A 72089-nucleotide genomic window follows, 5' to 3' on the forward strand; every position below is an offset into this window, starting at 1 on the left:
TTTCAGTTAGCTATAAGCAATGAAATTGCACACAATTCAGAGGATAAAACAACAATAAGTAGATACCAGGTTGCTCATTTACATTCAACAAACCAAATACTTGTTTTTAACATTCCAACAATTTCAGAGGCTAAACAAGGAAAGAACTTCAAACAGATTTAGACTTTAGACATATTGAATATAGAATCAGAACCAACCCAAAACATAATAGCTTCAAAACTTAACAGAGGAAGTAAATCGAAACGAATCAATAATTACACATAACGACTCTATGAAACGGGACAGAATCAGCACATAAATAAATTAATATTTTCATTTAAGATTCAAACAAACTGAAAATTGCAAGAAATATTGCAAGAGTTTGACCTAAACAAATGCAGCTTCATTTATAATTTAGCCAAAAGCTAAACAAGGTGGCTAAACGCACCTCTAGACAGCAGAACGGCAACAAAGAGAAATCTGCACTTCAAAGGGCAGCTTCTCGAGCAGCGACGAACTCAACAACTTCTCAATCGAAGTTCAATTTTCAACTCAAAAATCCAGATTGAAAAGAAGAGACGGAATATATTTTTTTCAAATTTTTAGACAGTAATTAAAATAAAATGGAACAGACGAACACTGAACATGCTTCTTTTTTTTTGTATTTTTTTTTGTTCTGAAACTAAACCAGAAAATCAAAAAAAATGGCGATGAACCACTGAAAAGAAAAAAAAGTTTTTTAGAACCCTAGCTTTCCTTTCCGATTTTTTTCTCTGAAATTTTTGTTCCAAAAAAATGACCTCCCTCAGAAATCTCTTAACCTCCCTATATATACCCAAACCACAAATTTTCATACCTTTTTCTCCAAGTCATGCCCCAAAATTCCTTTTTTTTTTCATCCGAAAAATCCGCAAAAATCCGATTCCCTTTCTTGTGAACCAAATCGGACAAATGGAGGTCTAGGATCTTGAATCCCTTAGATCCTATGACCACCATTCATCCGAGATTGTTCTCAATACCAAGAGCGCGTGAAGCCTAAGGGAGAAAAGAATCTTTTCTGTCAGAGGTCGTTACGGGACGGGTGACGTGGAGGAGAGAGGGTGAAGGATTCACGTGCGTGAGTTGGAGGGAGGGTGAACTCGCTTGATTTCAAGCGAGTTTGGCGGAGAAGAGAAAGGGGGGGGGGGGGGGGGCTCTTGGTTCTGAAATTAGGTTTAGGGTTCTGGGGGAGGGAACGCATAATAGGCCTTTTATATGGGGCGTGAGAGTGGATTGCGTCCGTTGGATGGGGATGGATTGAAGGGTCGAGATCAATTCAGCCAAAACGACGTCGTTTGCACTAGTCGCGAGACTGGACCGGGTGAGGGGTTGGGCTTGGCGGACTTGGGGCGATTGTTTGGGGGAATTGGGCCGTTGAAAGTTTTTTGGCCCAGTTTTGTATAAGACCAAACAAACCTTTTATTTCTTTTCTTTATTTTTTTCTTGATTTTAAATTCTTAAAAAATTAATTAAAACCTAAATTAAGTCTTAAATCAATCTAATTTGTAGAAATAAACCTAGTTATCTATTTTACCATAATTAATTAATTTAGACTAATGAAGGAAGAATTACTAATTTGCAATTTAAAGCTAAAAATGTAAAAATGACTCACATGTATATATATTTTTTGATTTTCGTTTAATAACGCAATTAACTCATGCAATTAAATCTTAAATGCAACTAGACCTAAAATGTTATGCACGAAATACTTTAAACATTTTGGTATTTTTCTTATGATTTTAGCATGTTAAATATGCAACTAAATGCAAGCAACTTTTAACCAAAATTCCTACAAATTCTATAAAACTAAAAACAATTAAGAAAAATCTATATGTGAATTTTTATAGGAATATTTTAGTCGGGCAAAAATTACGTGCTCACAGCTGCCCCTCTTTGCTTGGAAACACGGAGAGTTTTCGGGCAAAGATACATTAAGCAAATATGAGCGATTTTTGACCGTTTGTATACTCCATTGAAGCGTTTTGAAAACGTTTGACCGAACCTTGCTTCCGAGGTTGCCTACATATCCTCGGCTATGGAGGAATTAGGTCAGTGTAGTTCTGGAAGTTTTGGTAGCTGGAACTACCAAGAAGCTGTGATTTCACTGTTGTTGCTGCTGCTGCTCTTTCTTACTGAGCTCTCTATTACACCAAAGTCAAAAATGAAAAAGAAACTAACTAAGCCTATCAGCTATGAGTTACAAGATTCCTATCTATGAGTCTTCTGAAGCTTGATCTTGAGTCTTGAATGGTTCTTCATGCGGACTTTTGACTTGAACCTTGATGCTTGCTAACTGCAGGTGCTAGTTCTTTCTTCTTCTTTTTTCTTTTTTTTTTCTTTTTTTCCCTTTTATTCTGGATTGAGACTTCTTCCTTTGCTCATCCGGGACTGTCAGCTTGCATTCTTGAGGCGAGCTTCTGCTACTTCTAACATGAATTGAATCCTTAAATGGCTTCCCTCGTTCTCCAGGTGGGCGCCTGATGACTTAAAACTCGAAATAAATTCCCTCATTCTCCAGGTGGGCGCCTGCTAACTTAAAAACTTGAAATAAATTTCCTCGTTTTCTAGGTGGGCGCCTGCTGACTTAAAACTTGAAATTAATTCCCTCGTTCTCTAGGTGGGCGCCTGTGTTGACTTAAAACTTGAAATGAATTCCCTCATTTTTCAGGTGGGCGCCTGATGACTTAAAACTTGAAATTAATTCCCTCGTTCTCCAGGTGGGCGCCTGATGTTGACTTAAAACTTGAAATGAATTCCCTCGTTCTCTAGGTGGGCGCCTGATTACTTAAAACTGAAATGAATTCCCTCGTTTTCCAGGTGGGTGCCTGATGACTTAAAACTTTAAATAAATTCTCTCGTTCTCCAGGTGGGCGCCTTATGTTGACTTAAAACTTGAAATGAATTCCCTCGTTTTTCAAGTGGGCGCCTGATTACTTAAAACTAAAATGAATTCCCTCGTTTTCCAGGTGGGTGCCTGATGTTGACTTAAACTTAAAATGAATTCCCTCGTTTTCCAGGTGGACGCCTGATTACTTAAAACTGAAATGAATTCCCTCGTTTTTCAGGTGGGTGCCTGATGACTTAAAACTTTAAATAAATTTTCTCGTTCTCCAGGTGGGCGCCTGATGTTTTAAAACTTTAAATAAATTCCCTCGTTCTCCAGGTGGGCGCCTGATGTTGACTTAAAACTTGAAATAAATTCCCTCATTTTCCAGGTGGGCGCCTGATTACTTAAAACTGAAATGAATTCCCTCGTTCTCCAGGTGGGCGCCTGATGACTTAGAACTTTAAATAAATTTCCTCGTTCTCCAGGTGGGCGCCTGCAATTATGACAACACAGACAAAAAAGAGAAAATTTTCTGCCCCAGTTTGTACCAGGAACATTCATTGATTGTTAGTTGCATCCCATTATCCAGGAGGGTCCTGAAACTTAAAATTAGATCCCATTATCCAGGAGGGCCCTGAAAACTTAAGACTAAACTTATCTGGAGCATACCTTCCTCATGGGGGATTCCTAGCAAAGCAAACAAGATTTCTTTCCCCTGCTTAAAACAAAGAAAATTTTGTCAGTTTGAAACTGTGGCGGTTAGTTTGTGGCATCCCTGCTGAAGGTGTCTGCTTCTGCCACTATCCTGCTTCATTCTGATTAGCTGCTTCGGGCTACGAAGAATTGCTTGACCTTTCAATCGGACCTCGAACACAAAACCTCTGAATGACTTGAATCACTTACACTCAACTCGTCGTATGACACTTTCATTCTGACAACTGTGGAACCTTTGCATTTCCTACAAATTCATGAATCACTTGACCACCTGAACTTCAGTTACCATCGCATTGCTCATTTTAAACCATGTCACTTGGAATGTGCCTGGCCAAATTTTGCTTGGTGCAAATAAAAAGCCGGTAATGAGCTTTGGAGTCCTTTCTTGCTTGCTTCATAAAAACTAATTTGATAGAGACTTAGAAAAATAGACTCAAAAGAAACGAAGCGAAGTGACTTCGAGAATTAGGAATTAAAAAATAAAAAAGAAAAACTGAGATGACTATTTGAAGAAAATTTGAAAAGACACTTATCTGAATGAATCAGCTGGCTCTAATGATCATGACATGCATTTCGGATTGATCAGCCTAATCCATACAACTAATCACATTTCTGTTCATGTCATGTCTTCATACTTCAAAATCCGGGCTTTCAACGATCCAACTTTTTCATAAAGTCACCAACCTCTTTCGACTTGTAGTGCCCCGAAGGATTTTCACCAACAAGCCTCTCTCATTTATCCATCTCTCGACTCACCACCGCCTTAAGGTGCCCGTGAGGGTTTTCACCAATAAGACTCTCTCATTTTAAATTTTTCCTCAGCTCACCATCGCCTTATGGTGCCCGTGAGGGTTTTCACCAATAAGACTCTCTCATTTATTCACTTCTCCTCGTGCCCATGAACAAAGGTGCTACCTATGATGCAAATAATACCTCCATCTCACATGGCTTGGCATCCTCCAAAGTTGATCAGAAGGTCTTTCTTTGGACTGTAGTGTAGGTTTTGGACAGGGTTAGAAAGAAAGGATGGCATGCAGGCTCAAAATAATTTAAGATGAAGGGTTTCAAAATTACAACTTTTTGGAATCAGATCTTTTTATAAAACTAAAACTTCTGCCCTAGTTTCTTCGAATCTGGGGAATTTTTGGATTTTTATTTTGATGGGACCGAACCGTGTAAGGCTGCCTACGTATCCTTAAAAGGAATCAGGTCGAACGTAGTTCAAACGAGAGTTTTGTTTTTGTTACTTTGCTTTTCTTTTTCTCCTTTCTTTTCTCTTTTCTTTCTTTGCTTTTCTCTTTTCCTTCTCTTTTTTCTTTTTTTTTTCTTTTATATTTCTAACTCTGCTTCTCTAACTCTACTTCTGATTCCAAAAGAGGGGTATGAAAGAAAATAAATAAGGCTCAAAAAAGGGGTAACAAATGATAAAAGTGTTTGGGATAGCAGAATAAAATGCCTTCGTCATTTCAACTTTGAACATGCCTAGTACAAAATACGATTGAAGATAAGCAAAGAAATCATACATAATATCTCTTGACTGCATCAGAATTGATAGCCATATCCACACATTTACCTTCTATGTCTGTTAAATACAAAGCACCATTGGGCAACACCTTTGTCACAATGAAAGGCCCCTTCCAGTTTGGGGCGAACTTGCCTTTAGCTTCAGCCTGATGTGGAAGGATGCGTTTCAATACCAGCTGACCCACTTCAAATTTTTGGGGACGAACTTTCTTGTTGTATGCTCTTGCCATTCTTTTCTGATACAATTGACCATGACATACTGCTGCCAATCTTTTTTCATCAATCAAACTCAATTGCTCTAGCCGAGTTTTGACCCACTCATCATCATCAATTTCAGCTTCAACAACGATCCGCAGGGATGGGATCTCAACTTCCGCAGGTATAACTGCCTCGGTTCCATATACCAGCAAATAGGGAGTTGCACCTATTGAAGTGCGAACAGTAGTGCGATAACCCAGTAAAGCAAAAGGTAACTTTTCATGCCATTGCCTCGAACCTTGCACCATTTTACGAAGTATCTTCTTTACGTTCTTGTTAGCAGCCTCAACAGCTCCGTTTGCCATAGGACGATACGGAGTGGAGTTTCGATGCATGATCTTGAACTGTTGGCAAACCTCTTTCATCAAATGACTGTTGAGGTTGGAAGCATTATCCATGATGATTATCTTGGGAATTCCGAACCGGCAAATTATATTCGAATGGACAAAATCCACCACCGCCTTCTTGGTCACAGACTTGAAAGTTACGGCTTCGACCCACTTGGTAAAATAATCAATGGCCACAAGAATAAACCTATTCCCGTTTGACGCTGCCGGCTCAATCGGTCCAATGACATCCATGCCCCAAGCAACAAAGGGCCAAGGTGCAGACATTGTATGCAACTCAGATGGCGGGGAATGAATCAAATCACCGTGCACCTGGCATTGATGACATTTGCGAACGAAGCTGATGCAATCTCGTTCCATGGTAAGCCAATAATAACCTGCTCGAAGAATCTTCTTCGCCAAGACATACCCACTCATATGTGGCCCATTTAGATGATGATTGCATCACCTTTTTTCCATCAGAAAGTTTGCAACCTAGACCGGGAATGATTTAGTATTCTGCGTGCCTTTCGGGTCCAATATCATCATTTGGTACGGGCTAGCTTTTTGTCTATCATCTAAAATATTTAGTAAAATTTAAAAGAACAAACACAAAATTGAACTTGCGTGATACTTGACCATGGGTACTTTCCTCGTCTAGAAGTAGTACTTCTTCAAGTGAACTGCGTTCCAATTTAACGGTAGTACTTTTCCATCCATGGTTTCCAACTCGTATGCTCCCTTTCCAGCGATACCTCGAATCTTATAAGGGCCTTCCCAATTTGGACTGAACTTTCCCGCATTGGCCGCCTTTGTCGATCGGAATACCTTTTTGAGGATGAAGTCCCCAATCTTGAAGTATCCCAAATTAGCTTTCCTGTTGTAATATCGCTCAATCATTTGTTTTTGAGCCGCCATTCTAATTAATGTTGCTTCTCTCCTTTCTTCTAATAGATCTAAATTTACTCGCATCTCCTCCTTATTTGCTTCCTCAGTAAGATGTGTGTATCTCGTACTTGGTTCACCTATCTCTACCGAAATTAAAGCTTCTGCGCCATAAACAAGAGAAAATGAAGTCTCGCCAGTATTTGTTTTTGCTATTGTTCGATAGACCCACAATAACCCCGGTAACACTTCTGGCCATTTGCCTTTTGATTCTTCTAATCTCTTCTTCAAGTTACTATTGATAACTTTGTTTGTCGACTCAACTTGCCCATTAGCTGCAGGGTGGTAAGGTGCAGACATAATCCGTTTGATCTGCCAACTTTGAAAAAAATCTGTGATTTTAGTACCTATGAACTGTGGGCCATTGCCACACACGATTTCCTTTGGAACTCCAAATCGACAGATAATGTTTCTCCAAACAAAGTCCCAGACTTCTTTTTCCCGCACCTGTTTGAATGCACCTACTTCTACCCATTTGAAAAATAATCTGTTAAAACTAATAGAAATTGTATCTTTCCCTTAGCTTGAGGCAACAGGCCTACAATATCTATGCCACACTTCATGAAAGGCGATGGTGAAATAACTGAATTTTACAGTTCTACCGGGCAGTACTTAACCTCATAAGGAGTGAACTTCTTGCTGAGGTAATAAATGGCTTGCTCTTTCTTGCCCGTGATGTCGTGTTGACCCAACACACAACCAAAAGAATTATCCATGACCGTCAAATAGAGAATTAAAGGTCTCCCAGGTTCTGGCGGGACCAACACAGGGAGGTTTAACAGGTAATTCTTGATCTTATCAAATGCTTTCTAACACTCATCAGTCCACTTAACTGCAGCATTCTTCTTCAGCAACTTAAAGATGGGCTCACAAGTTGTCGTGAGTTGAGCAATAAACCTGCTGATGTAGTTTAACCTCCCGAGCAGGCTCATCACCTCAGTTTTATTCTTTGGCGGTGGTAATTCCTGGATGGCCTTGATCTTTGACGGGTCCAACTCAATACCGCGTCGACTGACTATGAATCCCAACAGTTTCCCAGACGGGACACCAAATGCACATTTCGCCGGATTGAGCTTGAGGTTGTACCTGCGGAGCCTTTGGAAAAACTTCCTCAAATCCCCAACATGGTCGAACTGCTTCTTTGACTTTATGATCACATCATCTGCATAAACCTCAATTTCATTGTGTATCATGTCATGAAATATGGTAGTCATTGCCCTCATGTAAGTTGCCCCAGCATTCTTTAAACCGAATGGCATTACCCGATGGCAATACGTCCCCCATGGCGTGATGAATGCTGTCTTTTCTGCGTCTTCCTCGTCCATCAGGATCTGGTGATATCCCGCATAACAATCCACAAAAGACCCGATCTCATGCTTGGCAAGATTATCAATCAGAATGTGGATGTTCAGCAATGGAAAGTTATCCTTTGGACTCGCTTTGTTGAGATCACGATAATCAACACACACCCTGGTCTTACCATCCTTCTTTGGTACTGGCACGACATTAGCTAACCAAGTGGGATATCGAGTGACCCGAATGACCTTTGCGTCAAGCTGCTTTGTGATTTCTTCTTTGATTTTCACACTCATGTCAGTCTTAAACTTCCTTAACTTTTGCTTGACTGGAGGGAATGCCGGATCAGTTGGCAATTTATGAACTACCAAATCAGTGCTCAAACCCAGCATGTCGTCATACGACCATGCAAAAACATCTTTATATTCAAACAGTGCTTTGATTATTTCTCCCTTGATTTGTGGTTCCAGATGCACACTTATCTTGGTTTACCTGAGTTTATCTTGATCTCCTAAATTGATTGCTTCAGTTTCATTCAAATTAGGCTTGGATTTTTCTTCAAAGTGATTTAGTTCTCTACTGATTTCCTGAAATGTTGCTTCTTCATCATATTCTGTTTCATGATCACACTCTACTTCTTGGATTGTTGTTTCAGAATTAGATTGGCTTTTAAGATTTGGCTAAAAATTCCTCATGCATGTCATGTCATTGAAACCAACATAAAAAGAATTGTACAGAAAAAAGAAACAAAACAAAAATGAAACGTTATCAGGAATAATGGAAAACGGGAAATTGTATTTCATTGGAAATAAAAGGATAGGAGGGTTTGTACATCAAAACAAGCAAAAAATAAAAAATCTGGATTACAACCCTGGAATAACCCAGATAACAGAAAGGAAAACAAAGCAAACTACCAAAACTCCTTTCGGGTGGGGAGAGGAGTAGCTTTCCAATTGCTAAGCTTCACATTTGGCCCAACGAGCTGCACATCGGCATTACTGGAACCTTCCCCGATTTCTACCATATTAACCTCATCAAACAAACTCTGGAACCTCTTGATCAACTCTTCATCAAAGTCGACCACAGGTTTTGGGACCGCTGATATTGGGCGTTTTGCGACCCCTGGCTTGACAAAAGACTTGGAGATATGTGGAACAGGCTTAGGAAGTGACCATGCCTTTCCTTTCAAACTTTTAGCCTTTTTCACGTCCTTCCCTGTGAGTGTGAATCCCAAACCAAATGTACCGAAACTTTCACGTGGACACACCGAATGCACAATACCATGCAGAGATGAACCCAGACCTTTGCCCGCCAGAAAACCATTCTTCAACATTTCATTTGCTACCATGACAGACGCGGGTGGTATCTTCGAACCTAGGATGCATTCTCCTTCGGGAATTTTCCCGACAGACACTGTTTCGAACATTTGGTAAACCCAAGGCCCTTTATCATCTTCAACTTCAATAAATGGAACGATTGTGTCATTGTAAGCAGATGTGTTCTCATCACCGTGCACAACTATTTCCTGCCCGTCCCATTCGAACTTTACCATTTGATGCAGAGAAGACGGGATTGCCTTGGCAGCATGGATCCAGGGCCTGCCCAACAACAGGTTATATGAGACAACCACATCTAGCACTTGGAACTCCATAGTGAACTCTACTGGCCCTATTGACAAATTGAGCATTATATCACCAATAGAATCTTTCCCTCCTCCATCGAAGCCTCGAACGCATACATTATTAGTGTGGATCCTTTCAGTGCTAATCTTCAACTTTTGCAAAGTGGACAGAGGGCAAATATTTGCACTAGAACCGTTATCCACCAGTACCCTTGAGACAGCAGAATCCTCGCACTTCACTGTGAGATAAAGAGCTCGATTTGTTCTGTACCCTCTATAGGGAGTTCATCATCTGAGAAAGTGATCCTGTTTGCTTCGAAAATCTTGTTAGCAATCTTTTCCAAGTGGTTCACCGTGATCTTATCAGGAACATGGGCCTCGTTCAAAATCTTCATCAGGGCTTTGCGGTGTTCATCTGAATGTATCAGCAAAGACAAAAGAAAGATCTGAGCTGGTGTTTTCCTCAACTGTTCTACAATGGAATAGTCTTGCATTTTTATCTTTTTCAGGAATTCCTCAGCCTCTTCTTCGGTGACCGGCTTTTTTACTGGGATGTGGCAGTCCTTGAATGGCTTGGTTTTCCTCAGTTCTTCTGGGGTAAAACATCTCCCAGAACGAGTCAGTCCTCCGGTTTCATTGACTTCTTCCTCTACTTCTTTCCCTTTGTATGTTACTATCACATGTTTGTAATTCCACGGGACGGCCTTTGTGTCAACCATTGGTAACTGGGTCACTGGCTTAGTATGAGTAAAATGTCTATAGACATTTCACTGGATTCCGAGATGTGGGTCCCACGGGCAAATTTTGAGCTAATTTCGGATTTTACCGAAAGTGTAATATTTTCTTATGAAATTGATTACTATAATTTTTGTTGACTGTATCGAATTAATTATGACTAGATAAGAGTCGATCGGAGTCGGAAATTCGAGGAAAAAGCATAATACTTGGTTAAATTGGAGCAAGTCGAGGTAAGTGACTTGTCTAACCTTGTGTGAGGGAAATTTCCCCTAGAATTGGTATTGATGTGATTATTGAAATGTGTTGAAAGTCATGTGCACGAGGTGACGAGTGTGTACACGGGTTAATTTGCGAAAGATTATATTTTTAAATTGTGTAGATCACTGTTGCGCATTTATTAAATTATTTTATCTTGTTATATTCTTCATCATTGATGTGAGATATATACTTCAAATTTGTTTGATCTTTTTTTACTAATTGTTTTACCTGTTTAGTTGAAACTTGGTTTCTTTTATTCTGTGCATTATTTGAAGGTTGATTTTCTTTAAATTAAATATTATTAATATGAAGTATTTGACATTTTAAAACTTGATATTGAAGCAACGTAGTAAAGATTTTGAAATATTATTTTCCTAAATTATTTACTCCTGAATATTTTTATACTCATTGTGAGGGAGCCGTGAGCTCTTTATTGTGGAAGAATATTATTGATGAATTATTTTGACATGAGCTGTGAGCTCTTTATTGTGGAAAACTATTATTGATGATTTATTTTGGCATGAGCCGTGAGCTCTTTATTGTGGCAAACTATTATTGATGATTTATTTTGGCATGAGCCGTGAGCTCTTTATTGTGGAAAAATATTGTTGTTGAATTATTTTGGCAAGTTAAATTATTTGAGCACTTGAGGTGCAAATTGTGATATATTGTGATATTGATACGCATGCGGTGGTATAAGGTCTGGGTGTTGAAATGCATGCGGTGAGATAAGGGTGGCTTGATACGCGTGGCTAGTAGGGGTGACTACTAGAAGTCATGCGGTGTGATAAGGGTGGCTAAAACGCGGGATGCTATTTCGGAAAAAATATTTTCTTTAAATAAATTGTGAAGGCTCCCGCGGTGATATAAGAAAATGAGATATTGTGAATTTATTTATGATTTGGGACTACGAGGCGGTACCTCGGGAGTGTCCTTGTTGATATTGATTTATGGCCATAGTTGCTTTCGATTAATTGTTGTGATTTTCATAAAGTTGAAGGAAATTCTGTTTTGATTCCACGAGATATTATTTGTAATTATTTGATGTCATTAGATGTGACATACTATTTGATTCATTTCCAATGTCATTTTATTTTACTACATTGATAAACATTTTACCATGCCATTATTATATTCCAGTAGGGCCTCACCTGACCTCGTCACTACTCTACCGAGGTTAGGCTTGGCACTTACTGGGTACTGCTGTGGTGTACTCATACTACGCTTGTGCACATCTTTTTGTGGTGTACTCATCCAGTTAGTTACTTGTGCACGGAGACTTCGAGGTATATCTGCTAGCGTCCGCAGACTCCGGAGTCCCCTTCTATCATTTTATGTTGCTTCCTTATATTTTATTTAGACCTTGACATATAGAGACATTGAGAATAAATTCTTAGAAGCTTGTGACTTATTTCTACCGGGTTTTGGGAGTTGAAATTGTTTGAATTGTAGTTTATTTATTTCAGATATTTATTATTATTCCGCATTGATAGGCTTACCTAGTCTTAGAGACTAGGTGCCATCACGACATCCTACGGAGGGAATTTGGGGTCGTGACAGAACACAACTCAACATGGGCTTGGCTGCGCGGGTTTTGCTGAACCCAAGACTCATAATTTACACATAATTGGCCAAAAACGAGAATAGGCCCCAGTAAGTACAGGAATTTCAAATAAACTAATTATAATTAGGAAAGCTTTCAACAAAATTGAATTTATACTAAGCCTTAATACAATCAATAACTAATTATACATCTAAAATCTCAAATGGAATACATATCTATCAGTGAATGCTATTTTGGATTGACTACACATTTTTAAATAACATAATGGTTCCCTATAATCACCAACAATCCACCAGAGCTTATGATCTATGCTAAGCAAATGAGAAAAAAATGAAATTAGAAGACTCAATTCACTCGTGTCACTTTTCAGTTAGCTATAAGCAATGAAATTGCACACAATTCAGAGGATAAAACAACAATAAGTAGATACCAGGTTGCTCATTTACATTCAACAAACCAAATACTTGTTTTTAACATTCCAACAATTTCAGAGGCTAAACAAGGAAAGAACTTCAAACAGATTTAGACTTTAGACATATTGAATATAGAATCAGAACCAACCCAAAACATAATAGCTTCAAAACTTAACAGAGGAAGTAAATCGAAACGAATCAATAGTTACACATAACGAATCTATGAAACGGGACAGAATCAGCACATAAACAAATTAATATTTTCATTTAAGATTCAAACAAACTGAAAATTGCAAGAAATATTGCAAGAGTTTAACCTAAACAAATCCAGCTTCATTTATAATTTAGCCAAAAGCTAAACAAGGTGGCTAAACGCACCTCTAGACAGCAGAACAACAACAAAGAGAAATCTGCACTTCAAAGGGCAGCTTCTCGAGCAGCGACGAACTCAACAACTTCTCAATCGAAGTTCAATTTTCAACTCAAAAATCCAGATTGAAAAGAAGAGACGGAATATATTTTTTTCAAATTTTTAGACAGTAATTAAAATAAAATGGAACAGACGAACACTGAACATGCTTCTTTTTTTTTGTATTTTTTTTGTTCTGAAACTAAACCAGAAAATCAAAAAAAATGGAGATGAACCACTGAAAAGAAAAAGAATATTTTTTAGAACCCTAGCTTTCCTTTCCGATTTTTTTCTCTGAAATTTTTGTTCCAAAAAAATGACCTCCCTCAGAAATCTCTTAACCTCCCTATATATACCCAAACCACAAATTTTCATACCTTTTTCTCCAAGTCATGCCCCAAAATTCCTTTTTTTTTTCATCCGAAAAATCCGCAAAAATCCGATTCCCTTTCTTGTGAACCAAATCGGACAAATGGAGGTCTAGGATCTTGAATCCCTCATATTCTACGACCACCATTCATCCGAGATTGTTCTCAATACCAAGAGCGCGTGAAGCCTAAGAGAGAAAAGAATCTTTTCTGTCAGAGGTCGTTACGGGACGGGTGACGTGGAGGAGGGATGGTGAAGGAATCACGTGCGTGAGTTGGAGGGAGGGTGAACTCGCTTGAGTTCAAGCGAGTTTGGCGGAGGAAGAGAAAAGAGGGGGGGGGGGGGGGGGCGCTTGGTTCTGAAATTAGGTTTAGGGTTCTGGGGGAGGAAACGCATAATAGGCCTTTTATATGGGGCGTGAGAGTGGACTGCGTCCGTTGGATGGGGATGGATTGAAGGGTCGAGATCAATTCGGCCAAAACGACGTCGTTCGCACTAGTCGCGAGACTGGACCGGGTGAGGGGTTGGGCTTGGCGGACTTGGGGCGATTGTTTGGGGGAATTGGGCCGTTGAGAGTTTTTTGGCCCAGTTTTGTATAAGACTAAACAAACCTTTTATTTCCTTTCTTTGTTTTTTTCTTGATTTTAAATTCTTAAAAAATTAATTAAAACCTAAATTAAGTCTTAACGTGTACGTTTTCACACTCCCTGCCTTCCAAAGGTGCAAATCAATCTAATTTGTAGAAATAAACCTAGATATCTATTTTACCATAATTAATTAATTTAGACTAATGAAGGAAGAATTACTAATTTGCAATTTAAAGCTAAAAATGTAAAAATGACTCACATGTATATATATTTTTTGATTTTCGTTTAATAATGCAAATTAAATCCTAAATGCAACTAGACCTAAAATGTTATGCACGAAATACTTTAGACATTTTGGTGTTTTTCTTATGATTTTAGCATGTTAAATATGCAACTAAATGCAAGCAACTTTTAACCAAAATTCCTACAAATTCTATAAAACTAAAAATAATTAAGAAAAATCTATATGTGAATTACTATAGGAATATTTTAGTCGGGCAAAAATCACGTGCTCACACCTAAAATAAATAATTTATTTTTTGAGGATTCAAATTATTAATATTAGCTCATACACTATATTAAATTTGTAATTATAATTATATTTTTATCTACAAAAATTTTGTCAAATGATTAAAAAAATCAAACTTTTGCAGTTTATGCTTGTCGTAGCGTTAGTAAATGACTTTTGTTAATCACTTTTCTTTATCTCTTTCTCTTGCTATTGTAAAATATTTTTGTAATTATTTTTTTCTAATTATATAATATTTATATCTAAGCAAATTATTGATCAAAAAATAAAATTAATAGTCAGTGGACCAATCTCACATAGATTACTCATCACATTTATAAGTTAATTACTGGTTTGGGATAAAAGACAAAGCAAGTTTCTTTCTCTTTCTTTAATTATTTTATTTTATTTTATTTTGTTTACATAAAAAATTTTCACTTAAAATTTAGCACAATTATACAATTGTTTGAGCTAAAACGTTCAATTGTAGAAAATTCAATTGAATATCGTTGGAAAAACATAGTAATTAAGAAAAAGGATTCAGCGACTATTCTGGTAAAAGAATACTACAATTAAAGTGAAAGTGAAAGTTAAAGTGATTTTGGCCAAACAAAATTAAAAACTGCTAGTAGAAAGAAAACTTGAAATTACAATCATACTTTAATTGTAAAATCTATTTAAGGTAAAGTTTTAATGTTTTTAAAGTCCTAAATATAAGGACCTCTTACTTAATTCAAACAAGGAAAGATTTAAAAATAATAAATTCGATTTAATTCAAACTCCTAAATATTAGCTAAGAGAATAATCAAATGACTATTTTGTCTAGTGTGAACTCTATTTTAAAAGGATAAAAAAGGCGAACGATATTTCGCTAAGGGCCTTCGTGCTTTTAATATAGTACTAGCCTTAGGATACGCGCTTCGCGCGTGTACCTATGTATATATAATTTAAAAATTTATAATAATATATTTGAGTTATAAAATAAAATTATATTACAAAATATAACTTTCAGAAAATGATAGAATATTGATCCTAATTAGCTAAATTGTCTAATGTGAAATTTATTTTTGAAGGGTAAAGATGTCATCAATACTTCGCGAAGGGCGCCCTTTTAGAGTACACTCTAAGCATGTCTACCCATATTTGACATTCAATTCTCATGTGTCATTTTGAAAGTATTTCTTGAAGTTGACATTGAGCTAATGAGTATTATAATTATGGATAATGCGTTAGTTTATATCTAATTATAGTATTTAATAAAACGTGTATTTAGATTTTAGTACATAAAATTTATAGGAGTGTTAGATTAAACAGTAATGAACATATTATTATATACTCCAAAAAATCAAACATATGTTTTTTCACAAAAAAGTATTTTTTTTTATATGTCTTATTAAGATAGAATTAATTGCTTATAATTCTACAAGTAATTTAAACCTACCACAAATAATAACTACTTTTTACTTATTCTTTAACTTAAATTCTCGAGAAAAAGTCTTATTTAGTGGTAAAAGACGTAGAAAAGTCTTATCTAGTGATAAAAGACGTCTAATATAAAATAAATGGTTAATGTTGTTATCTATTATATCCGTGTTTCAATTAGAAATTGATAAGTTAATTACATGTTGTTTGTCTTAGTTTAATAACAACTTTCAATATCAAAAAAACGTATTTGAAAGTGCATATCAAGATTGTGCATATTTAGTTTTTATCGGATGCAAAATATAGTACCATATTTATAAGTAGAAATACGTTGATTTTGAATTCCTACCTAGTTCAAATATGGAAAATATTATTAACAAAGATTAGTTGAAATCAAAGTCCTTAAATTAGGAAAATAATTAAATAGTTATTCCTAAATATTAGACAATTAATTAAATATTATTCCTAAATATTAGGAAAATAGTTTGATATGACTATTTTGTTCAGTATGAACTCCATTTTTAAAGGGTAAAAAAGGCGAACGATATTTTGCTAAGAGCCTTCGTGCTTTTAATATAATATAGATTAATTATAACTTACAGTTCTTTTTATGTAGTTTCTCATTATGTAAATTGTACTCGAAAAACTTAAAGATTCTATATACAAATATACATTTAATTTAAAAAATTTAAATCTCAAAAATCGAAAAATATCGCTTACATTGGGAGGAGTAATAACTTTTAAAACTACAGTAAAAAATAAGGAAAATTCTAAGTCAAAAACCATGACAAGATAGGAGTAGGACTCCAACTAATTTCCTAGTCTTTTAATTATTTGTGAATACTAGTTCTGTATATTCCCAATTTGTTCTAGAGTATGTTTAGGTTTGCTTAAGTTTAGTTTATAACAAATCCCAATTCATTGTAGAGCCCAAGTAAAATACTTTTCCTTTTCCTATTTGGACTAACCCTCAGCAAAAGAAAAACAAATTAGAGTCAGTGGGATTGAGATGTTTTGCATGAATCCAAATCAACGGGCAGCTCCGTAAAATTAATGGCCTAAAGCCAAATTTTAATAAGATGCCTATTAGCACGTATACACACATATATGCAAAAAAATGCTATTTTTTTCGTAAAAATTGCACGGGGCGCCCTATTTGGTCGTTCTTTTTTAACTTATACCCGTTTTATTTGTCCGTTTGCATCCGTACCTATTTTTTTGTTAAAAGCGTTTTAAAAAGATGATTTTGCTCTTCTTTAATAAAAGACTATTGACAAACTGCTAGACAAAAACTTAAACATGTTTAGACTGAAGTTTTAGCAAATAAACTAAAAAACTTCAGCTTGTTTAGACTGAAGTTTCGGATAAAACTCAAGACAAAACTGTAGACTGCATTACAAAACTTCAGCATATTTTGGTATGAAGTTTTAGCAAATGAACTAAATAATTTCAGCATGCATTAGCAAAAAATCTTTAGAAAATTACATACTACAAGACAAAAATTTAAGCATGTTTAGTCTGAATTTTTAGCAAATGAACTAAAAAACTTCAGCATGTTTAGTCTGAAATTTTAGCAAATGAACTAAGTAACTTCAGCATGTTTTGTTTGAAGTTTTAGCAAATGAACTAAATAACTTCAGCATGCATTAGCAAAAACTTATTAGAAAATTACATACTACAAGACAAAAACTTAAGCATGTTTAGTCTGAAATTTTAGCAAATGAACTAAAAAACTTAAGCATGTGTAGTCTGAAGTTTTAGCAAATGAACTAAATAACTTAAGCATGTTTAGTCTGAAATTTTAGCAAATGAACTAAAAAACTTAAGCATGTTTAGTCTGAAGTTTTAGCAAATGAACTAAATAACTTAAGCATGTTTAGTCTGAAATTTTAGCAAATGAACTAAATAACTTAAGCATGTTTAGTCTGAAGTTTTAGCAAATGAACTAAATAAGTTAAGCATGTTTAGTCTGAAGTTTTAGCAAATGAACTAAATAACTTCAGCATGTTTAGTCTGAAGTTTTAGCAAATGAACTAAATAACTTCAGCATGTTTAGACTGAAGTTTCGGATAAAATTCATGACAAAATTGTAGCCTACAGGATAAATAACTTTAGCATGCATTAACATGAAGTTTTAGCTTCAATATGAAACAACTTCATGCTATATTAGCATGAAGTTTTAGCTTCAACATGAAATAACTTCATGCTACATTAGCATGAAGTTTTAGCTTCAAGGTGAAACAACTTCATGCAAGTGTGATTCTGAAGATGAATTTGGACAAGTTTTTGATTTTTTTTTTAAAGTTGTTGAGAGGAGAGGAGGAGATCATTTTATATCTTTTGTCAGGGGTGTAATTGTCATATTATTACGAATTTTTTGTAAGATGACTACCAAATTAATAATTTTAAAAAATAGAGTACAGGTTAAAAGGTGGCACAAATATAGGGTACGACTGCAAATCCTCCTTTTTTTCATACTTGTTTATAGTATATATTCTTAAATGACATAAAGTCTTTAATTCACATAGTAATATTATTTTTTATATTAGAAAAGGATAATTTAAATAAATGAAATGTTAGACATGTCTTTGCAATATGATACCTTTGCTATTGTTGTAAGAAAATGTATTTACTAATGTGAAGATTTAAGTAGTTTAATTCAAAGTTTTAAAAATATATTTACTGTAAAAGATGCTTTCCTAAGCCAAGGGTTTATTGGAAACAGCCTCTCTATCCTCACAAGGTATAGGCAAGGTCTGCGTATACACTACCTTCTCCAGACCCCACGGTGTGAGATATTACTGATATGTTTTTGTTGTTGTTGTATTTACTATTAAAGAGTAGACACCTTTCTTTCTTTTTTACAATTTTTTTTTGTACTTTTCAATTTTTTTACAAACATCAATATTGTCTAATCTGAAATAAAATTATAAAATCCATTATTAAAAAATTTGGGGGACCTAAATCAAGGCTTTACTAGTTTCTTACTAGAGCCACTTGTCCACCCCTAGGATTCTCAATCAAATTATAGAGTCAGGTTTAAGATAAGACAACAATGAGAAGAATATTAATGGCAGTGAGCGTGTCATTCAGTTACCAAATGTGAATGAAGCTGGTTGAACAGTACGTTCATGGTGGGGCAGTAGTCTGTAAATAATTGTTAATCGTCAATGAGGGGCGACTCAACAGAACTGTTGGCCTAAAACCAAAATATATTAAAAAGACCCTGAACTTCTTTTATAAAATTCATATAATATTGAGACAAAAAAAAAACCTACATGACTTTGATCTAGTGGTGAGAGCGCAACTCATGATGTATGAGTTAGGCAAACGTCATATGGTATTGAATTCTTTCCTTAAGTGAAAATGGTAAAGAATGAGCCCATTATCCATCGTGTTTTGAACCTTGTGACATTTGTCTCGGGGATTTCTTAGTTAAAAAAGATGAGACACAAAAGAACTTGTTTTCTGGTGTGTGGATCAATTAAATGTGACAAAAAAAATAGTTAATTTAGAGAATTTGAGTTGAAATTAGAAAGTAAAATCGTAAGAACTATGAAAAAACACTATACATAAAGGAAGAAAAATAAAATTGATGAGAAGGTAAATATATTATTTAATTTAGTGAGAAATATTTATCCAATTAACTCACTCAATCTTATGTCTACCAAATGTTAAAAATCATTAAAATTTGAAATCTTTTATTAATAATTATAGGGAAAAGGCCCAAAAATGACCTTGTGGTATTCGAAATGGATCAATTATAACCTCCATTTAAATTTGAGTTCAAAAATGACCCTGCCGTTATAAAATGGGTCTAATAATGCCCCTATGTTATTCAAAATAGATCAATTATAAATCTCATTTAAATTTGAGCTCACTAATGACCATGCCGCTAAAGAATGGGTCTAATACTGCTATTTTCCTCAGTCAGTAATGATTAGGGGTGTAAATGAATATTTAAAAACCGACTAAACCGACATAATCGTACCGTGTCGAACCAATTTTTAGATTTTTTTATAATAAAACCGTATGTTTTTATATAAATCTATAACTGTACCGATAATTATGGTAGATTTTTTATTTTATAAAAATAAACCGAAAAAATATTGAACAGTCAAATTGAAAAAAAAAAGATTTTGCAAAATATTTTTATTTTTTTAAAACTAATGCATATGTAGTCCACTGCTTTAGGAGAGTTTTTTTTTCCAGTTTTTTTTTTTAAATTTTTTCCAGTTTTTACAAAAATAATACTTTAAAAAAACTGAAAAGACTTAAAAATATATATTTTGCAAATTCCTTTCTTTTTCTAGTTTTTACAGAATATATATTTTTCAGTTTTTAAAAGTATTTTTTAAAAAATATTTTTTTTTCAGTTTTTACAAAAATAAATACTTTAAAAAAACTAAAAAGACTTAAAAATATATATTTTGCAAATATTGAACTGTACGGTTCAATATTTTTTTGGTTTATTTTTATAAAATAAAAAATCTACCATAATTATCGGTACAGTTATAGATTTATATAAAACACATACGGTTTTATTAAAAAAAAACCTAAAAATTGGTTCGGCACGGTACGATTATGTCGGTTTAGTCGGTTTTTAAATATTCATTTGCACCCCTAATCATTATTGACTGAGGAAAATAGCAGTATTAGACCCATTCTTTAATGGCAGGGTCATTAGTGAGCTCAAATTTAAATGAGGGTTATAATTGATCCATTTTGAATAACACAAGGTCATTATTAGACCCATTTTATAACGACAGAGTCATTTTGGGACTCAAATTTAAAAGGGGGTTATAATTGATCCATTTCGAATACCACAAGGTCATTTTTGGACCTTTTTCCCATAATTATATAAATATAAATTATGGAGTATATATTATATAATAATATAGTAGTGCTTCTTATTTTTGGGGCCTAGGGCCTAAGCCCTTGCCTTACCCTAGAGCTCCAAATCCTAATAGAAGTAGGAGAAGCCAAAATAGTCTATAAAATAAGCCACTACTATTATACATTCTGAGCTTAGTTTTAAGTTGCAAAAGTAGTTCTCTTTTCCCATTCTTTGAAATCTATTCCTTCTTTTTTCTTCTTCCAACTTGTCAAAACTATACATCCCTCAACCCCTTCTTTTTCTTGATTAAATTTTCACAACATGATCACCATGCCTATCAAGCAAGAAATCGTCGACCCAACATACGCTTATCAGAACACTACTACTATCGTCCCAACAAACACAACTGATCATATGATTCCTATAAACGATGGTTTTGGTTCTTATTTTGATGATATAGAAGGAGGAACTCCTTTCAAGAAGATGAAAGTTGGCAATAGTAGTGGTATTATTGCACCTTTATCGATTCGTCCAAAGGCTGAGAATCATTCTTTACCTGTTTCAACTAATGAATTGGTTGCTTATCCTGTTAATATTCCAAGTTGTAAACAATTTTGGAAAGCTGGAGATTATGATGGAACGAATGGAGGTGTTTTCGCGGCTGGTCATGATCATACAGTTGGCATGGATCATGTGAGAGTTCATCCAAAATTCTTGCATTCAAATGCCACAAGTCATAAATGGGCTTTAGGAGCTTTTGCTGAGCTTTTAGACAATGCTATGGACGAGGTTTGCAATGGCGCTACCTATGTTAGCGTAGACGTGCTGGACAACAAGAAACAGAAGGGAAAAATGTTGTTAGTTGAAGATAATGGTGGTGGAATGACTCCAGATAGAATGCGTCAATGCATGTCTCTTGGATATTCAGTGAAAAGCAAATTAGCAAATACTATTGGACAATATGGAAACGGTTTTAAGACAAGTAGTATGAGATTAGGCGCGGATGTGATTGTATTTTCAAGGGTAGGAGACAGAACTAGCAACACAATAACACAAAGTGTTGGAATGTTGTCGTATACGTTTTTAAGGAGCACAGGGAAAGAAGATATTGTTGTTCCTATGATTGATTTTGTGAAGAGAGAAGAAACTTGGGAAACGTTGATTCGATCTTCAGCTGATGATTGGAGAAGAAATTCAGAGACGATAGTACAATGGTCTCCTTATGAAAGCGAAGAGGATCTGTTCCAACAGTTTGAATTATTGAATAAAGATCAAGGCACACGAGTTATCATATACAATCTTTGGGAGGATGAAGAAGGATGTACAGAACTTGACTTTGACGCCGATCCACATGACATTCAAATTAGGGGTGTTAGTCGAGATGAAAAGAAGATTCAGATGGCAACAGAATATCCAAACTCGAGGCATTTTCTAACTTATCAACATTCATTAAGGAGTTATGCTTCAATTCTGTATCTAAGGCTTGCTCCTGGGTTTCGAATAATTTTGAGGGGGAAAGATGTTGAACATCATAATTTGGTAAATGACATGATGTTATCTGAGGAGATAACATACAGACCACAGTGCATCGGTTATGAAACATTAAAGGATCCAAATGTTGCAGCTGTAGTAACTATTGGTTTTGTGAAAGATGCAAAACAACATATTGATGTTCAAGGCTTCAATGTTTATCACAAGAATAGGCTAATTAAGCCTTTCTGGAGAGTGTGGAATGCTGCAGGGAGTGATGGTCGTGGCGTGATAGGCGTCTTGGAAGCTAATTTTGTGGAGCCGGCTCATGATAAACAGGGCTTTGAGCGCACGATAGTACTTGCTAGACTCGAGGCACGTCTACAAGCAATGCAGAAGAAGTATTGGTCCTCAAATTGCCATTTCATTGGTTATGCTAAGCGTCGCAATGTAAAGAACATTATTGTCTCTCCTCCTGAGGAAGAATCAAACACTACTGCTAAAAGAAAATCATGTTCCCAGTTTAGCTCCAATGGCCACAAAACATGTCATGATAAATCTACGCTGAAATCCACTGGAAAAGAACGCGAGAATGTGGCACCAGTTCATCCTCCAATACAAGTAAAAAATCAAGCTATGTCTGCAGAAGAAACTCAGCAAGTGTGTGTACAAAACGCTTCTGCTAAAAGCAAATCTTGTTCACAGTTTAGCTCCAATGGCCACACAACTTGTCATGATAAATCTACATTGCAATCTACTGGAGGAGAACGCGAGAATGTAGGACCAGTTCATTCTTCAGTACAAGCAAGAAACCAGACAATGTCTGGAGATCAAACTCAGCAACTGTGTGGATCAAATAGGCAAACAGTTCAAACTCAGCAAGTGTGTGAATCAAATAGGCAAACAGTTCAAACTCAGCAAGTGTGTGGATCAAATAGGCAAACAGTTCAAACCACAGGAAAATCAGTAGTGAAGATGGAAGAATCTGTGTCCAACTTGAGAGAGGAGAATCATAGTACTAAGAGCAGTTTACAACAGATTTTGCGCGATTTGCAGTATGAAAGAGTGAGGAGTAAGACTCTAGTTTGGATGCTTTTAGAAGAAAGAAGACGGCGGGATAAGAAAGAAGAGAGTTTAAGGAGCAGATTAAAGGATGCTTCTGTTACTATAGAACAGCTGCTCAACAAAGTGAGATTGCTAGAAAGTAGGACAATCTATAGTTGCAAAAGAGAATGGTAAGGTACGAACAGTGGATGAGAAGTAACAGCAGCTAAAGAATACGCTTCAAAAAGTATATTAGCTTTACTTATCCAATTTTCCTATTGATGTAATTGCTTGTGTTGGAAACAGTTTTGCTGGATTGTTCTCAGTTTTGAATTATCAATATGAACATATTTTATATTCCTAATTCTATCTTTTATCTATGTTTCTTGTATCCTATATTGGCAAGCAGAATGTTTATTCTTTTAAATTAGGTGGTTAACATCTGATTTCTTTTGTGCATAACGCAGACATTCTGTACTATATCAAAGAAGATAAGGTCCAAGAAACTTAACTGAAGTTGAGCTAGCATAGTGCATGAGCACATTGGAAATAACTGATATATCCATATGCTGTAACCTCCTTAGAAAATAAGAACTAAACTCATTCCTACTAGAGTAACAGGGAAACTGTACATGTAGTTCTCACACTTCTGCTTCTATTAAGCTCAAGTACACTCTCATATCTAACTAAGTTGCCCAGAAATATTGTATTGCACAGAAAACTGGTTGTCAATCTTACTCTCACTAAACATCTTCTAGCAGTCATAAAGGGTAAAATGTGGTTAATAGTCTTCATTATACAAAGCTGCTCGCTCTTAAGCCGCAACCTGCCCAGAAAGAAAATACAAGCAGCAATATCTCGGTAGTTTTCTTTTTCTTTCACTGATCTCCTTCTCATGGATGCCATTTGTATGGGAAACCATCGTATTATCATCCTTTGATATCCTATCCATTATTTTCCCTGCTGTCCATTGATCTGACGAGCGTAAAGCAATGTGTTGTGGCTCATCAGGAATTGCAGCATAAACATCGGATGATTCTGGAGCAATCTTGTTATGGTGTGCATCCCTGGTGCACAAACTAGAACTCGTGCGCCTGAAAAAAGTTATACTTAGAAATTAGAATAGGGATTTTCACGGTTATAGAAGAAATTGCCTAGCATATGACAGAAAGCAATACATGTTCAAAAGGAATGCAGACTATTCAAAGGGCACCATTTTAACTTCTAAATTGAAACTAAAAGATTTTCTTTTGTGATGAGTTAACAAGTATCTTAAGGAGTAAAATGGTCTTTGCAATTTCTATGTGCTCATTTGGAAAAACTTTGGCAAGTTATTGAACCAATAAGTTGAAAGTTGAACCATTTCATGCAGAATAAATTAGCTTCACAACATGCATCTATAATCATCAATAGAAACCAGCTATTTAGCAAACAAAATTTACCTGGAACAAGAGCTATTTCTGTGTTCATAAGAGGTTTCTTCTCTAAATTCCTGTTTTGTTACTTCACCACACTCTCCAATGTTTCTACAATCCTTATCGGAATCAGATGATTTTGAATCCTTTAGACTGTCTGCCTCCGCTTCTTCTGACTTCACTGTAGCATTGAGAACAGTCTTAATGTCAAGGTTATGCCTATATTCCCTTATGACAGAAATAGCCTTCTCCAAAGTTCCTAGAGCTTGTTTGACCTCAGGGCTAATACCAACATTTTTGTTCTTGGTCGCCTTCTGTACAAGTTGATTGACTGGAGAATCATGTACTTTCCTTTCATCCTCATTTTGATGTTCGATCTTTCCACAAGTTTCATCTTCAATCTCCTCGATTTCACCATGAATATTTTTATCTCTGGCCTTCAAGATACAATTGTCTCTATGAACATTTGCCTCGGGGCGATTTTCATCAAGAGGAACTGCATCTTTCTTCAGGTCAAGCAGTTCTGAAGCTTCATCACTATTAGGTAGGTTATCTGAGTAAAGAGCTTCACGTATTCGAGCATACATTGGATCCTTAAGTGCCTTGCTGAAGTCTTTATCACCTTTAGCAACTGAAGCTACTTCCTGCAATAATGGTTGTAAATTACTTGTTGGAGCATTCAAGTATTATTTTTATTAAATCATTTTTTAAATTACAAATATTAAATATAGAACAGAACGATCTCTGAGTTGGCATTAACCTTTTTATAAAGCTTGAAACCTCCGCCTATGAGCTGCCTTGCGACGAAATTGATTAATACTGGAGGAATGAAGTCCAGTTTAATATCCAAGTTTCCTATTGTCCTGCAGGTTATTAAAATAGAAAAAGAAATTCATAACAGATAATAGGAAGTGTTAATATTTAATGAGGTAAAACTTTAGTAACACTAAAGTCCAGTAAAACCCAAGATCTTGAACAGCCTGACTCATAAGTCAAGCTTATATAACATTTCTTTTTGTCAGCTTATACAACAGTTTAAATCCAAAGGAAGTAGCAAACATTGATGAGAAAGGCATTAGTTAGTGTCCTATCCTTTCTCCTTGCACATAAAGCAGTGAATCGTGCAATTGTTTCTTCCTATTCCATGTTATCCACATGCTGACCACCAAAAAAGAAGATAAGGTAACATTTTACCTGAAGTAGCTCCGATTATTAGTAACTTTCTGTAGAGCAAAACCTCCCACCAGATCAACTCGTACTACATCTTGCGCATGGGGTATCCCATTATTGGAATAACCATGAGTACTTCTATCAACACTATCTAAGTTAGAGATCTGGAAAAAAGACACAGGAAAAAGCATAAACTATTGCCGGCTATCAATTGGATTAACTGCCCATGTGAACAAATATATATGATTTTGGACATATAGATAGTTAAGAAAAATAAAAAGACATTGACGAGCATCACGTGCTTACTGAATTGGCAACCACTACTACCAGACCATCTTGCAAGTATTCAAATGCAAAGAGATGTACCACAGCCTCCCTTGCTGACAATGGCCTTGAAAGCTTCATCCTTTCTTCCAAGTAGTTAAATACATATTAGAGACATCATACGAATGCGATGGATACCTCTATATCTAGGAAACTATTGGAGGACAAACCTTACTAAACATATTTGTTCACCATCTCTGACCTTCTGCAAGCACTCGGAAACTGCTACCTTAAAAGTTGGAATTGTAGTTTGTGGCCACCTGGTAAGAAAGTGGCACAGGGTAAGACAATTTGTTAATCCAGAATGCAATTAGCACCATCACATGAACCTGGGATTCACCATTTCTGCCAAGGTGCCAGTTTACCCAAACACTCAATCCAATGCTCTACTATCTCTAAAATCTAGATTGCAACTAATATGAAGACACAACCAACCACCACTAAACAACCTTTTTTAATTATGTTCTGTTGTATTTGAAGCTTAATGTGCTGCATGCAACTGTCACAAACATACAAGATTCTCACCACTTCTTATAGAGTTCTGTCTCCCATGAGATGCATAAACCTGAAATAGAGATTTGCTTATCTTAACATTCTCCACTACTAAACAAATAGTTCAACGATGAAGAAGAGATATATTGACATCTAGTTGATCTTACAAACATCTAGTGGACCATCCACATAGCCTTCAGCTAGGAGGGTGTGATAGGGAGTGCCTTCTGGTCCCTCTCGATACATAACACGGATCTCCTCAGTGTCCTGTTTTACCTGCCATAAGAAGAGAACTACAATCACTTATTGCTAGTAGCCCAAAATTCCCTTCTTTGAGAGATGGTAAAAAAGAACTAAAACATGGAGTACCGGACAGTAGTAATACTAAAGCAAGCAATAACCACTGCTTATCAAATGAGTTTAAGTTCAACATAAACATTATTTGTGTGTGTGTGTGTGTGGGGGGGGGGGGGGAGCGGCTTTCAAGAATTAGAAAAGGTGTGATCGGAAAGATAGCCTACTTTCCAACCACCATTCGATGCCTCAGAGGATTCCGACTTCTCACCATCAGTTACTGATGCACTCCTTAACATGTTCAGGAAGCTTGCCACTTCCTTGGTTCTTCTGTCCACTAGATTGTCACTACATTCTGGCAAAAGAAAAAAAAGATATGTTTATATTTTTGATATTGTAGACTTTATAACTAGTTTGATGACATATTACTGAAATTGATTTAGGACTGACCTTGAAGATCAGACTCTGATGAGCGTAAGATTTGATTCTTAACAAGTGTCTTAAGCATATCATCATTGACAAGATCATGAGACGATAGTGTCTGGTCCAGTCTATTTCGATACTGAGAGATGTTACCAGTGTCCCTCATATTGCAACTCCAAGCAAAAATGGGAATTGTCCTCTAAAATTCATAATAGCCAAAAATCTATAATGAATGAAGTGGTTATGCATATGAAGTATGAACATACCAACAAATGTCCGCAAGTCCTATGGCAAAAGGATTCATCACAAGACATCAGAGTAAAGCGTTTTGTTAATATTCTACATTATCAAAACTCAATTATACTCAGCAGCCTGAAAGATTATCAGAAGTAATTCCATCAAAGAATAGAAAGGTCTCTCAGCTCTCGATTACTCGACGAGATATATATATACTAATAGTTGGATCACCAAATCAACTACCTAAATATGTGCAATGTATATGTAACATGAATCAATATGCTAGTAACACAACTGAAGTACCATAAGTCCATAATGTTACAGCCAGTCCACCAAGACTGTAGAAAGGTTAAAGCTTTCCAGCAAGATCATTACCCAATATCAATATGGGCTCACAATCGATGACATCTGCTTTTGTTTAAATCATTATCTAAATAAATACAACACTAAAATCAAGTCAATAAACAACAGCCAAGATACAGAAGCTATAAAACTTGATCAAACACTCAAGAACACACTCACATATTCATAAAGATATATATAGTGCAGAGTTATATATCATGTAATGAGCAGTAATTGGAGTACTAAAGAAGAGAAGCAAACCTTAAAAATTTAGCAAAGCTCCAGTTGGAATGTTGGAGTTTTGAGCATAATAAGCTAAGAAGGAAAGAAAGAATTTATGGTAGCAGATATGCAGATTTCAAGAGAAATGATTGAAGGAGCAAGATCAGCTGATATGAGATCACCAAGGTGAATATCTAAATCTAACATGGGTTTTTCTTGAACATAACGAATTTTATTTGCAGACAACAAAGCAGAATCAATATGGATGAGGATTCAAAAGCAGAGTTATTCCAAAGCTAAAAGAATAAATAAAAAGTTAAATAAAGTATAGGAAAGATAAGAGTAAATAAATGGTAAGACACGTTGAAAATGTTTTAATAATAAATAAAAAAAAGGAATATAATGTGCATCTCTCTGGGCAGACAAAGAGAATTTTCTTCAAGTGAACATTTACATGGACAAAGCTAGAACAAATTTTTGATACATGTTTGTAATATTGTTTACCAACTAACAATACCAACAAGCTCAATGTAATCCCAAAAATAGGATCTGAAATGCTATTTACCAACTAATCTTTTCAAAATGAAGATTGAAATCTGATTTAATAGATAGATTAAAAGAATAAGTAACTTTTTGCCTTTTGGAAGATAGGTAAAGTAGGGATAAAGCAAGATAGTGTATTTGGTGTAGAAGTACAATTAATCATTTTGGAAGTGTTGAAATTAAAGGTGTTGTAAACTTCAAGATCATGGGAGGCACGTCCAATGTACCTATAATACAAACTACTAACAATACATAGTTTTCGAGATAAAAGGGTTAGTTTTACTAAAAAATTACTCCCATCTAAAATTTATACGTAATAATTAAATACATCTATGTATATACAATACTAATATTTTATTACTTTACATCAACTATTTAGTAATGTTGGTGGTTTTCGAATCATTTTATCGTCACTTTAATTATTCTATCTCTCATCACTACAACAATTTAACTCTGATCTTCCATAGTTTTCAGTGTAGCTCACTTTATCAAATCCATCACTAATGCTGGTAACTTAATATCATTTGATACAAATAAGAATGCATGGAAATATTTTTTGTAGTTTCACTTACCTAAAACAGGACCAAGCAACTACGCAGTACTTAATTTGTACATGTACTTTCTAGATACGACAGACAATTAAGTTAGAAGTCAAATGTCTAATGAATGTTGTTCATTTGTTTGTAGCCGTCACACTGCGTAATATTTAAGCAGTTGGTGGCCGGAAGAAAGATTCAGGCGAAATGGCGCTAAAAAACACCATATAATTTAGTTATACTATAAAAAGAGACTTTATTCTTGAATGATTAATGGAAATAAAGTAAGATATTAAAGTGAATGACTTTATATTAAAGTGAAAGTGGTATAAAAAAGTATGTTATGAAAGAAAAAAGCAAAAAAAGAAAGGGACAACAAGGCAAGATAGAATAACGTACTCATGTATCATCTTCCCATGTGAATTTACTACGTAAACTTCAATTGAATTATCACTTTAATTTTTAGTCAAACTATATAGAATACATATGCACACAAACAATTATTTACATATAATAAAGATCAAAATCATTCTAAACCTACAAACTCTTTGTATCACATTGTGATACTCTTTCTATTTGAAAATGTTACAAAATATTTGACACGATTTTATTTGTACACGATTTCTATAATGTTCCAAAAATTGAATTTCTTTAAACTCAAAACTTTAAAACTAGGCCTTAAAACAATGTTGTGGTGTTTTTCAGTTAAACCAAAATTTCAACTTTATTGTATTATTTTTCTTTCAAATAGTCAAATTAGTTCTCTAAATACAGTGGCCAATCACACACTAATGTCAAATGGGATAAAGGAACTAATAGCCTATTTGGCAAGCTTATTTTGAAAATTATTTTTTGAAAAAGTACTTTTGGTGAGAAGAAGATTGTTTTAGTTAATTAATTAAAAAATACTTTTTAATGACAATTAGTGTTAAAAAAGTAATTCTTAATGTATTTTTCTCAAAAGTATTTTTTTGAGAAACTATTTTTTTTTACTTCTCAAAAGTTGGTTGGGTTTCTACTCAAAAATTATTTTTTCCTTCTAAAAGTTTGGAAGAAAATCTTTCACATCAGCCCATGAGCTCACTAAATTGGGCTCATCAATTTTTACAGATCTGATTCTATCGATGGGACTGGGGCTCTACGCTTGGTATCTAAGCCCATGACAGATTATATGGAGTATTTTTCTTCTCCATATAAGTTTGAATTCGTGACACTGTGTTTGGAATTGTGATCTATTTGAAATCGTGACGGTTCCTCTGGGGTGTACATGGATCGGGTTGGTTTGATTTTTATCAAAACCAAATCAAACCAACTATATCGATTTGGATTGATTCAGTTTTGTTGATTTTTTCGGATTTTTTTGTTACATGAATATTATTTCAATCTTACTTTGTTAAAGTTATAGATAATTTTTTGATAAGTGAATATATGTTTAGTAAAAATTTAAAAAGCTGACAAACATATGAGCTATTAAAAAATTTTTATGGGCAGATTTTTTTAGTAAAACATGAAAGTTATTTTCTTAGTCGTCTAACAATAATTTTTGTTAATATACGCTTTCAAAGTTAATCGAATTTAATAATTAAACATAAAATCAATATGAAACCTAAAAATGATATGTTCTATTTAATTTTGAAATTATCGAACTGCCATTTCAAATTCGAAAAAGGTATAAGAATTTAACAATTCTTGACATATGAATATGAAAGAACAAAGATATTGACACATTTCAATAACACTTGATACGAAAATGATGATACAATCCATTATTTAACGTAAATAAAAATGGATGTACTTCATAATTCTATTAAATATTACATCCCATGAGAGCATCCCAAATATTTCTAGATATTATCTAAAGAAAATTATATATAAAAATTATATATTTATATGTAGGTTTGGTTCAGACTTTTTTACTCAATATCAAACCAAACCTAATCGAGTTTTTTAATCTGTTTGATTTAACTTTTTCAGTTTGGTACGATTTTCTAATTTGGTTTGAACACCCCTACTTCTCTCGTTGGGATTATGGATAGATTAAAAGGGTGAATACAACCACACACAGCGAAAATTTGTATGTGTGCGCATCTCCAACCTCATAAACAAATCCCGAATTTAAGTTGTATGCGTTCAATCTTTAAGGTTCTTAGCATTGATCCCACTGTGTATATTTAAAATTATGGGTTCATAACTATCAATGTTTATAATTTTAGTAAATTTTTACACATAAATTTATGTTCCGCATTAAAAGTACTCGGTTCAGATGAATCCAATACTATCACTCAACATCTGAGAACCTAGGTTTAGCTTTTATATAAACTAGATGTTTATTTAAAAAGAATTACTGAAATCGCTGTTTAATTTGATTTTTAAGAAATCCCACGCGATAATGCTATTATTCCACAATGATTTTTTAAAATGCAAAAAACTTCAATATTTATACTTATTATTCCATCGTAGTTCTGGAATATGCACATTTTGCAGTATAGAGAGTCAAAGAAAATGGAAATGAGCTGCCTTTTATTTCTCTAATTCTTAAAGTATGTTGCAAGAAGCAAGTTGGATGTGTTATTTGATCAAAAGAGCAATTATACTCTTTAGTCAACTGATGCAATAGAGTAGTTAATTGAAATTTTAATCTATTGTATGATTGATTTTCACTATCAAAATCCTAGTTGCCCAAAGTCAATGATGTATTCTGTAAGTGTGTAACGATTGTATGCTCAATTTGTGTGCCAACAAGAACACTTTGTTTAGAATTTACGAATAGCTAAAATTATGTATGTACGCTAGCAAATTCCTTTTCAAACAACTCTTATTTTCACGTTGCAAATTGCACCAGATATCGTTAATTACAAGTTGCAGGCAGTTGGTATTTAAAAAAAAATAAAAATAAAAAATAAAAAATAAAAAATATATATATATATATATAAAAAAAACTGAAACTTAAATCATCAAGAATTGACTGGGATACTCACAGTTAAATTAGGAACAACACTAACAAACTAACAACAAATCATGAACTCTTCAATTAATTACGAGATGTTATAGTTAAGAATTAAAGGAAAAGAGAGATAATAAGAAAATATATATTTAAAGATGTAATGTGAAACCAAAAATGTACTTATATTAGTAAGTTAGTAACAGTAGACGAAGTATTGAAAATTCTAATTAACTTTCGAGCATAGTTTTTTTTAAATTTTTTTATTTTTTATAATTACAAATATTTCATATTTCTAATTCCTTAGTTTAGGAAACTAACATCAAACCTCTATCATATTATATATTGTGAAAGTACTGTCATAATCTTTTGTCATTCTAAAGTAAGATGTGCTTACAGGTGTTATACCGATATATATATGATGAGGTAATATGTACCTTGTAATGCTTTGATAATCTAACAAACTTAATGACAAAAACCAGATAAGGAACTTGATACATACCCTCAAGTACGTGGGTATAACAAGTCTCAAGCTGGAGATGTAAACCAACTCTTCAGACGATAAAGAAACAACAAGGGGAACCGATGGATCGGTTCCCCTGTGACCGTACCCAGTCAACTCCCCACAGCTGTAAAGTTGCTGCCTGTATGCGCAACAGTGCAAAAATAGTGCAGCAGTCAACTTTATGGGGAATGCCTTTTACCTAACTTGCTTGCATCATTCAAGTGATGTTACAAATGAGTTATTAACATCAAGCAAAGGTAAAACAAAATACTTGCACATTCAAGAATCGATCAAGCACTCTCTCAAGTCCGCGTCAATCTTGCAAGTGACTCTCAAGGGCATCAAGAACAAAGAACAACATAACGAAGGACCAATTTCATGTATTGAGTCATTACATGTCCCTAGTTGTCTTACACTTTTGTTAAAGTTCTTTACTTGTAATTCCTACTTAGCTTAGTTAGAAGCATTGTGTAGGAAACCTTTGAAAATCATAAACCCTTGTATTTGTATCTTGGATAGAGTTAGTCGAGTTGTAAGTCTTTGTAGTAGAGTTATTACAAAATGGCTTGTAATAGAGTTGTTACAAGTTAGTGAGGGATTAAGAGGTTAATTCCTAGGTTACAATAGGTTGTAATCTAAGTAGTGAAGTTGAAATTCTACAAGGGTAGGTCGTGGTTTTTAATCCCGTGATTTGAGAGTTTTCCACGTAAAACTTCTTTGTGTCATTTACTTACTGCAGTGTGCGTGTGTTATGTGGAAACTAATAGAGAACCTGGTTCTCTATATAGTTTGGTGGACTCTCAGTTTCTATCAATTGGTATTATAGCTGGTTCTTTCTATCAGGCTAACACCTAGAAAGGATCCCCATGGCTGCTCCACCAAACTTTGAAGAAGGTCAGTCTACCTACAGGTCACCAAGGTTCAATGGCCAGTATTATGGATGGTGGAAGACCAGGATGCACGACTTCATCATGGCTGAAGATTTCGAACTCTAGGACGTCATCTGTGATGGACCCTTCGTTCCCATAAAAACCAGTGGCGACCATGCTGTAACCATTCCCAAAAATAGAAAAGAATTCAATGTCGCCGACCGGAAAGCCATATAAAACAAATTTTGTGCAAAGAAAATTCTCGTTTGTGGCATTGATCTTGATGAATACAACAGGATATCGGCATGCAAGTCAGCCAAAGAAATCTGGGAAGCTCTCCAGACAGCTCACGAAGGAACAACACAGGTCAAGCAATCCAAGATCGACATGCTCACAACTGAATACGAGCTCTTCAGGATGAAGGATGATGAATCCATCCAAGACATGCATACTCACTTCACATCTATAATCAATGAGCTTCACTCTCTTGGAGAAATTATTCCAAGAAACAAACTTATCAGAAAAATACTTAGTGTACTGCCCAGTTCCTGGGAAAGCAAAGTGAATGCTATCACAGAGGCAAAGTACTTGCAGAAGCTGACCATTGATGAACTTGTTAGCAATATAAAAAAATGAAATGAAGAAAAAGAAGGACAATGAAAGAAGAGAGCCCAAAAAAGAGAAAAAACTGGTCCTCAAGACAGACAACAATGACTCAGGAGGTAACGATGCTGATATGGCATATCTTACAAAGAGATTTCAGAAAATGGTTCGCAGAAATAGAGGTATCCCAAACAGGGATAGTTCAAGCGAGCCAAGAGGGTATGACAAAAGAAGGGAAGTCATAAATACGGGAAGTCAGGACACTTCATCAAGGACTGTCTTCTCCTTAAGCAAGACCAGTACAAGCACAACACAGACAAAGAAGGGAAAAGGAACCATGTTGTTAACAAAAATTTCAAGAGAAAAGAAGCTGCTGATAATATTGTGAAACAAGCTCTTGATGCATGGGAAACTCTTCCAGCGAATCTAGAGAAGATGATGCACAAGGTGACACCTCCATGATGGCAGTAGAAAGTGGAGGAGCTGATTATGATTCCATATTTGCTCTAATGGCTAAATCAGATGAGGATGAGGAAAATGACGATGAAGATGAGGTAAACCTTCTGGATATTCAAAGAAATTTGAAATCCTATTCTCAAAAGAAGCTTATATCTTTGGCTAATATTTTAATTGATGCTTATCACAGTCTCATTAATGATAAAAATGCGCCAACCATGGAACTAGGAGAAATAAAACACGAGAGAGATGATCTAGTGGTGGTTGCAGTTGATCAAAGAGAGACCGTTGAGAGTTTAAAAAGGGGAAAAGATACTTTGACTGAGAGAATTGCAAACATAGAGCATGAGAGAGATGACCTATTAGTAGTAGTCGTGGACCTAAAGGAAACAATTGAGGAACTAAAAAGGGAAGGTAGGCATGAGATAACCCAAAAAGGAAAGGAAGTTGCAAGTGAGGCACACCTTAGGCTTGAAGATGAGCTAAAATCAGTGAAATCTAGTCTGCGTGCCGAACTTGAGAGAAATAGGAAGCTTCAGGAAGATCTAGGCAGAGTTAAGAATGATCTAGAAAAATCACTCAAATGGACTTGGTCCTCTGATGCTATCACTGCCATGTATAAGAACAATGGGGGAAACAGACAAGGAATCGGGTTCCAAAGGGAAAGTACTCCTTACAACCCTCATAGCAAGTACGTTACTGTCCCTGATAACTGACTTTGCACTCACTGTGGTAACACTGGGTATTTTAAAGAAACCTGTAAAGCTATATTTCAGTCCCAACAGAAAAATAAAGTTTTTGTTGAAAAGGTAATCACTGCTAAGGAACCTGGTCCCTCCATTAAAAAATGTAAATTGCCAGCCTGGACAAGAAGAAGTCTAATTCGCCCTTCTCCTCATTACAAGGGACCCAAACTTGTTTGGGTTCCTAAGTCTAACCCTTGATTTCCTTATGAAGGGAGCAGTGAAAGGGAGCAGCCAACAATGGTACATAGATAGTGGTTGCTCGAAGCACATAACTGGAAGCACAAATGATTTTCTTTCACTCAAAGCCCTACAAGGAGGGAGTGTATCCTTTTGGAAATGGTAAAAAGGGATACATTCTGGGAATTGGAAGAATTGGGAAACCTCCTTCTCACTCAATTGAAAATGTGTACTATGTGAATGGGTTGAAGTACAGCCTGTTAAGTGTCTCCCAAATCTGTGACAGGGGAAATAAGAGTGGTGATCTTATCTGTCTAAGTGTTGTTGATGATGATGCTGAACTATGGCACATAAGGCTAGGTTATGCAAGTTTCACGTTGCTGAACAAGTTGGTCAAAAAGGACCTAGTTCGTGGTCTTTCCAACTCAAGTTCAAGGATCACAAAATGTGTGATGCAATGTGTTGAGGAAAGTATACATGTGATCCTTGATGAATCTCACCAGTTATGTGGGAAGGATTCACATGATAAGATTGATCAACATGGAGAATAGTCAACTGTTCCTAGTGAAGTCATTGACATGGAAAATGAAAAAAACTGACATGATGAGTCAGGTCAAGGATTCAAATGACAATGGCACAGATGAATCTCCAGCTGACATAGAGGAACCCGGTTCCTCAATCACAACAACTGAAGCTGAAAATAGAGTTGCTGATGCAGATCAAGGGACCCCACATGCAGAGAGAGAACCACATTCAGAAATACACGGACCATCCCACAACAAATTTCGGGTGTCTAACTAGAAACACAAAAGTTCACATCCTCTGGAAAATGTGATCACTCCTCTTGATTCAGGAATTCAAACCAGATCAAAGGCAAGAAACGCGCTTGCCTTCTCATCTTTTCTCTCTCAAATTGAGCCTAAGAATATCAAGGAAGCATTAAAAGATGCTGATTGAATTACAGCTATGTAAGAAGAACTCCATCAATTTGAGAGGAATAGTGTATGGAACCTGGTTCCATGACCTGCTGACAGAACTGCTATAGGAACCAGGGGGTATTCAGAAACAAACTTGATGAGTTTGGAAACACAACCAGAAATAAGGCAAGGCTGGTAGTTCAAGGTTACAATCAGGAAGAAGAGATTAACTATGATAAAATATTTTCTCCAGTTGCTCGAATGGAGGCAATTAGAATCCTCATTGCCTTTGCATCTCATATGGAATTCAAATTATTTCAAATGGATGTCAAAAGTGCTTTTCTGAATGGCCTTCCAAAGGAAGAAATCTTTGTCAAGCAACCTCCTGGATTTGAGAATCATGAATATTTTGAGCATGTTTTTAAACTTGACAAGGCACTATATGGGCTAAAGTAGGCTCCTCGTGCTTGGTATGAAAGATTGTCCAAATTTCTTCTAGAAAATGGCTTTACAAGAGGAAAAGTTGACAACACCTTATTTCTGAAGAAACAAGGGAGGAACCTGCTCATTGTGCAAATATGTTGATGACATCATCTTCGGAGCAACAAATGATTCATTGTGTGAGGAATTTGCAAAACTCATGTGAAGTGAGTTTGAGATGAGTATGATGGGGGAATTAAATTTCTTCTTAGGTATACAAGTCAAGGAAACTCCTAGGGGCACAATGATAAGTCTGCAAAAGTACATCAAAGAGCCTCTGAAGAGATTTGAGATGGAGAGTTCTAAAATCATTGATACACCTATTGCCATTGCCACTCACCTGGATATGAATGAACCTGGTTCTCCTGTAAACGAGACTATGTATAGAGGTATTATTGGGTCATTCCTGTATCTCACAACAAGTAAACCAAACATTATTTTTAATATAGGACTCTGTGCCAGGTTTCAATCCAATCCAAAAGAGTCTCATCTGAAGGCTGCAAAGAGAATTCTGAGGTATCTCAAAGGAGCGCAGGACCTGGTTCTCTACTATTCCTCAGGAGATGCTCATATAGGGTATGCTTATGCTAACTATGCTGGTTATCTGGTGGGTAGGAAAAGCACTTCTAGTATGGCACATTTTTTGGGTTCGTGTCTAATCTCATGGGGCACAAGAAAACAAAACTCAGTGGTCCTTTCAACTGCTGAAGCTGAGTATGTGGAAGTTGCCTCTTGCTGTGCTCAACTATTGTGGATCAAGCAGCAACTAGAAGATTTCGAGACAATGTTGAGAAAGGGCTCATCTGCATGAAGTTTTGCAGCATAGAAGATCAAATTGCAGATATCTTCACCAAAGCACTGAGCAGAAAGCACTTTAAAAAGAATCACATAGCACTATGATTGATAAAATCAAGCGCAGGACCTGGTCCCTCAATGATTGGCTATGAAAGAAATGTACAGATAAATAAGCTAAAAAGTATTTTCTGGCAAAGTCTAACTCATCTCTATACCATTGTAGGTAGCACGCATGACGATTACATAGCAAACAAGTAGCCAGTGATATCGCATTTCAGTCAAAAGGATGAAGTCCACATTTACAAAATCTGTCAAGGAACCTGGTTCCTTTGACACAGGTTAGTAGTTTCTATGTACTCTCATCCACATCTTTTTAACGACTGAAATGGTGCCACGTCATTAAAATATAAATCTTTCCTTTCTTTTCTTGGGAACTCAAGCGTCCTAGTAGTTATGAAACGACCCGTCTACCCGACTTGATACCCTGTTCCTGACCAGTCCCTTACCCTCTTAAATAACATATCTCATGGTCACTATCGTAACTGTTCACATCAAAGCAAAGATTCTCTTTTCCTTCAGACCAAACACTCTCTTCCTCCATCAAACACTCACTATCCTCTACCATGTCTAAAAATCTGGAGACTCAGACTGTTCCAAGCATCCTCCCCACAGTGTCATCACCTATTGAAACCCAGTGCTAGAACCTACAATCCCTAAACCATATAGTCCAAACCCTAAGTTAGAGTTACAACCACCTACTGGTTCCTCTCCAACTCAGTCGAGCACTGGCTCTCATAGGAGTCGCAAAACCTTGACTCCCAAGAAATTTGTGGTAGCAACCTCTCCTTCTGTCTCGTCGAAACAAATGGTAGAAGCAGATACAGTGGTGGAAAAAGACAATAAGGAAATCTCTACTCGACCAATGGAAGAATGTTCTGAGATGCAACGAATGGATTGTAACAGTGATGAATCGGCAAAAACTACCCCAGCTCTTGATTTGAATGTCGCCGAGTCTACAGGTAATGCTCTTCTTATGTCGTCTAAGTTTACTTTGGGTTTGCAAGAACAAGAGTCCATAGAGAACATGTTGTCAATCACTGTTGAGGGTTGTGTAGTTGATGAGTATAAAGGCGTGTCTGAAACAAATGGGTCTAAGGGGGAAGGTCATAGTCTACTAGTGGAGGGAAGGGAACTGGTGCCTGTCAAAAATCTGGCACCAGACAGTACTACTGGGAAACTTACTGAGGGACCTGATCCCTCCACACAAGGGGAGCGCTATGCTCCTACTTGGGATGAAACTCCCCGTTCTTATAAAGAACCCCAGGTCAGTACTGATCCCACTCCCTCTCCTCATTTCTGTGCTGAGCCATTGGCCATCGTTCCTTTCGAGATGAGATCTCTGTCTGAGGAGGAAAATGAAGGGAGTGAAGATGACTATGATATTGTGGCTCTTGCGAGCTTCATCAGGGCAAGGAGTAGTCAAGCAACTCCGCAAGAGTCAACTTCCAAAGACCTATCACTAGGTTGTAGAAGAAGGAAGAACTTGAGTTAGTTTTAAGGAAAAACAAAAAAGAAAAGAAGAAGAGGAGATTGGTGAAAGATGGAAAGGTTGTGAATGAGAAGGTAGTGCCTCCTGCACTAGTCATTGATGTTGATGATGAGGTAGAAGAGGAACCTAGTTCCTTGGTTCATAAGTCCTCAAAGAAATTTACTATTCCAAAGTCCAAAAGGGAGTCATATGTGAGTGAAATGGACTTGAGCAAGGTTGAGGGTGGAAAATCTTGTGAGAAAGTAGCTGAGAAATCTGGTGAAGAGTTGATTGAACAAGTGTCTGAGAAAAATATGTCTAAAGAATCTGGTGAGAAAAGAAAAAGTGCAAGACAATCAGTGAAAAGGAAGGCTAGTGCTAGGGAAGAACCTGATTCCTCTAAGAGGGCCAAGGTTGGTGCAACCCAAGATGCTGGGAGGGAAAAACTGAGAATCCAAAAGGTACTGTGGTGCCGTACATTTGCCCCGATATTCTGGATATGTTAGGAATATGCCAATTGGTGGAGATCTGTGAATTCCAATAGTGGACACATCTGTTCACAACTGACAATCCCAAGGTATATGAGGCAGAAATGCGTAGCTTCTATGCTGACTTCTTCACAGTTGAGGATGATAACACTTGTCTGAAAAATGAACGATGTTGATTTTGTGATGGGCACTAGTATACTGGGAGCCATTCTGGGAGTGTCCATTGATGGGATGTCATCAGAAATACCTTTGTGAAATATAAGGCAGTACATCAAGAGGAACATGCAAACAAGAAGGCCCTCCTTCCAGTGTACCAACTGCTGTTCGAAATGGTGAACAAAGTTCTGCTCCCACGTGCTGAAAAATGCTCCATTACATCACGAGCAGACTTGGTTCTTATGGAAGTGCTAGATGGCTTCACCACCATAAATCTGCCTGGTCTTATGATAGAGCACATGAAGAAAGTAGCAGAGTTCAAGGAAGGTAATCAGGGTATAACAACCCGGCCAGTCGTTTTGAATATTATAACCCCGTTTTTCTATTTACTGCTTAATTTATATTTTGTAATTGATTTATGACTTATCGGGTTAGTTGGTTCGGGTCCGGAAGGAACTCGGAGTGAAATAAGACACTTAGTCTCATAATTAAAAATTTTATGTTCGAAAAGTAGACCGGATATGGATCTATGTGTAAACGACCTCGGATTTGAATTTTTGATGATTTCAATAGCTCTGTATGGTGATTTTGGACTTAGAAAATGTGTCCGGAATATTATTTGAAAGTCCGTAGAGGAATTAGGCTTGAAATGCTGAAAGTTTAATTTTTGAGAAGTTTGACCGGGGGGGTTGACTTTTTGGTATCGGGGTCGGAATCCAATTCTAAATATTGGAATACCTATGTTATGTCATTTATGACTTGTGTGCAAAATTTGAGGTCAATCATACGTGATTTGATAGGTTCCGGAGTCGTTTGTAGAAATTAGAAATTTCAAAGTTTATTAGGCTTGAATTGGGGTGTAATTCATGGTTTTAGCGTTGTTAGAGGTGATTTGAGGATTCGACTAAGTCCATATGATGTTTTAGAACTTGTTGGTATATTTGGTCGAGATCCCGAGGGGCTCGAGAGAGTTTCGGATGGCTAACGGGTTGGATTTTGGACTTGGAACTTACTGGAATTTTTCGGATGCACCATCTGGTTTCCTTCATCGCGTTCGCGAGTGGAACCTCAAGTTCACGAAGAGGAACTGAGAGGCTGGCAATATTTTCTCTTCGCGTTCGTGAAGAGCAGCACACGTTCGTGAAGGGTGGACTGGGTGTGCATCGCGAACACGAGAGGTGTTACGCGTTCACGAAGAAGAGAGGAAGCAACTGAGGACCCCAGGAAATTGGTCTACGCGTTCGCGTAGGGGGTGTCGCGTTCGCGTAGTAAAGGGGAACGAAGCATCGCGTTCGCGATGGGTTGAACGCGTTCGTGTAGAAGGAATTGAGGTAGAGGAATTTTGTGCTTCGCGAACGCGAGGGTGATGTCGCATTCGCGAAGGAGGAATTTGGACGGGAGATATTTTGTGCTTCGCGAACACGAGGCACTGACCGAGTTCGCGAAGAAGAAAAGCCTGGGCAGTGAGTTTAAATTCTAAAAATGGGACGAAGTCCCATTTTTAGTTTTTGACGATTTGGAGCTCAAATTTGAGGCGATTTTGGGTGCTTTTCAGAGGAAAATACGGGGTAAGTGTTCTTAACTCAATATTAGTTAAATTACCTGAATTCATGGTTGTATTTATCATTTAATTGGTGAATTGAGTTGAGAAAAATTTGAAAACCCTCTTAGTTTAAATTGTAGATTTGAGGGACCAAACGATGTCGGATTTTGATGAATTTGGTATAGTTAGACTCGTGAGTGAATGAGCTTTCTAGTTTTGTAAATTTTGTCGAATTTCGAGATGTGGGCCCGAGGGCGGGTTTGAGCCAATTTTGGGTTTTGGTCTAATTTGATAGTGTTTCTTGTGGAATTCATTCCATTAGCGTATATTGATGGTATTGTACTGATTGTGAATAGATTCGGAGCATTTGGAGACCGAGTCCATAGACGAGGGCATCCCGGAGTAGGATTTTTACGCTGTTAAGGTAAGTAACAGTTTTAACTCTGGCTTTGAGGGTATAAACCCGGATATTTGACCTCACGTGATTGTTTGGAAGTGATACCCACGCTAGGTGACGAGCGTGTAGGTGTGCACCGCGAGGGATTGAGACTTGGTCCGTCCCTTGAGGCTGTGAGGCCTAATGGCTATTATCTATGGTTATGTGTTTATTTGTTGTTGAACTTGTTTGCCTTCATGTTAGAGATCAAGCTTAGGCTTTATTCATGCTCACATTATCTGTACTCGGTCATAGAAATTATTGTACATGTTTACCTTTATTTCTATTATTTGCTAATATGCGGTGATACTTAATGTGGGCTGTGTTCCCTTATTTGTTGGTGATGATGAGGCTAGTGAGGTACATGATTAAGTGAGGCCGAGGGCCTGGCTGTGAGGATACTAATACCATAGCGCATGAGTTGTCCGCTTAGCACGTGAGTAGACCGTGCGGGTCCAGGTATTGATACCATAGCAGTGAGTTATTCGCATAACATGTGAGTTGACCGCGTGGATCCAGGTATTGATTTGATGGCACGTGAGTTGTCCGTGCTTAGCGCTTGGGCTTTGGGAGCCCCTCCGGAATCTGTAAACACCCCTAGTGAGCGCAGAGTGTTGAGTGTTTTGAGTATTGAGTGCTGAGTGCGAGTGATGAGTGATGGAGTGACACTGCTGTGAGGTTGTATTTATTTGTGTTGTTGCTGCATTTATCTGTTAAACTTCTTTGTGGCATTTACTGAGTTATGGAATTTACCTGTTTATTTCTGTTTATTTTTAAATTGTGAAAATAAATAATTAGACTATTTTACGTAGCTCGTCACTATTGCTAAGTTCCTTAGTTATTTTTGTTATTTGCTGAGGTGGTTGTACTCATGCTACACCCTGCACTTTATGTGCAGATTCAGGTGAGTTAGAGCGTGTCGATCGTTGAGTTCAGGCCGGCTATTTGTGGAGATTACAAGGTAGCTGCTAGCGTCCGCAGGACATTGTTACTCCTTTTATCATTTCTTCTTTTGGATTGTATTGACAGTTAGGCAGTTTCATTTCTTAGTTCATAGATTTAGACGCTCATGACTTAGTGACACCCCGATGTTTGGGGCTCGTTTCCGTATTTCTAAAATTATATTTAGAGTTGATTTAGTTTATGAGAAATTCAAATGTTGAAACGTTTTATTAAATTCTTATAATCGGTTTAGTAGAAATAATTTGGGAAGTAGGCTTGCCTTGTAACACGATAGACGCCATCACGACCATGGTCAGATTTTGGGTCGTGACAAGTTGGTATCAGAGCCTAGGTTACATAGGTCTCACGAGTCATGAGCGGGTTTAGTAGAGTCTTGAGGATCGGTACAGAGATATCTGTACTTATCTTTGAGAGGCTTCAGAACCTTTAGGAAAATTTCACATTCTTGGATTCATATCGTGCGTTCTGTATATTCTAGTAACTAAACATTTGTATTTTATTCTCTCACAGATGGTGAGGACTCGTGCTACCGATCAAGTGGGTCAGCCACCAGTTCGGGCCGCGAGAGGCTGAGGCCACGGTAGAGGCCGTGGTAGGGGCAGAGGTGCGACCCATACAGTAGCTGGGGCAGTACCTGCAGATCCACCAGTTGTCCCAGATCAGGACCAGGTTCCAGTTGTTGATGCGCCAGCTCAGGCACCACCTGTGCATATTGTGATTCCTGGCCTTCATGAGGCCCTAGCTCAGATTCTGACAGCGTGTACTGGCCTTGCTCAGGCGGTCTCTATTTCGACAGTCGCAACCACTTCTCAGGTTGGGGGAGGCACTCAGACTCCCCTCACTCACACACCCAAGCCAGTTATTCAAGGACTTCAGACACCGGAGGCACCACCAACCCAGCCGGTTGCAGTTGCACAGGATTATGTGGTTCCTGCTATGCCTGAGGATGATCAGCGTAGGTTGGAGAGGTTTGGGAGACTCCAACCGCCACTTTTCAGTGGCATAGAGAGAGAGGACGCTCAGGACTTCTTGGACAGGTGTCAGAGGATACTCTGTACTGCTGGTATTTTGGAGATTTGTGGGGTCTCATTCACTACCTTTCAGTTTTCTAGGGCTGCACTCAGATGGTGGGAGACTTACGGGAGGCGTAGGCCTGTTGGCGCAGCACCCCTTACTTGGCAGTAGTTCTCCGTTCTTTTTCTGGAGAAGTTTGTGCGTGAGTCCTACAGAGAAGAGCTGCGCAGGCAGTTTGAGCAGCTTCGCCAGGGTGAGATGGCTATTACACAGTATGAGATGCGATTCTCCGAGTTAGCTTGTCATGCGGTCTGGTTGTTTCCCACAGACCGAGAGAGGATCAAGAGGTTTATAGATGGCCTCAGTTTTCAGCTTCGATTGCTTATGACCAGGGAGAGAGTATCTGGGGTTACCTTTGATGAGGTTGTCGACATTGCTCGACAGATTGAGATGGTTCGAGGTCAGGATAGAACTGAGAGGGAGGCTAAGAGGCCTCGTGATCAGGGTGGTTTCACAGTTTTAGCAGGACCAGCTTCGGCAGAGTCAGTCATCATTCAGTGCATTGCCAGCACAGGGTTCTCATTATGCCCCGCCCGCTCAGGTAATTCTTTTGGGCATCAGGAGCAACAGTTTCGTTTGAGAAGGGGTTGTTTCGAGTGCGGGGATTTTGGTCACATTGCAAGATATTGCCCTAGGCTGTTGGGTGGGACTCCGCAACGGAGTACTCGGCCAACGACACCAACACCAGTTCCTCCACCACCCGCCCAACCAGCTAGGGGTGGAGTTCAGCCAGCTAGGGGCGGAGCCTAGTCAGCTATGGGTCGCCCGAGAGGGGGAGGAAGATCAGGGGTGGTCAGGCCCATTTCTATGCCCTCCCAGCCAGGCCAGATGCTATTGCTTCAGATGCTGGAATTTCAGGTATGTTCTTCTGTTAGACTCGTTCGAGGACGAACATTTATTTAAGAGGGGGAGAATGTAACGACCTGGCCAGTTATTTTGAATATTATAATCCCGTTCCCCCATTTATTGCTTAATTTATATTTTGTAATTGATTTATGACTTATCGGGTTAGTTGGTTCGGGTCCGGAAGGAACTCGGAGTGAAATGAGACACTTAGTCTCATAATTAAAAAATTTAAGTTAGAAAAGTAGACCGGATATGGATCTATGTGTAAACGACCTCGGATTTGAATTTTTGATGATTCCAATAGCTCCGTATGGTAATTTTGGACTTAGGAAGCGTGTTCGGAATATTGTTTAGAAGTCTGTAGAGGAATTAGGCTTGAAATGCCGAAAGTTTAATTTTTGAGAAGTTTGACCGGGGGGTTAACTTTTTGATATCGGGGTCGGAATCCGATTCTAAAAACTGGAATACCTTTGTTATGTCATTTATGACTTGTGTACAAAATTTGAGGTCAATCGGACGTGCTTTGATAGGTTCCAGAGTCGTTTGTAGAAATTAGAAATTTCAAAGTTCATTAGGCTTAAATTTGGGTGTAATTCATGGTTTAACCTTTGTTTGAGGTGATTTGAGGATTCGACTAAGTCTGTATGATGTTTTAGGACTTGTTGGTATATTTGGTCGAGGTCCCGAGGGGCTCGGGTTAGTTTCGGATGGTTAACGGGTTGGATTTTGGACTTGGAACTGTGCTGGAATTGTTCTGATGCACCATCTGGTTTCCTTCATCGCATTCGCGAAGAGGAACTGAGAGGCTGGCAATATTTGCTCTTCGCGTTTGCGAAGAGAATCATGCATTCGCGAAGGGTGGATTGGGTGTGCATCGCAAACGCGATAGGTGTTACGCGTTCGCGAAGAAGAGATGAAGCAGCTGAGGACCCCAGGCAATTGGTCTACACGTTCCCGTAGTGGGTGTCGCGTTCGCGTAGTGAGGGGGAACGAAGCATCGCATTCGCGATGGATTGAACACGTTCGCATAGAAGGTATTGAGGCAGAGACATTTTGTGCTTCCCGAATGCGAGGGTGATGTTGTGTTCGCGAAGGAGGAATTTGGACAGGAGATATTTTGTGCTTCGCGAACGCGAGGCACTGACCGCGTTCGCGAAGAAGAAAAGCCTGGGCAGTGAGTTTAAGTTCTGAAAATGGGACTTTGTCCTATTTTTAATTTTTGACGATTTGGAGCTAGGATTTGAGGCGATTTTGGGTGATTTTTAGAGGAAACAACGGGGTAAGTGTTCTAAACTCAATATTGGTTAAATTACCCGAATCCATAGTTGTATTTATAATTTAATTGGTGAATTGAGTTGGGAAAAATTTGAAAACCCTCTTGGTTTAAATTGAAGATTTGAGGGACCAAACGATGTCGGATTTTGGTAAATTTGGTATGGTTAGACTCGTGAGTGAATGAGCTTTCTAGTTTTGTAAATTTTGTCGGATTTCGAGACATGGGCCCGGGGGCGGATTTGAGCCAATTTTGGATTTTGGTCTAATTTGATAGTTTTTCTTGTGGAATTTATTCCATTAGCGTATATTGATGGTATTGTACTGATTGTGAATAGATTCAGAGCATTTGGAGACTTAGTCCAGAGACGAGGGTATCCCGGAGTAGGATTTTTATGCTGTTAAGGTAAGTAACAGTTTTAACTCTGGCTTTGAGGGTATAAACTCGGATATTTGACATCACGTGATTGTTTGGAAGTGATAACCATGCTAGGTGATGAGTGTGTGGGTGTGCACCGCGAGGGATTGAGACTTGGTCCGTCCCGTAAGGCTGTGAGGCCTAATGGCTATTATCTGTGGTTATGTATTTATTTGTTGTTGAATTTGTTTGCCTTCATGTTAGAGATCATGCTTAGGCTTTATTCATGCTCACATTATCTGTACTCAGTCATAAAAATTATTATACATGTTTACCTTTGTTTCTATTATTTGCTAATATGCGGTGATACTTGATGTGGGCTGTGTTCCCTTATTTTTTGGTGATGATGAGGCTAGTGAGGTACATGATTGAGTGAGGCCGAGGGCCTGGCTGTGAGGATATTAATACCATATAGCGTGAGTTGTCCGCTTAGCACGTGAGTTGACCGTGCAGGTCCAGGTATTGATACCATAGCCCGTGAGTTGTTCGCGTAGCATGTGAGTTGACCGTGCGGATCCAGGTATTGATATGATGGCACGTGAGTTATCCGTGCTTAGCGCTTGGGATTTGGGAGCCCCTCCGGAGTCTGTACACACCCCCAGTGAACGCAGAGTGTTAAGTGTTTTGAGTATTGAGTGCTGAGTGCGAGTGATGAGTGATGGAGTGACACTGCTGTGAGGTTGTATTTATTTGTGTTGTTGATGCATTTATTTGTTAAACTTCTTTGTGGCATTTACTGAGTTATGGAATTTACTTGTTTATTTCTGTTTATTTTTAAATTGTAAAAATAAATAATTGGACTGTTTTACTTAGCTCGTCACTATTGCTCAGTTTCTTAGTTATTTTTGTTACTTGCTGAGGTGGTTGTACTCATGCTACACCCTGCACTTTATGTGCAGATTCAGGTGAGTTAGATCGCGACGATCGTTGAGTTCAGGCCGGCTATCTGTGGAGATTGCAAGATAGCTGCTAGCGTCCGCAAGACCTTTTTACTCCTTTTATCATTTCTTCTTTTGGATTGTATTGATAGTTAGACAGTTTCATTTCTTAGTTCATAGATTTAGACGCTCATGACTTAGTGACACCCCGATGTTTGGGACTCGTTTCCGTATTTCTAAAATTATAATTTGAGTTGATTTAGTTTATGAGAAATTTAAATGTTGAAACATTTTATTAAATTCTTATAATCGGTTTATTAGAAATATTTTGGGAAGTAGGCTTGCCTTGTAACACGATAGGCGCCATCACGACGATGATCAGATTTTGGGTCGTGACACATGGGTTGCCGTACGGGTTTCTCCTCACTAAGGTTTTTGAATTCTTTAAAGTCCCTTTGGGAAAAGCTAAAGTGGGTACTTGTAAGCAAACCTTCTCCAAAACCACGCTCGAGGAATGTGAGTGCATTGATAAGGTTGGAAGGGTTGGCAGCACTTCTACTATCTCCCAGTTGATCAACGCCCAAAACAGTGACACTGATGAGATAAGGAAGCTGAAGGCAAGGAATGCCATTCTTGAGGTTCAGCTAAGTCAGCTTTAGTAGGCACCTGGTTCCAGCAGCTCTCACAGCACATAGGTTGCCCGTTTGACCAAAAAAAATACCGACCTCAGGAAACAGGTTGAGGACCTGAAGGAGAAACTGCTCAATGAGCAGATGTCAGCTAATGCTCGAATGGACATCCTTCTTAACACCCTTGCCTCTTCATCTAAGCCTTTCCCTTCCAGTACTAATTAGAGTCATTCCCTTCCCAGTGTCAAGTTTCAGTTCAAGTTGTTTTTGTTTCCTGTGTTTGGATATGTTTGATGACTGGTACCTTTTTGTTGTTTTTATTTTGTGGTGATTGTTTATCAATGGAACTGCTCCCTGTTTATTTCCAAAATTAATGAATTTCTCGTCCTTTTGTTGTGCACATCTTGTTCTTCTGCTCTATTTTTAGTCATGATTATGTGCACACATGTGGCATGAGTTAACCAAGCTAGACTTCTTCTTGCTTATTGCTTGCTACTGATCTTTTTATGATGCCAAAAGGGGGAAAAATAATTGAGGGGGAACAAGCTGGGGAACAGATTCAGGGGGAATACAGGTTATGTCATTCTAGTTCTTAGGGGGAGCTTCAATTATAAGTTTGTCATTATCAAAAAGGCAGAAATTGATAGGTTATTTGTACCTTATAATATTTTGATGATCTAACAAACTTAATGACAAGAACTAGATAAGGAACCTGATACACAGCCTCAAGTACGTGGGTATAACAAGTCTCAAGCTGGAGATGTAAATCAACTCTTCAGACGACAAAGAAACAACAAGGGGAACAAATGGACATCGGTTCCCCTGGTGACCGTAGCTAGTCAACTCCCTACAACTGTAAAGTTGCTGCATGCACGCACAACAGTGCAAAAACAGTGCAGCAGTCAACTTTAAAGTTGCTTGCATTATTCAAGTGATGTCACAAATGAGTTATTAACATCAAGCAAAGGTAAAACAAAACGCTTGCACATTCAAGAATCGATCAAGCACTCTCTCAAGTCTGTGTCAATCTTGCAAGTAATTTTCAAGGGCATCAAGAACAAAGAACAACATAACGAAGGACTAGTTTCATGTATTGAGTCATTACATGTCCTTAGTTGTGTTGCACCTTTATTAAAGTTCTTTACTTGTAAATCCTACTTAGCTTAGTTAGAAGCATTGTGTAGGAAACCTTTGTAAATCATAAATCCTTATGTTTGTGTCTTGGCTAGAGTTAGTCGAGTTGTAAGTCTTTGTAATAGAGTTATTACAAAATGGCTTGTAATAGAGTTGTTACAAGTTAGTGAGGGATTAAGAGGTTAATTCGTAGGTTACAATAGGTTGCAATCTAAAATTTGCTCAGTAGTGAAGTTGAAATGCTACAATGGTAGGTCGTGGTTTTTAATCCCGTGAGTTGGGAGTTTTCCACGTAGAACTTCTTTGTGTCATTTACTTACTACAGTGTGCGTGTATTCTATGGGAACTAATAGAGAACCTGATTCTCTATATAGTTTGGTGGACCCTCAGTTTCTATCATATGATTATCATGATGATGTGCTATGATAAGTTTATAGAAGGCTAAATACATATGCAGTCCCCTAAACTTGTCCTGGTTTTTCACATAAACACTTTAACTTGAGTTAGTTCCTATTGAGCACTTAAACTCAACAAAATGTGTTTTAATTAGACACATTTTATTGAGATAGTCAAAAAATAGAACGTGTGCATTTCACTCGCCGCTGATTTGGAAAGAAAACCAATGAGACAATATCATGTGGATTTGATCCCAAATACCAATAAGGTAGAAAAAAAGCTCTTGAGGAAAAAGAAAAGCTTTGTTCGTTGCTATGGCATCCTCTCCTCTCTCTTCTCTATCCCTCTTTCTCTCCCCAATATGAGTCAAAGATTCGAAATGCCGACGACGTAAACTGCTAAGAAAATTGGAGAATTATCAACCTCACCTATAACACCAGCATTATTTACCAAAGCATCAATCCGTCCAAAGGCGCCCTAATCTTTCTGTGCGGCGATTTTAATGACTGGACCATTGGCATTAATGCCAAGCTCATAGTTATGACTCGTTGTTCCTAACTGGAACTTTCCTCATTCGAGTTTAAGTTAACTCCATAGAGAGATATCAATCGATCAATACGACGAAGGATGATTCTAAAACCAGCTTTAGATTAATCGAGGAAGAATTCTCGGTCGATTCCCGATGATACTCCGGTGACCATCACCACTTTTCCAGTGAGTTCCCTCCATAGCTCCAGCTGGCGCTCCACTTTGGCAAAGTTTTTCAGTATTCTTTTTGGTTTGTTCTAATGGAAATAGTGGTTAGTGAGTAAATACTTGGACATGACGGTAGTGAAGGGTATAGTCTATGGTTGTTTTAAAGGAGTAAATAATAAGATTATTTATGCTATAATCTTGATACAATCACCGACCCAGGTAAAAACTCCATAAACAGTCATATACGTGTGGAGATTGGAGAAACAAATTTGAGGATTTTGGGAGTATTCTGGTGGAGAAGTGAGAACCGGGTTTGGAAGGCCAGCCATGGAACTTGCCGCTGGTCAAGAAATTTTCCGGCAAGCTGGAAACAACTTTAAACAAAACTAGTGGAAAAAATAATAATGGAAGAAGAGAAAGAGAAAAAAAATTAATTAACCATTTTTTAGATATGTACGCGCTCAAAGAGAGTGTAGAACACATATTTTGCCATGTCAGCAAAATGTGCCTAATTGGTATACTTTTTGAGGAGTTTAGGTGTTCAATAGGTACTAGCTTGAGTTTAAGTGTTTAAATGAAAAAAAGTGACAAGTTTAGGGGTCTGCGTATGTATTTGGCCTTTACATAATAAAAATCATTAAAAGTTATTAATTATTTACTAGTGGCAAGCACCCTCCACTTCCAACCAAGAGGTTGTGAGTTCGAGTCACCCCAAGAGTAAGGTGTGGAGTTCTTGGAGGGATGGAGTCGATGGTCTATCGGAAACAGCCTTTCTATCCCAAGGTAGGGGTAAGGTCTGCGTACACAGGGGTAAGGTCTGCGTACACACTACCCTCCCCAGACCTCACTAATGGGATTATACTGAGTGGTTGTTGTTGTTGTTACTAGAATATCATACTAGTATCTTATTGCACATATAGGGATACCTATTTCGTTTGGCATCGTTTACTGCACGTAGAAGTTAAAAAGAAAAAAGTTATATTTTAATGTCCTCTGAAGTTAGAAAACATAAAATAGGCATGAGAGAGAAAGAGAGAGAATCAAATAAATTATTAACTGGCTTTATATCAAATAAATTATTAACTGGCTTTATAAGGAAACTTTTAATTAATTTATTATTTGACAAAGTTGAAAAAGATGTTGCTTCATATGAAACAAACTTACAAGAAAATGAATTAGGCATGACATGTAAACACCTAAATTTTTGGTGTATGGAACGTGCAATTCGTTATTTATAGACTTTTTTCGTTCAATTCGTAGACTTATTCAGAAGAAGAGAAAAAAATACAGAAAGACAGAAATAGAGAAACAGATAGAGAGTCAAATAATTAAATTATTAACTGGCCATATAAGCGAACTTAGATTACTAATTAATTTAATATAGGATAAAGTTGAATTAGTTTTGTACGTACCAGAAAAAGACGTCGTTCACATAAAACAAAGCTTACAAGAAAATTATAGATTTAGAGGACGTTGACATGTCAAACTTTCCATCAATCCAAGCATGAAATGAACCAAAAAACACAATATATATTCACAAGAAACCACTTCATCCACATTTTATTAGAGTATATTCTTTATGTTCATTTATTTCAATCAAAACACCACCAATCTTCCCTCTTTTTAATTTTTATCGAATATCTCACGTAAACCGTTGACTTCCAAATCCTTTAATTAATTGGACCATTTCCTTTTATTCTTATGCCAAATGGCTAACCAAACCGTATCCACTCCAAATAATTCTCTTAAAATTAAACCATCTCTTTTCACAAGATCATGAATAACACCACCATCTCCGATCCAAGTTCCGACAACGGTGGCTTCCTCGGATCGGAAAAAATCGGAGGATTCGGTTATACAATTGGTGTTTCAGCTGGCATTGTCCTGTTAATTGCAACTATAACGTTCACTTCATACTTTTGTACTAGAAATCAAACAACAACAAGAAGACCACTACGAACGGCTAATCGAGACGAACATATGATGGAAATGGGAATTGATGAAAAAACGCTTTTGAGTTATCCAAAGTTGTTGTATTCTGAAGCTAAGGTCAATTACAAGGACTCAACAGCTAATTGTTGTTCAATATGTTTAGCAGATTACAAGAGTAAGGACATGCTTCGGTTGTTGCCAGATTGTGGACATTTGTTTCACTTGAAATGTGTCGACCCATGGCTGCTGTTGAATTCAACTTGTCCAGTTTGTAGAAATTCTCCATTGCCAACACCTCTGTCCACTCCTTTGGCTGAGGTTGTTCCTTTAGCAAGTCGAGGGGTACATTAATTATGTAAGAGTTTTCAAAAAGAGTTTATAATATTGTAGACTACTCCACTTATTGCCTTAAAGTTTGAGATTGGATGGTCAGATTTCTTTTTTACAACGGCATCAAATTCTTGATGTTTTTTCCTATTTTGTTGGGATTGATGACAGAGGCTGAGCTTACCTGTGTGTCCAAGTTAGTTATAATCAATTATAATACTCATCGATTCCAAATCCAATAACATGATTTGAAAAAGACAGGGAGAAGTAGGTTTAATGAATTTATTATTTCTTGTGTTTCAATTCAAATCTATGTAATTGAAAATGGAATTTTAAAAAATAATAATAATAAAGGAAAAGTTTTAAAATTTGTGGTGTAAAATACTCTCTCAGTTTCATTTTGTTTGTCGTAATTTGACTTACCACAAAGTTTAAGAAGAAATAAAGATTTTAAAAATTTATGGTCTTAAATATTTCATAACATTTGTGTGGCTATAATACTTTTGAAACTTATTGTATTAAACATGTCATAACATTTGTATGACTATAAATGTTTCTCAGGAAATATCGAAATGTGATATTTTAAAACGACTAATAAGAAAATAGTATCAAACAAAGTGGAAAGGAGAGAGTATGAGATAACATTTGTATGACTATAAAACTTTTAAAACTTGTGATTTTAAACATGTCATAATATTTGTGTAATTGTATGGTTAAAAAAAACTGCTAATCAAAAGTTAAAATGAGAAATTTAAATTAAATGATTTTCTTATAACGGACTAAAAGGAAATAATACACACAAACGGAAACTGAGGGCGTATGTTTCAACATATCAATGCGCTTTTCAGCTTCATGTACAAATACAGTTGCACCTAACTACCTAAAAAACCTGTAATTTATAATTTGACCGTTCTATTTTCCCTTCTTTTTTTTGCCTTCTGTATTTCTTCTTTTCAAATTCCTCTTCTATTTTATCTTTGTTTTCAAATTCGATGTATGAACATGGAAATCAGAAATAGGAGATATATAGGCAAATAAAGGGGAGGTATTTGAGGGAGAAATTCTTAATCATTTTGAGAAATTACATGAGTGATAGAATATGAACCATTAGAATTAATTCATGAATTACACTGTGCCAAAAATAGAACAGCGCACTGAAGGACTAGGGGAAAACGGTAATAATATTGTAACGAGATAAAAATAGAGTTAAGCAATAGTCTATATAGTGCATAGGTAAATTCGAACATTTTTTCAAAGGGAAAAGTCAGAAAAAGTCTTTGGTAAACGACTACACTAGTGGAAGAGATTCTTGTTCACATCAGTACAATTAACTTATTATAGTGGTACATTAGCTTTTTACCATTTTTATCAAAGTCCAAGTTGCCCAAAGTCAATGATGTATATATTCAGTTTGTAAGAATTTTATGCTCAATATGTGTGCCAATGAGAACACTTTGTTTAGAATTTACGAAGGGCTGAATATTGTGTATGTAACGCCAGCAAAGTCCTTTCATGTTTCAACAATAGGTGGCTACTCTTATTTTCATATTGCAAATTGCATTAGATATCTTTAGGTACAAGTTGCACTAGATATATGTCTCCCTTTTTTTTTTCTAATGTGAAACAATGATATACTAAGTTTAGTATTTTGTATGTCTATGAAAAAATCCCAAATTTAAATATCATTTGTTGGCCGATCGGATCAGGGGCGGAGCTAGAAGCCAGAGTATGGGTTCGCCGAACCCAGTAACTTTTGTCCAAACTCTATATGTATTAAGAAATTCACTTAAAATATGTACAAAAAATAAAATTCAAAACCCAATTACTAACACCTTATATCACTATCCTAAAATTTTGAATTCATAAAGTTCAAATCCTGACTCCGCCTCTGAATCGGATCCAAATTGTGACCCGACCCAAAATTGGAGAAATTTCTGAAAATTTATGTTGTGCTAAGTTTGTGTTAAAGTTGGCACTAATAGCACAAGGATAAGTGGATAACACAAGGAATTTTGATCAGTTCCATGCTAAGTTCGCGCGTCGCGTGTGATGGCTCAACTAAAATTTAGAATCCTATGTTGTTTTTAGTTAATTTTGAAGCCATTGACCAAGTAGGTTTGGGAAACACTTGGGATAGATAAAGGGGGTTAAAATTGGGAAACTATTGTACTATTCTTCTCTAAATTTGCTTCTATCCGCGGACATATACGTTTGTCCCGTTAAATTTTTGTGTTATTTTTTATTTATTTGTTATATATCACGATATTCCGCAATAAAAAAATATTAATATAAAATATACAAAAAATAGGCATCATATGACCATCTAAATCTTTAGTGCATGGAACGTGCAATTAGTAGACTCATTAAGAAGAAAGAGAGAGAGTCAAATAATTTATTAACTAGCTATATAAGCAAAGCTATTAATTTATTACTATTGGAGAAAGTTGAAGAATTTGGTAGCAGAAAATGACAGTTGCTCACATGAAACAAAGCGTACAAGAAAATCATAGGTTGAATGACTTTAACATCTCAAACTTTCCATTCAAGCATATGAACGGAACCAAAAAAAGCACTATATATATATATATATATATCCATAAATATTCACAAGAAACAACTTCATCCACACTTTCTTTTTTTTCTCTTTTTTATTAAGTAAGTAAGTATTCTTTTTTTGTTCATTTCTCTCGAGTCCAAATTCATTTCTTTCAATCAAAACACCCTCCAAATCTACTCCTTTTTTCTTCTTCTTTCGAATCTCTTACGTAAAACCGTTGACTTCCAGATTATATTTGGACCATTTATTTTTCATCTTTTATAATACCAATGTCTAAAAAAACCAAAACCACTCCCATAATTCTCTTAGAACATCATGAATAACACCACCTTTTCCGATCCAAATTCCGACACCGGAGGTTTCCTCGGATCGGGAAAAATCGGAGGATTCGGCTACGGAATTGGTGTTTCAGTAGGTATTCTTATTTTAATTACAACAATAACCCTCACTTCCTATTTTTGTACTCGAAATCAAACATCAGAGTTACCAACAAGAAGACAAAGAACAATTAATCGAAACGAGCTTTCTGAACATTGTGTGGTTGATATTGGGCTCGATGAAAAAACCCTTTTGAGTTATCCCAAGTTGTTGTACTCTGAAGCTAAGGTCAATCATAAGGACTCAACAGCTAGTTGTTGTTCCATATGTTTAGCAGATTACAAGAAAAAAGACATGCTTCGATTGTTGCCAGATTGTGGACATTTGTTTCACTTGAAATGTGTGGATCCTTGGCTCATGTTGAATCCAAGTTGTCCAGTTTGTAGAACATCTCCATTGCCAACACCACAATCTACTCCTTTGGCTGAGGTTGTTCCTTTGGCAACTAGACCTTTGGGATGAATGGCATTAGTTAGTTTCTTGCTGCTAGGGACCGTTTCCTGCGAATCCAGATTAATCAAGCTTTAAAGCGGATACCAAACAATGACATTATTTTCTTGATCTTACTGCTTTTTTTAATTGTTCTCTGTAAACTGTAATTAATTGTTCTTCTACTTTGTTTTTTCTATTGACCCATTTTCTCAAATTTTCATACAGTTGCAGCATATTAGTCCTTGAAAAGGAAACATTGATCAGTCAATTTTCTTGAATTTTTGTATCATGCAATTGTTACTTTTTATCGTTTTCTTCCTAATTTTTCTTCTTAAGCATAAGTGGATTCAAAAACAATTAGGGCCATTTGATTAGTCGCGTAAATGAAAATAATTTCATATAAAATTCTGAGTAAGTAAAGTATAATAATTTGGCTGCTTGTATAAGAAAAATAATCTTTGTGAAGTATAACTTATGCTATGTTTGATTGGTGATAGTATTTTATCTATGCAAGATAAAATATCATACAAGAAAATGTGCATGTATTAATAAAACATGATTAAGAGTAAATCAAAGCTATTGAAGTAGGCAATTTCTAAGTATAATAGTATTTCCCCCTTTGTTTTGCTTTTAAGTCAATGTAAAGAGTTGTCACGACCCGAAATTTTCTACCGACGGGACCGTGATGGCACCTAACATTTCACTTGCTAGGCAAGCCAACGTTAGAGAATCATTAACCAATTCCTTATTTCCATTCAGTAATTAACAATAGTTAACTAAGATGGAATATAATAAGTGCGGAATATCATAAAACTGTATTAATTACTACCACCCGGATCTGGAGTCATCATTCACGAGCATTCTAGGATTTACGACAAGTAATAGTCTGAAAGAAATACAATTGTCTGAATGAAAGAAAACAGTAGGTCATAAAAGATAGACGGGGACTTCAAGGTCTGTGAACGCCAACAGATCTACCTTGAATCTCCGGACAGCGGACCAGTAGCAAATCTCGATCAACCTGAGCCGGTGTCAAAATCTGCACAGAAAGTGCAGAGTGCAGCATCAGTACAACCGACCCCATGTACTGGTAAGTGTCGAGCCTAACCTCGACGAAGTAGTGACGAGGCTAGGACCAGACACCCACATATAACCTGAACAGTATAATCATGCTAGTGGCAACGACAGTAAATAAAGCAATAACGCAGAAATAATGGGAAGGGAATATGCCGTGGGGGAGTACAACATAAAGAGTGAGAATAATGAAAGACAGAATTAAACAGAAAATCCTTAAACGAATCGAGCAAATTAAACAGCAAGGAAAACTTCACGGCATCACCCTTCGTGCTTAACACTCTTCCTCACAATATAATTAAATTATGCATGGCATCACCCTTCGTACTTTACACTCTTCCTCACAATATAATTAAATTATGCACGGCATCACCCTTCGTGCTTTACACTCTTCCTCACAATATAATTAAATTATGCACGGCATCACCCTTCGTTCTTTACACTCTTCCTCACAATTCACAGAATCAACAACAACGGACAGAGAGAAATTTCACAAGAAATCAATATTTCATCAATGATTACTTTCAAAATTTAACATCTCGACCTCGAATCAATATTCACAATTTTATCGACCTTGGTGGAACCGGATACAAGTCTCCCAACATTTCAACAATAACATTAAGCATAGATAACAAGATTTAAGACTACAAATTTGCAAGAAATGGAATTTCACTCGCATGCTATGACTCGACCACAACGTATAGATGCTCGTCGCCTCAACTATACGTCGTATTCAACAACAAAACACGTAGCAAATACTCGCACAATACCTATTCCCTCAAGCCAAAGTTAGATACAACACTTACCTCAATTTCGCAAGCCACTCACTGCTCAAGTATCGCTTTCCCTTTAGAATTCACCTCCAACCCACTCTTATCTAATCATAATCAGTTTAATATCATCAATTATCGCTAAAGGAATCAACTTTAATGCAAAATTACAGTTTTCCTACATTTTTCCAACAAAAGTCAAAAACCGACCCCGGGCTCGCTCGGGTCAATATTCAAAGAAGCTCGCAATTGCGAAGGGGCTATCGCAATTGCGAAGCTCGCAACAAGGTTACTGTTGGAGATGGCGGAGTTTTGAGGATGCAGGGTCATATTTGTGTGCCTAATGTGGATGGACTTCGTGAGTTGATCCTTGAGGAGTCCCACAGTTCCCGGTATTCTATTGCATTCGGCCACCCATAGTGACTGACTTCCTATATGCAAGGCTACCCATACTGACTGACTTCCTACTCAAAGCGTCGGCCACCACGTTGGCCTTCCCGAGATGATACAATATGGTGATATCATAGTCTTTCAATAGCTCCAGCCACCTCCTTTGCCTCAAATTGAGTTCCTTCTGCTTGAACAAATACTGCAAGCTCCGATGATCAGTGAATACCTCACATGGCACGCCGTAAAGATAGTGCCTCCAAATCTTCAGCGCGTGAACAATGGCTACCAGCTCTAGATCATGAACAGGTTAATTCTTCTCGTGAACCTTCAGTTGCCGTGAAGCATATGCAATAGCCTTGCCACCCTGCATCAATACTGTACCCAGACCAATACGGGATGCGTCACAATATACTGTATAAGATCCTGAACCTGTGGGTAACACCAATACCGGTGCCGTAGTCAAAGATGTCTTGAGCTTCTGAAAGCTCGCTTCACACTCGTCTGACCACCTGAACGGGGCACCCTTCTGGGTCAATCTGGTCAATGGGGCTGCTATGGATGAAAACCCCTCCACAAATCGACGGTAATAGCCCGCCAAACCCAAGAAACTACGGATCTATATAGCTGATGTGGGTCTAAGCCAGTTCTGGACTGCCTCAATCTTCTTAGGATCCACCTGAATACCTTATGCTGATACAACGTGACCCAAGAAAGCAACTGAACTCAACCAAAACTCGTATTTTGAGAACTTAGCATATAACCGGCTGTCTTTCAGAGTCTGAAGAATGATCCGAAGGTGCTGCTCATGCTCCTCTCGACTATGGGAGTAGATCAAGATATCATCAATAAACACAACCACAAAGGAATCCAGGTAGGGTTTGAACACCCGGTTCATCAAATCCATGAATGCTGCTGGGGAATTTGTCAGCTCAAATGTAACATCACTAGAAACTCATAATGCCCATACTGAGTCCGAAAAGCTGTCTTAGGAACATCGGATGCCCTAATCCTCAACTGATGGTAGCCAGATCTCAAATCAATCTTTGAAAACACCTTGGCACCCTGAAGCTGATCAAATAAATCATCAATCCTCGGCAATGGATATTTGTTCTTGATGGTGGCTTTGTTCAGCTGCCAATAATCTATACACATCCTCATTGATCCATCTTTCTTCTTCACAAACAACACAGGTGCACCCCAAGGCGAGACACTGGGTCTAATGAAGCCCTTATCAAGCAAATCTTGCAACTGCTCCTTCAATTATTTCAACTCTGGCAGGGCCATACGGTATGGTAGAATAGAAATGGGTTGAGTGCCCGAAGCCAAATCAATACAGAAGTCAATATCTCTGTCGGGTGGCATCCCCGACAAATCTGCAGGAAATACTTCTGGAAATTCACGAACAACTGGTACTGAGTCGATAGAAGGGGCATCCGCACTGTGATCACGAATATAAGCCAAATAGGCTAGACACCCTTTTTCTACCATACGCCGAGCTTTCATATAAGAAATAACCCTGCTGGCAGAATGGCCAAGATTCCCTATCCACTCTAATCAAGGCAACCCCTGCAAGGCTAAGGTCACCGTCTTGGCGTAACAATCTAATATAGCATGATAAGGTGACAGCCAATCCATACCCAGTATGACATCAAAATCAACCATGCCAAGAAGTAGAAGATCTATACGAGTCTCAAGACTCCCAATGGTGACCACACACGAACGATAAACACAATCTACAACAATAGCATCTCCCACTGGTGTGGACTCATACACAGGAGCACTCAAAGAATCACGGGGCACAACCAAATAGGAAGCAAAATAGGATGACACATAAGAGTAAGTAGATCCCGGATCAAATAGAACTGAAGCATCTCTACTGCAAACTAAAACAGTACCTGTGATAACAACGTCGGATGACTCAGCCTCAGGCCTGGCTGGGAAAGCATAACACCGGGGCTGGTCCCCACCACCCTGAACTACGTCCCTGGGATGACCTCTAACTGGCTGGTCTCCACCTCTAACGGCCTGACCTCCACCTCTAACAGTCTGGCCTCTACCTCTGGCTGCCTGACCCCTGCCTCTGGCTGGCTGAGCAGGTGGTGCAGCAACTGGTGCCGGAACCATGGCAAGAGAACTCTGATGTTGTGAGCTGCCCGTTGCCCGAGGGCAAAATCTAGCAATGTGCCTCGGATCACCACAAGTATAACATAACTTCGGCTGCTGTGATTGCTATCCCTGGAACTGACCCTATCGACCTGAATAACCACCCTGATAACTCTGGAGTGGAGGTGCACTAATAGGAGCTGGTGGTGTACTGCAGGCTAGCTGGTCGGAATAATGCGTCTGAGGGCCACGACCACCTGAGGCACCGTGGGATGCATGGAGCGCTTAATGAAATGACCTGGGAGGATAGACTCTACCAAAAGTACTCTTGCCTCTAGATGAGGCACCGCTGAACTCACCGGAATGACGAGGTCTCTTGTCAGACCCCTGACCTCCCAGAGTAAGAACCATTTCGACCCGTCTGGCGACATTAGCAGCCGCCTGAAAAAAAATCTCACTCCCAGTCTCCTTAGATATCTCCAATATGATAGGCTGAGCAAGTCCATCAATAAACCTCCTCACACACTCTCTCTCGGTGGGAAGCAGAAGAATGGCATGATGGGCCAAATCCACAAAACGGGTTTCATACTGAGTAACAGTCATACAGCCCTGCTGGAGACACTCCAACTGACGGCGATGCTCCTCTCTCAATGTTATAGGCAGAAACTTCTCTATGAAGAGCTGAGAGAACTAGTCCCAAGTAAGAGCAGGCGACCCAGCTGGTCTGGTCAACAAGTAATCTCTCCACCATTTCTTGGCGGAACCAGTTATCTGAAATGCAGCAAAATTGACCCCATTGGTCTCCACTATACCCATGTTTCGTAGAACCTCGTGACAACTGTCAAGATACTCCTGGGGATCCTCTGAAGGATTACCACTGAAGTGAATAGGAAAGAGCTTGATAAACCTGTCCAATCTCCATAAAGCCTCGGAAGACATAGCTGGCCCATCTCCGACCTATGCCGTAATAACCGGCTGAACTAATCCGACTGGCTGAGCTGCTGGAGCCTGACACTAGGGAGCTATCTACTCCGGAGCGGGAGTGGTAGGAGTCTGGGCTCCTCCTCCAGCCTGAGAGACTGCTGGTGCCATGGGAAATGCGCCAGTCTGGGCCACACTCTCCATAAGGCCCACCAAACGGACCAAAGCATCCTGAAGTACTGGGGTAGCAATGAACCCCTCCGAAACCTGAGCTGGTCCGGCAGGAACAGTTTGGGCTGGAACCTCCTCGTCAAGCTCTACCTGAGGCTCCACTGCTGGGGTTGCTACTTGGGCCCTAGGCTGAGCCCTGCCCCTGCCTCGGCCTCTAGCACGGCCTTGGCCTCGACCTCTGCCCCGCGTAGGAGCTGTCACTGGAGGCTCTGGCTGCTGCTCAGCTGAGGAAGAGGTACGTGTTCTCTCCATCTACGATAGAATAAGAGTATAAGAGTTCAATCAGTATTGAGAAAGCAAAATCGCACGATAGAGAAGGATATAAGTGAAACTTGTTCCTAAACTTCATAGCCTCTGGAAGATAAGCACAGACGTCTCCGTACCGATCCTCCAGACTCTACTAAGCTTGCTCGTGAATCCTGAGACCTAAGCAACCTAGGGCTTTGATACAAACTATCACGACCCAAAATTTCCCACCGATGGGACCGTGATGGCGCCTAACATCTCACTTGCTAGGCAAGATAACGTTAGAGAATCATTAACCAATTCCTTATTTCCATTCAGTAATTAACAATAATTAATTAAGATAAAATATAATAAGTGCGGAATATCATAAAACTGTATTAATTACTACCACCCGGATCTGGAGTCACCATTCACGAGCATTCTAGGATTTACGACAAGTAATAGTCTGAAAGAAATACAACTGTCTGAATGAAAGAAAACAGTAGTTCATAAAAGATAGACGGGGACTTCAAGGTCTGTGAACGCCGACAGATCTACCTTGAGTCTCCGGACAGCGGACCGGTAGCAAATCTGGATCAACCTGAGCCGGTATCAAAATCTGCACAGAAAGTGCAGAGTGCAACATCAGTACAACCGACCCCATGTACTGGTAAGTGTTGAGCCTAACCTCGGCGAAGTAGTGACGAGGCTAGGACCAGACACCCACATATAACCTGAATAGTATAATCATGCTAGTGGCAACGACAGTAAATAAAGCAACAACACAGAAATAATGGGAAGGGAACACACCGTGGGGAAGTACAACATAAAGAGTGAGAATAATGAAAAGACATAATTAAACAGAAAATCCTTAAACGAATAGAGCAAATTAAACAGCAAGGAAAACTACACGGCATCACCATTCGTGCTTTATACTCTTCCTCACAATATAATTAAATTATGCACGGTATCACCCTTCGTGCTTTACACTCTTCCTCACAATATAATTAAATTATGTACGGCATCACCCTTCGTGCTTTACACTCTTCCTCACAATAAAATTAAATTATGCACGGCATCACCCTTCGTGCTTTACACTCTTCCTCACAATATAATTAAATTATGCACGGCATCACCCTTCGTTCTTTACACTCTTCCTCACAATTCACAGAATCAACAACAACAGACAGAGAGAAGTTTTATAAGAAATCAATATTTCATCAATGATTACTTTCAAAATTTAACATCTCGACCTCGAATCAATATTCACAATTTTATCGACCTTGGTGGAACCGGATACAAGTCTCCCAATATTTCAACAACAACAATAAGCATGGATAACAAGATTTAAGACTACAAATTTTCAAGAAATGAAATTTCACTCGCATGCTATGACTCGACCACAACGTATAGATGCTCGTCACCTCAACTATACGTCGTATTCAACAACAAAACACGTAGCAAATACTCACATAATACCTATTCCCTCAAGCCAAAGTTAGACACAACACTTACCTCAATTTCGCAAGCCACTCACTGCTCAAGTATCGCTTTCCCTTTAGAATTCACTTCCAACCCGCTCGTATCTAATCATAATCAGTTTAATATCATCAATTATCGCTAAAGGAATCAACTTTAATGCAAAATTACAATTTTCCTACATTTTTCCAACAAAAGTCAAAAACCGACCCGGGCCCACTTGGTCCAAACTCGAGGTTCGGACCAAAATTCGTTTATCCATTCTCCCCCGAGCCCGGATATACAATTGGTTTTGGAATCCGACCTCAATTTGAGGTCTAAATCCCCAAATTTTGAAATTCCTAAGTTCTACCCAAAAATCCCTAATTCCACCATGGAAATCCTAGAATTTTGGCTGAAATCTTGTAAAAATGTAGTGAAAGATTTAAAGAAACTAGTTTAGAATCACTTACCTATGATTTGGGGAAGAGGTGGTCTTTGGAAAATTTCCTCTTGTGTTTTAGTTCTTGAAAATTTGGGAAATGAATGAAAATTCCCGTCCAAAAGTCATTTTGTTCAGCTGCAGACGTCGCATTTGCGACCTGAGCTTTGCAAATGCGAAGCTCGCAATTGCGAAGGGGCTATCGCAATTGCGAAGCCTTCACAATCCTGCTGCCCTTTGCAAATGCGAGGAAAGTGTCGCAATTGCGATCACTAACCTCGCAAATGCGGACAAAAGATCGCATTTGTGATCTATACCCCTCCTGGACTCCCTTCGCAAATGCGAAGAAAAGTTCGCAATTGCGAACACAGGCTGGCCCAGCTTCTCTTCACATTTGCGATGAGAAGTTCGCAAATGCGACCTCAACAGTGATCGCAAATACCAACCTTGACCTTGCATTTGCGAGGTCTGAGGCCTGCAACACAGCTGAAGCACACCAGCTAATTTTCTAAGTCCAAATCACTCCGTAGCCTTTCCAAAACTCACCCGAGCCCTCGGAGCTCCAAATCAAACATGCACGCAAGTCTAAAAACATCATACGAACTTGCTCGCGTGATCAAATCGCCAAAATAACACCTAGAACTACGAATTTAGTACCAACTCAAATGAAATTCTCAAGAACACTTTAAAATTTCTATTTTCTCAAGTGGACGTCCGAATCACGTCAAATCAACTCCGTTTCTCACCAAATTTCACAGACAAGTCTTAAATATCATATGAACTTGTACCGGGCTCCGAAACCAAAATATGGACCCGATACTAGCAATGCCAAACATCAATCAATTCTTAAAAACAAATAATTTCCAAACCTTTTAATTTTCATCAAAAATTCATAACTCGAGCTAGGGACCTCCAAATTCGATTCCGGACATACGCCCAGGTCCCATAATTTGATACGGACCTGCTGGGACCATCAAAGCACAGATCCAGGGCCGTTTACCAAAAATGTTGACCGAAGTCAACTAAAATCAACTTTTAAAGCAAAATTTTTTAATTTTATTAGTTTTCAATATAAAAGCTTTTCGGAAATGTGCCCGAACTGCACACGCAAATTGAGGAGGGTAAAAATGAGATTTTTAAGGCTTAAGTGCGCAGATTTGAGTTCTAAAACATAAGATGATCTTTTGGGTCATCACAAGAGTAAATATAAAGGGTCATCACAGATTACTTTTGTGTGTCAAATGATTTATAAATTATAATGTTCATGATCAATTCCAATAACTTATGGATTATTATAAGTAGTGGAAGCAATTCCAATATCAAAATCACATGTAATCTCGACAACTAGCATAAACGGGATTTCACAGGTTACCTCTTAAAGCGTGAACAAAGCTCATTTATCACGTGAGCCTCCAATTCCCCAGCAACTCAATGAAATCTCAATCACCCGCACGATCACGATCTCCGAACGTTCCATGCTCTTCTTTTGTGTTACCCAAATAATATCCAAAAAATAGCAATTTCGTGTGGACGAAATTTCTAGGAAAAAGAGGCTGAAATTCGGCCACCTTGTTCTACTCCCTCTAGGTGGAAAACCTTAAGTATTTATGACACAAGTTTTAAGGGTTAAAACCCTTTTCCAAAACTTGTTAGGTTTTCCTTTCCACCAGAAAAAAGAATTTCTTTATTTTCGATTATTTAGGCACAACAGAAACCACATAATTTAATTAACAAGGCTTCCAATTATGGAATTAATTTCTAATTTTTAAAATAAATATCCACCATAATTAATTACGAATTATTCCACTAAAAATTCGTAATTGCACTCCTTATTCAATTTCGAAATTCATCCATTAAATCTTATTTAACTCCTCATATTAAGATTCAGATACTAATTGATCTTGTCCAATTTCACAACTCAATTCAAGGTTATGAAACGGCCGATTGCAATAATAATACCCAACAAGGTTAGGAATATATATTGTAGTATGTGAGTTTGACTATCTCAATTTACACTTCCACAAATTTGGGTTGTTTCTATGTCTAATTTAAATCTAAGATTGAAAAGTTGAGAAATAAAAGTAAGAGATTGTTTTTGTTGTTTTTCAAATGTTGTAAAAAGCCTAGGGCTATGACCTTCACCTAGGTGTTTGCCTAATGGGATATAAACCTTAATACTTGTTTTATTGATCAGGGTATATTATAGCTATTAGTACTCAATTACCCCTCAATACCTCTCGGCCAGAGAGTGATTTTGCCCAATTTAGCTTTCTCAAGTCCAAATGGGTATTGAACAAAATGGTTGATAAAAGCTCAAGTTGGGTTATTACTATCTCCAGGTTAATTCCTTTAATTGGGATTATCAATCTCTCGATTGACCGAATTTCTTGTTAGTCAAGCTTTCCTAGACTAAGTCTCTCTTTCTCAAGTAGAGACCAAGTCAAATAGGCATGAACTAATGTTTACAACCATTATTTTCACAAATAAAAGTAAGAACAAGGCTAAATAATAAATACCCAACCATAAACAAGCATTCAATCAAACACCCATTAAGTTTACACACTAGGGTTGTGTCACAACCCTAGTAAAAATCTAGCTACTCATGCTTGAATTGGAAGAAATAGAAGAAGAAATGATAATTAAACTCATATTGCAAGATCAAAATGATAAAATCTAAGTCAAAATAGCTCAAAATATGAAAAACTACTAAAAAGAGTCAAAGGAAACGGCTACTGTAGCAGCTGATGTCAAAAGTTGACCTAAAAATGTAAAACTCGTCTATTTATACAGGGCTAAAAATATCGGACAAAAATGACCTTCAGGAGGTTCTACGGCCGTGCGGTCCGTACTTTTCTACAATTTGTCAAGATTGGAAGTCTGCGGCCGCATAATTCTAATCTGCATCAATGCACTCTTTCTGCGGTCCGCACTTTTACATGTGCGGCCGCACCTTGCTCTTCTGCGGTCCACACTTTTCCATGTGCGGCTGCACCTTGCTCTTGTGCGGTCCACACTTTTATATTTGCGGCCACATAAATCTTCTACTGCGGCCGCACTTCTGGGGACTTGAAATGCACCTTCTCTGAACTTTTCTTTGGCTTAGCTTTTGCGGCCACACAATTCATGTGCAGACCACACTTTGCACCAAACTCTGATGGCTTTTACGTCATAACCTATGGCCGCGGATGATATTCTGCGGTCCGCACTTCTGAGCTTCTTTGCCTTTTATGTCCTTGAGTTCAGATTACTCCTTTTTGAGTTGGATTTCATCTTGGGAGTTCATATTCCAATATTCCTGCAATTAAGCATATTTCATTAGTTTTCGGGAATACAATTAAACGCTTTTGGACTAAATTAAAAGCTAAAAAGCGCTAATAGGTAGTCAAAATCCCCACTTATCAACTCCCCTAAACATAAGTTTTTGTTTGTTCTCAAGAAAATAAAGTAGTTCCCACCTCCACAAGGCAAGAGCCATTCCAGCTAATCAAAAGTGAGTCATTCATACATCTTTTGGGACCAACAAATACCCACACCACTTATAAATTGTCAACAAGGCAATAAGTTAAACTTTCATGCACAAATAGTTCTAATGGGACACTTAAGCATCAAGAGTTGACTTTATTCATCAAGGAAGCTCGCTATTTCATGTAGGTCATTATGGATCCCAAAATCCCCCTCCTCTACTCTCCATTTGCCTATCTCGCTTAAGAATTTAGCACTCAATCCAAAGATTTGCGAAATGTTCACTCATCTCTCTTAAAATAACGTCGCAAGTACGACTTTAAGTACCATAGGCTTGCCCCTCATGTAGATCACCATTAATGTAAGATCACTCGGCTTGAAATCACGTAGGGCTTTTTCGGAATGCAATGAAGGCTTTTGGACTAAGGTTGGATATGCTATGATATAACGGGTTCATCCTTCCTTAAGCAATCCATTTTCTTTTCTAGGCTCATGCTTTGCCAACTCTTCGAGGCATTTTCTTTTCCTTGAGAGAACTAGAGAGACTTAACATCACTCTTTCTTGATCATGATATTCATTTCCTCCCTCTTTTGATTTCTCCATGCTTTGCATCATTACTTTTCTTTGAATCCCATCAACTCTTCAACTTATTCACCTTTTTTGCACTTTTCTTTTTGTTCTTTCCTTTTCTTGCCTTTCCTTATCATCATTTCTTTTCTTTTTGTGCCTTGATACCTCTTTCAAGTTCCTCGTCTCTCCCCCAAACTTACGTTTTTAGCCAATTGTTTCACAAGAGTGTTAAGGAAAGCTCGGGTGTCAAGAGAGGGTCACGACAAAACGAGTATAGGCTTGTAACATGGTTATCAAATGAGAAAAGTTCGAGGCTCAAATGGGTTGACTAGGGATAACAATATTGGTGGGCAATGGAAAACTTCAAGCGGGTCAAGGAGGGCCTACAATCACTTCTCAAGCCAAACAAAACTTAAAATTTTGCCTAAATCACATTCTGGGCAAGTTCTAGACCATTCTCATAGGTACTTGGACTTGCAACAAAAATATCTCACCTCTCACGCAGCTGGATTGTTAAAGAGGATAGAGTTGAGGGCCCACACCGACCATATTCAAAATTGCAAATCACTATTATTCGATTAAACCACTCGATGGTTGCCTAAGTCAACACAAGAATCACAAGGTCACTAACTAGAGCTATTTCTTTCCAAAAACCTTGTTTTTAACCATAAGCACGTAGTTAAGTGTGTTGGTACCAAGTGAAGCATGTTTGACTCTTCGAGCATGAATCAATTAGGTCTTTTTATTCATTATTACTACTATTATTACCTAGATACCAAAAAAGACTCAATTCGTTAAGATGGTTGTCACGCCATCCATCATTGGGAAGAGTCACCCGTTTCACACAAAATACACCTTTGGAAATAACCATGACATTAAGAAAACCAAAGGCTTATTATCCACTAAAACATAAAAAGAAGCTATTAAATAAAAAAGAAGCTACTAATTCAACAAGAAAACAAACATAAAGATAAAGAAGTTATAAAGAAAAAAACTATTGAAAGCGTAACGAATATACATAATGAGAGATAAGAGAGAATATATACATAATAAGAAAGAAGAAGAAAATAGTATTAAGTTAATTACATGCCAAATGTCTCAAAGTCATCAAAATACAGAATCATCAAAATATGTCAAAGAAACTCCACCCCTCGAATAAAAATAAGCATTGTCCCCAATGCTTAACAAAATAAGAATAAAGGAAGGGTGAGAATGAAGAAAACTCCCTATGTCTGTGTGGCCATCTCTGTGTCCCCATTAGTGGCACTGACCTCAGCCTCATCCAATTGGATCTCATCATCCTCAAGTCCGGGAGTGGCTGGGTTGGTGAACATCTGACGTACTGCCTCGACAGTGTCATCAACAATGTCTGGCTTCTTATACTGGCCAATTGGTGCTATAGGATCTGGGCTGGGTGGTGCGGGTCTATCAGCATATCAAATGGAATGTCTCCAGCTACTGCAATCTTGGTAACCTGTCGTCGGAGCTTGTCCACTGACTTCTTGGAGGCCTGAGACTTTCGCATCTTCTTCACTTCCTTTCCCACCTCTTCTATCACTGACCCATGCTGCACTAGAGTGGCCATTATTGTCTTCTGATTTTCTAGAAACTTCTTCAAGGTTTCTTCAACTGTGGGGGGGAATCTGAGGTACCAGACTGGATGGCTATGCTACAATATGACTGGATATGTGAGACAACTTTGCAGTAGCTGTCTGCATCCAGTTGTTGAGGCTCGCCAGTGTCTGGGAGACTCACAGTGCAGTAAGTGGAGCATTGTGCATAGGAACTAACTTCAAAGCGGAGATGGAAGGCACTGAGGCTGAAGGTGGAGGCATGGCAGCTGCATTGGCTGAAGGCTCTGCTAAAGTGGATGATATATCGGCTGTCTCTGCAGCTACCATTGATGGTTCATCAGACTGGCCTACGGTGGTAGTCGGCTGACCATTTCTCTTCGGGTTGTGTGCATCCATCAGAGAATACCATGCGAAGGGCTTCTTAGCCCGAACCTTTGTATCTAAATCTCGTGGCTCCACTCGTACATCCGTAAGGTACTCAGTGATGGTGTTGGGATACAGGTAGGAGGTATAAGCTTGCCTTGCGACCACAGACATGTTGGCCTACATCACCACACCCACATTGATCGGGTACCCGACCATAATGGAGGCGACTAGAATTGCCCGTGGAATATGTAGGTTTGTTTCATTCTGGCACGGGTTTTATCTGCTGCATACAAAGGTCTGCCATCCCTTCGCCTCGAAGTTTAGGGTGTTCCACTGAATAGGAACCTCTGCTGTGATCCATGGTGGTTGTGGCCTTGGGGCTGCAAGAATATCAGCTAGCCATGGCCGAGCTGCATCACCCATCGACAGCTTCTCCAAGTGCTATGCAGGCTCCACATTCTCAAACCCCAAGTAGGAGTTCAGTTTGTGCTGGTCGAACCGCACCTTCAGATTCCTCATTTTTGTCACTTTGGTCCTTTTCTTTATGTGCGCCACATTGGCGTAGAACTCCCAGACCAGATACTCCTTGGCGTCCACTACACTCTGGGTGAACCACATCCACCCCTTCCGCTCTTAGAACTATCTCAATACTGCTGGATTATACTTTTCAATATCTTTAAGTTGGAATTGTCACTCAAGAGTGAACGATCTCACCGGCCACCACCCACGGAAGCGAGTGAAAATAGCTAGACTGATGAACCAGTCCTCCCAGACCTATTTCTTCTTTGACCTTTCCAGGCCGACAACTGTGGTATCCCCCTCTCGGCCATCATCTGGAATAGCATCAACAGTAGTCGCTGCTGCCTTACGGACAAGTGTAGAGGAGGGCTCCAAAGCTTGACCGGTACTCTCCGAACCCTCGGAGGTGCTATACGATGTGGAAGACTCATCCCGGAGTTGGTACCTCCCCAGTGGTTGTGATTGGAAAGCTGTCTGCTCTTGAACTGAGTCGCCCTCCGATGCTTTCCGAGATGGGGCATAAGAACTAGATTCAGAGGGCTCTTTCTTGGCAATTATCTGTTGGAGGGCGGGGGGTAAAGTACTTTTGCCTTGACCTCTAGAAGGTTCACTCCTCCCCTTTGAAGTATCTCCGCGTCCTCGAGATCTAACCATATTCTGTAACAAGCAACAACAGGTGTCGGTTGTACTCCAAGTGTAAATAGACAGTGAACACATAGTGTAAAACATATTTGCAGGGTGGGGAAGTGCGGTCCGCACAATTACAAGTGCGGTCGCAGGCTGGACTGTGCGGACCGCACAATGTGATCTTGCAGCCGCATAACTGGATTTACGGTCCGCACAATTATTAGTGCGACCACCGATTTATAGTGGGGTCCGCACTTTTATCATCGCGGCCGCACAACAGACTCATTAACATGTTAACTCTCTGAAGACAAAGATTGGGCTATTTTGTGGCCGCACTCACTTTTCTGCGGCCGCGATGAGATTTTTGCGGTTCGCACAATTTCAAGTGCGGCAGTAGAATCAGCCTTGACTAAAGAACCCTAATCTCAATTTCTGCGGACCGCACAATTGCTTGTGCGGCCGCATATTTCAAAACAATTATGAGCAGACTTTTTAGGGTTGTTCAAGTTTTTCACAAATTCGACATGGTATTAACGATTAAGCATGGAAATCAATTCACCAATTCCCCATAGAGCAATTATGAGTTGACCCACTACAGTTTAAACCCCACATGGTTGTAAAATTGAAATCTATTGACAAATGGCCTATAGCTACCTAACAAATTTTAAATTAAACTAAAAATTGGCAAAATCTATAAGTAATTGAAGCATACAAGATATGAAGTAGTGCAAATGAGTGAACACAAATGTGGATTAAGTGTGGCAGATAATTGAACAAATGATTTCAATATTTTAGAATTTTGAGTGCTTAGAGAGGTAAAACAATGTACAGTAGCCTTAGTAAAAAAATGACTAAGAGGGTAAAAGTGATGAGTGCGGCCACAGAATTCCTTCTGCGGTCCGCAATCTGTTACCTGGGGCTCAAAAGCCTTTGCTGACCTGCGGTCTGCAGAATTTGTGGTGCGACCGCAGAGTTTTGCTACGAACCACATATTTTGATGTGAGGCCACACTTTGGCCATTTCTCTGACAAACCTAACTTCAGAGAGTTTTCATTTCCCCTTTCCAATTTGTGTGGTCCGCACTATAAATGTGCGGCCGCAGTTCCATTCTGCTGTAGTAACCTAAATTGTGCGGTTCGCACAATACACATGCGGTCCACACTTTTTCCCACACTTAGCCAATTTTCTAGGCACAGTTCTTGTAAAGTACACTCATCCCTGCAACACACTTCAAATCCAGTTAGCACAAAAATAACACCTATCTACAAAAGAAGAAAAGAAAAGAAAAGGAAAATATGGGTTGCCTCCCAAGAAGAGCCTAATTGCACGACGCAAATTACCATCATTTCAAATGAATAACTGCCACCACGTGGCCATCATCAACTTGTCCCAAATCATGTTTCACCCGGTGAACATTGAATCGTAATACCTCATCATTTTTGTTCTTCAAGTCCAATGCACCAAAAGGTGTCACACCCACAATTTCAAAGGGACCACTCCATTTAGATTTCAGCTTTCCGGGAAACATCTTCAATCATGAGTTGAAAAACAAAACAAGATCAGCCACCTTGAACTCCTTGTTTCGGATGTATTTTTCATGAAGGTACTTCATCTTCTCTTTGTACAAGGACGAACTTG

At 37.9% G+C, this 72089-nt stretch overlaps 5 protein-coding genes across 8 annotated transcripts; 4 read left to right on the forward strand and 1 right to left on the reverse strand.

Moving 5' to 3' along the window:
* Positions 1-20884: 20884 nt before the first annotated feature.
* On the forward strand, positions 20885-23387 carry LOC104100847 (protein MICRORCHIDIA 7-like). Its single transcript, XM_009608191.4, has one exon. The coding sequence runs from the start codon at positions 20956-20958 to the stop codon at positions 23341-23343; it is 2388 nt and encodes a 795-aa protein (XP_009606486.2). The 5' UTR covers positions 20885-20955; the 3' UTR covers positions 23344-23387.
* Positions 23388-23691: 304 nt separating this feature from the next.
* LOC104100846 (uncharacterized) lies at positions 23692-28274 on the reverse strand. Of its 4 annotated transcripts, none has more exons than XM_009608186.4 (11): positions 28107-28274; positions 27294-27465; positions 27071-27198; positions 26717-26825; positions 26583-26622; positions 26228-26317; positions 26040-26139; positions 25758-25897; positions 25324-25426; positions 24591-25207; positions 23692-24242 (listed from the first exon to the last, which is right to left on the reverse strand). In XM_009608186.4, the coding sequence occupies exons 2-11, from the start codon at positions 27430-27432 to the stop codon at positions 23963-23965; spliced, it is 1746 nt and encodes a 581-aa protein (XP_009606481.1). In that variant the 5' UTR covers positions 27433-27465; positions 28107-28274; the 3' UTR covers positions 23692-23962. The 4 variants fall into 4 exon arrangements, with proteins under 4 accessions (XP_009606481.1, XP_009606482.1, XP_009606483.1 ...); XM_009608187.4 differs by having other exon boundaries at positions 27294-27551; positions 28107-28245; XM_009608188.4 differs by having other exon boundaries at positions 27294-27489; positions 28107-28244.
* Positions 28275-37027: 8753 nt separating this feature from the next.
* Positions 37028-37651, forward strand: LOC138904360 (secreted RxLR effector protein 161-like). Its single transcript, XM_070192861.1, has one exon. The coding sequence runs from the start codon at positions 37028-37030 to the stop codon at positions 37649-37651; it is 624 nt and encodes a 207-aa protein (XP_070048962.1).
* A 14045-nt stretch (positions 37652-51696) lies between these two features.
* On the forward strand, positions 51697-52423 carry LOC104100845 (RING-H2 finger protein ATL70-like). Its single transcript, XM_009608185.4, has one exon. It carries the CDS (start codon positions 51869-51871, stop codon positions 52373-52375), a length of 507 nt encoding a protein of 168 aa, XP_009606480.1. The 5' UTR covers positions 51697-51868; the 3' UTR covers positions 52376-52423.
* A 2556-nt stretch (positions 52424-54979) lies between these two features.
* Positions 54980-56025, forward strand: LOC104100843 (RING-H2 finger protein ATL70-like). The gene has a single exon (XM_009608184.4). The coding sequence runs from the start codon at positions 55224-55226 to the stop codon at positions 55746-55748; it is 525 nt and encodes a 174-aa protein (XP_009606479.1). The 5' UTR covers positions 54980-55223; the 3' UTR covers positions 55749-56025.
* The last annotated feature ends 16064 nt before the right edge of the window (positions 56026-72089 follow it).

The sequence above is a fragment of the Nicotiana tomentosiformis genome, chromosome 2 (genome assembly GCF_000390325.3).
Source record: "Nicotiana tomentosiformis chromosome 2, ASM39032v3, whole genome shotgun sequence".
NCBI lineage: Eukaryota > Viridiplantae > Streptophyta > Magnoliopsida > Solanales > Solanaceae > Nicotiana > Nicotiana tomentosiformis.

Bases quoted from the DNA above. Each gene is read 5' to 3' on its own strand.
- LOC104100847 (XM_009608191.4), top strand. From the start codon at position 20,956: ATGATCACCATGCCTATCAAGCAAGAAATCGTCGACCCAACATACGCT.
- LOC104100846 (XM_009608186.4), bottom strand. From the start codon at position 27,432: ATGAGGGACACTGGTAACATCTCTCAGTATCGAAATAGACTGGACCAG. The intron at 27,199-27,293 runs GTCAGTCCTAAA...TTCTTTTGCCAG, and splicing joins ATCAGAGTCTGATCTTCAAG to AATGTAGTGACAATCTAGTG. The intron at 25,208-25,323 runs GTTAATGCCAAC...CCATTATTGCAG, and splicing joins GTTTCAAGCTTTATAAAAAG to GAAGTAGCTTCAGTTGCTAA.
- LOC104100845 (XM_009608185.4), top strand. From the start codon at position 51,869: ATGAATAACACCACCATCTCCGATCCAAGTTCCGACAACGGTGGCTTC.
- LOC138904360 (XM_070192861.1), top strand. From the start codon at position 37,028: ATGGGGGAATTAAATTTCTTCTTAGGTATACAAGTCAAGGAAACTCCT.
- LOC104100843 (XM_009608184.4), top strand. From the start codon at position 55,224: ATGAATAACACCACCTTTTCCGATCCAAATTCCGACACCGGAGGTTTC.